Below are 71125 nucleotides of genomic sequence, written 5' to 3'. Positions count from 1 at the left end.
CTGAAGGTGTTTGGATGTTGTTGGAATTACGTAAAAAGTGCTTCGTAGGTCCTCTAAAGGTGTTTGGATGTTGTTAGAATTACGTAAAAAGTGCTTCAAAGGGCCTCCAAAGGTGTTTGGATGCTGTTTAAATTACGTAAAAAGTGCTTCGAAGGTCCTCCAAAGGTGTTTGGATGTTGTTGGAATTACGTAAAAAGTGCTTCGAAGGTCCTCTGAAGGTGTTTGGATGATGTTGGAATTACGTAAAAAGAGCATCGAAAGTTCTCTGAAGGTGTTTGGATGTTGTTGGAATTACGTAAAAAGTGCTTCGTAGGTCCTCTAAAGGTGTTTGGATGTTGTTAGAATTACGTAAAAAGTGCTTCAAAGGGCCTCCAAAGGTGTTTGGATGCTGTTTAAATTACGTAAAAAGTGCTTCGAAGGTCCTCCAAAGGTGTTTGGATGTTGTTGGTACTACAAAGGTGTTTGGATGTTGCTGGAACTACGTAAAAAGAGATTTAAAGGTCCTCCGAAGGTGTTTGGATGTTGTTGGAATTACGTAAAAAGTGCTTCGAAGGTCCTCCGAAGGTGTTTGGATGTTGTTGGAATTACGTAAAAAGTGCTTCGAAGGTCCTCTGAAGGTGTTTGGATGTTGTTGGTATTTCGTAAAAAGTGCTTCGAAGGTCCTCCGAAGGTGTTTGGATGTTGTAGGAATTACGTAAAAAGTGCTTCGAAGGTCCTCTGAAGGTGTTTGGATGTTGTTGGAATTACGTAAAAAGTGCTTCGAAGGGCCTCCAAAGGTGTTTGGATGTTATTGAAATTACGTAAAAAGTGCTTCGAAGGTCCTATAAAGGTGTTTGGATGTTGTTGGAATTACGTAAAAAGTGCTTCGAAGGTCCTCTGAAGGTGTTTGGATTTTGTTGGAATTACGTAAAAAGTGCTTCGAAGTTCCTCTGAAGGTGTTTGGATGTGGTTGGAGTTACGTAAAAAGTGCTTCGAAGGTCCTCTGAAGGTGTTTGGATGTTGTTGGAATTAAGTAAAAAGTGCTTCGAAGGTCCTCCAAAGGTGTTTGGATGTTGTTGGAATTACGTAAAAAGTGCTTCGAAGGTCCTCCAAAGGTATTTGCATGCTGTTGGAATTACGTAAAAAGTGCTTCGAAGGTCCTCCAAAGGTGTTTTGATGTTGTTGGAATTACGTAAAAAGTGCTTCGAAGGTCCTCCAAAGGTGTTTGGATGTTGTTGAAATTACGTAAAAAGTGCTCCGAAGGTCCTCCAAAGGTGTTTGGATGTTGTTGGAATTCCCTAAAAAGTGCTTCGAAGGTCCTCCGAAGGTGTTTGGATGTTGTTGGAATTACGTTAAAAGTGCTTCGAAGGTCCTCAAAAGGTGTTTGGATGTTGCTGGAATTACGTAAAAAGAGCTTTAAAGGTCCTCCGAAGGTGTTTGGATGTTGTTGGAATTACGTAAAAAGTGCTTCGAAGGTCCTCCAAAGGTGTTTTGATGTTGTTGGAGTTACGTAAAAAGTGCTTCGAAGGTCCTCCAAAGGTGTTTGGATGTTGTTGAAATTACGTAAAAAGTGCTCCGAAGGTCCTCCAAAGGTGTTTGGATGTTGTTGGAATTCCCTAAAAAGTGCTTCGAAGGTCCTCCGAAGGTGTTTGGATGTTGTTGGAATTACGTAAAAAGTGCTTCGAAGGTCCTCCAAAGGTGTTTTGATGTTGTTGAAATTACGTAAAAAGTGCTTCGAAGGTCCTCAAAAGGTGTTTGGATGTTGTTGAAATTACGTAAAAAGTGCTACGAAGGTCCTCCAAAGGTGTTTGGTTGTTGTTGGAATTCCGTAAAAAGTGCTTCGAAGGGCCTCCAAAGGTGTTTGGATGTTGTTGGAATTACGTAAAAAGTGCTTCGAAGGTCCTCTAAAGGTGTTTGGATGTTGTTAGAATTACGTAAAAAGTGCTTCGAAGGTCCTCTGAAGGTGTTTGGATGTTGTTGAAATTACGTAAAAAGTGCTTCGAAGGGCCTCCAAAGGTGTTTGGATATTGTTGGAATTACTTAAAAAGTGCTTCGAAGGTCCTCTAAAGGTGTTTGGATGTTGTTGGAATTACATAAAAAGTGCTTCGAAGGTCCTCTGAAGGTGTTTGGATGTTGTTGGAATTACGTAAAAAGAGCTTTAAAGGTCCTTCGAAGGTGTTTGGATGTTGTTGAAATTACGTAAAAAGTGCTTCGAAGGTCCTTAAAAGGTGTTTGGATGTTGTTGAAATTACGTAAAAAGTGCTACGAAGGTTCTCCAAAGGTGTTTGGTTGTTGTTGGAATTCCGTAAAAAGTGCTTCGAAGGGCCTCCAAAGGTGTTTGGATGTTGTTGGAATTACTTAAAAAGTGCTTCGAAAGTCCTCCAAAGGTGTATGGATGTTGTTGGAATTACGTAAAAAGTGCTTCGAAGGTCCTCTGAAGGTGTTTGGATGTTGTTGGAATTACGTAAAAAGTGCTTCGAAGGTCCTCCGAAGGTGTTTGGATGTTGTTGGAATTTCGTAAAAAGTGCTTCGAAGGTCCTCCAAAGGTGTTTTGATGTTGTTGGAATTACTTAAAAAGTGCTTCGAAGGTCCTCCAAAGGTGTTTTGATGTTGTTGGAATTTCGTAAAAAGTGCTCCGAAGGTCCTCCAAAGGTGTTTAGATGTTGTTGGAATTCCCTAAAAAGTGCTTCGAAGGTCCTTCGAAGGTGTTTGGATGTTGTTGGAATTACGTTAAAAGTGCTTCGAAGGTCCTCCAAAGGTGTTTGGATGTTGCTGGAATTACGTAAAAAGAGCTTTAAAGGTCCTCCAAAGGTGTTTGGATGTTGTTGGAATTACGTAAAAAGTGCTTCGAAGGTCCTCCAAAGGTGTTTGCATGCTGTTGGAATTACGTAAAAAGTGCTCCGAAGGTCCTCCAAAGGTGTTTTGATGTTGTTGGAATTACGTTTAAAGTGCTTCGAAGGTCCTCCAAAGGTGTTTGGTTGTTGTTGGAATTCCGTAAAAAGTGCTTCGAAGGGCCTCCAAAGGTGTTTGGATGTTGTTGGAATTACGTAAAAAGTGCTTCGAAGGTCCTCTAAAGGTGTTTGGATGTTGTTGGAATTACGTAAAAAGTGCTTCGAAGGTCCTCTGAAGGTGTTTGGATGTTGTTGGAATTACGTAAAAAGTGCTTCGAAGGGCCTCCAAAGGTGTTTGGATGTTGTTGGAATTACTTAAAAAGTGCTTCGAAGGTCCTCTAAAGGTGTTTGGATGTTGTTGGAATTACATAAAAAGTGCTTCGAAGGTCCTCCGAAGGTGTTTGGATGTTGTTGAAATTACGTAAAAAGTGCTTCGAAGGTCCTCAAAAGGTGTTTGGATGCTGTTGAAATTACGTAAAAAGTGCTACGAAGGTCCTCCAAAGGTGTTTGGTTGTTGTTGGAATTCCGTAAAAAGTGCTTCGAAGGGCCTCCAAAGGTGTATGGATGTTGTTGGAATTACGTAAAAAGTGCTTCGAAGGTCCTCCAAAGGTGTATGGATGTTGTTGGAATTACGTAAAAAGTGCTTCGAAGGTCCTCTGAAGGTGTTTGGATGTTGTTGGAATTACGTAAAAAGTGCTTCGAAGGTCCTCCAAAGGTGTTTTGATGTTGTTGGAATTACTTAAAAAGTGCTTCGAAGGTCCTCCAAAGGTGTTTGGATGTTGTTGAAATTACGTAAAAAGTGCTCCGAAGGTCCTCCAAAGGTGTTTGGATGTTGTTGGAATAACGTAAAAAGTGCTTCGAAGGTCCTCTGAAGGTGTTTGGATGTTGTTGGTACTACAAAGGTGTTTGGATGTTGCTGGAACTACGTAAAAAGAGCTTTAAAGGTCCTCCGAAGGTGTTTGGATGTTGTTGGAATTACGTAAAAAGTGCTCCGAAGGTCCTCCAAAGGTGTTTGGATGTTGTTGGAATTACGTAAAAAGTGCTTCGAAGGTCCTCTGAAGGTGTTTGGATGTTGTTGGAATTACGTAAAAAGTGCTTCGAAGGTCCTCCGAAGGTGTTTGGATGTTGTAGGAATAACGTAAAAAGTGCTTCGAAGGTCCTCTGAAGGTGTTTGGATGTTGTTGGAATTACGTAAAAAGTGCTTCGAAGGGCCTCCAAAGGTGTTTGGATGTTATTGAAATTACGTAAAAAGTGCTTCGAAGGTCCTATAAAGGTGTTTGGATGTTGTTGGAATTACGTAAAAAGTGCTTCGAAGGTCCTCTGAAGGTGTTTGGATTTTGTTGGAATTACGTAAAAAGTGCTTCGAAGTTCCTCTGAAGGTGTTTGGATGTTGTTGGTATTACGTAAAAAGTGCTTCGAAGGTCCTCTGAAGGTGTTTGGATGTTGTTGAAATTAAGTAAAAAGTGCTTCGAAGGTCCTCCAAAGGTGTTTGGATGTTGTTGGAATTACGTAAAAAGTGCTTCGAAGGTCCTCCAAAGGTATTTGCATGCTGTTGGAATTAAGTAAAAAGTGCTTCGAAGGTCCTCCAAAGGTGTTTTGATGTTGTTGGAATTACGTGAAAAGTGCTTCGAAGGTCCTCCAAAGGTGTTTGGATGTTGTTGAAATTACGTAAAAAATGCTCCGAAGGTCCTCCAAAGGTGTTTGGATGTTGTTGGAATTCCCTAAAAAGTGCTTCGAAGGTCCTCCGAAGGTGTTTGGATGTTGTTGGAATTACGTTAAAAGTGCTTCGAAGGTCCTCCAAAGGTGTTTGGATGTTGCTGGAATTACGTAAAAAGTGCTTCGAAGGTCCTCCAAAGGTGTTTGCATGCTGTTGGAATTACGTAAAAAGTGCTTCGAAGGTCCTCCAAAGGTGTTTTGATGTTGTTGAAATTACGTAAAAAGTGCTTCGAAGGTCCTCAAAAGGTGTTTGGATGTTGTTGAAATTACGTAAAAAGTGCTACGAAGGTCCTCCAAAGGTGTTTGGTTGTTGTTGGAATTCCGTAAAAAGTGCTTCGAAGGGCCTCCAAAGGTGTTTGGATGTTGTTGGAATTACGTAAAAAGTGCTTCAAAGGTCCTCTAAAGGTGTTTGGATGTTGTTGGAATTACGTAAAAAGTGCTTCGAAGGTCCTCTGAAGGTGTTTGGATGTTGTTGGAATTACGTAAAAAGTGCTTCGAAGGGCCTCCAAAGGTGTTTGGATGTTGTTGGAATTACTTAAAAAGTGCTTCGAAGGTCCTCTAAAGGTGTTTGGATGTTGTTGGAATTACATAAAAAGTGCTTCGAAGGTCCTCTGAAGGTGTTTGGATGTTGTTGGAATTACGTAAAAAGAGCTTTAAAGGTCCTCCGAAGGTGTTTGGATGTTGTTGAAATTACGTAAAAAGTGCTTCGAAGGTCCTTAAAAGGTGTTTGGATGTTGTTGAAATTACGTAAAAAGTGCTACGAAGGTCCTCCAAAGGTGTTTGGTGTTGTTGGAATTCCGTAAAAAGTGCTTCGAAGGGCCTCCAAAGGTGTTTGGATGTTGTTGGAATTACTTAAAAAGTGCTTCGAAGGTCCTCCAAAGGTGTATGGATGTTGTTGGAATTACGTAAAAAGTGCTTCGAAGGTCCTCTGAAGGTGTTTGGATGTTGTTGGAATTACGTAAAAAGTGCTTCGAAGGTCCTCCGAAGGTGTTTGGATGTTGTTGGAATTTCGTAAAAAGTGCTTCGAAGGTCCTCCAAAGGTGTTTGGATGTTGTTGGAATTCCCTAAAAAGTGCTTCGAAGGTCCTTCGAAGGTGTTTGGATGTTGTTGGAATTACGTTAAAAGTGCTTCGAAGGTCCTCCAAAGGTGTTTGGATGTTGCTGGAATTACGTAAAAAGAGCTTTAAAGGTCCTCCAAAGGTGTTTGGACGTTGTTGGAATTACGTAAAAAGTGCTTCGAAGGTCCTCTGAAGGTGTTTTGATGTTGTTGGAATTACTTAAAAAGTGCTTCGAAGGTCCTCCAAAGGTGTTTGGATGTTGTTGAAATTACGTAAAAAGTGCTCCGAAGGTCCTCCAAAGGTGTTTGGATGTTGTTGGAATTCCCTAAAAAGTGCTTCGAAGGTCCTTCGAAGGTGTTTGGATGTTGTTGGAATTACGTTAAAAGTGCTTCGAAGGTCCTCCAAAGGTGTTTGGATGTTGCTGGAATTACGTAAAAAGAGCTTTAAAGGTACTCCAAAGGTGTTTGGATGTTGTTGGAATTACGTAAAAAGTGCTTCGAAGGTCCTCCAAAGGTGTTTGGTTTTTGTTGGAATTCCGTAAAAAGTGCTTCGAAGGGCCTCCAAAGGTGTTTGGATGTTGTTGGAATTACGTAAAAAGTGCTTCGAAGGTCCTCTAAAGGTGTTTGGATGTTGTTGGAATTACGTAAAAAGTGCTTGGAAGGGCCTCCAAAGGTGTTTGGATGTTGTTGGAATTACTTAAAAAGTGCTTCGAAGGTCCTCTAAAGGTGTTTGGATGTTGTTGGAATTACATAAAAAGTGCTTCGAAGGTCCTCTGAAGGTGTTTGGATGTTGTTGGAATTACGTAAAAAGAGCTTTAAAGGTCCTCCGAAGATGTTTGGAGGTTGTTGAAATTACGTAAAAAGTGCTTCGAAGGTCCTCAAAATGTGTTTGGATGTTGTTGAAATTACGTAAAAAGTGCTACGGAGGTCCTCCGAAGGTGTTTGGTTGTTGTTGGAATTCCGTAAAAAGTGCTTCGAAGGGCCTCCAAAGGTGTATGGATGTTGTTGGAATAACGTAAAAAGTGCTTCGAAGGTCCTCTGAAGGTGTTTGGATGTTGTTGGAATTACGTAAAAAGTGCTTCGAAGGTCCTCCAGAGGTGTTTTGATGTTGTTGGAATTACTTAAAAAGTGCTTCGAAGGTCCTCCAAAGGTGTTTGGATGTTGTTGGAATTACGTAAAAAGTGCTCCGAAGGTCCTCCAAAGGTGTTTGGATGTTGTTGGAATAACGTAAAAAGTGCTTCGAAGGTCCTCTGAAGGTGTTTGGATGTTGTTGGAATTACGTAAAAAGTGCTTCAAACGTCCTCCAAAGGTGTTTGCATGCTGTTGGAATTACGTAAAAAGTGCTCCGAAGGTCCTCCAAAGGTGTTTGGATGTTGTTGGAATTACGTAAAAAGTGCTTCGAAGGTCCTCCAAAGGTGTTTTGATGTTGTTGAAATTACGTAAAAAGTGCTCCGAAGGTCCTTCAAAGGTGTTTGGATGTTGTTGGAATTACTTAAAAAGTGCTTCGAAGGTCCTCCGAAGGTGTTTGGATGTTGTTGGAATTACGCAAAAAATGCTTCGAAGGTCCTCTGAAGGTGTTTGGATGATGTTGGAATTACGTAAAAAGAGCTTCGAAAGTTCTCTGAAGGTGTTTGGATGTTGTTGGAATTACGTAAAAAGTGCTTCGTAGGTCCTCTAAAGGTGTTTGGATTTTGTTAGAATTACGTAAAAAGTGCTTCAAAGGGCCTCCAAAGGTGTTTGGATGCTGTTTAAATTACGTAAAAAGTGCTTCGAAGGTCCTCCAACGGTGTTTGGATGTTGTTGGAATTACGTAAAAAGTGCTTCGAAGGTCCTCCAAAGGTATTTGCATGCTGTTGGAATTACGTAAAAAGTGCTTCGAAGGTCCTCAAAATGTGTTTGGATGTTGTTGAAATTACGTAAAAAGTGCTATGAAGGTCCTCCAAAGGTGTTTGGTTGTTGTTGGAATTCCGTAAAAAGTGCTTCGAAGGGCCTCCAAAGGTGTTTGGATGTTGTTGGAATTACGTAAAAAGTGCTTCGAAGGTCCTCTAAAGGTGTTTGGATGTTGTTGGAATTACGTAACAAGTGCTTCGAAGGTCCTCTGAAGGTGTTTGGTTGTTGTTGGAATTCCGTAAAAAGTGCTTCGAAGGGCCTCAAAAGGTGTTTGGATGTTGTTGGAATTACATAAAAAGTGCTTCGAAGGTCCTCTGAAGGTGTTTGGATGTTGTTTGAATTACGTAAAAAGAGCTTTAAAGGTCCTCCGAAGGTGTTTGGATGTTGTTGAAATTACGTAAAAAGTGCTTCGAAGGTCCTCAAAAGGTGTTTGGATGTTGTTGAAATTACGTAAAAAGTGCTACGAAGGTCCTCCAAAGGTGTTTGGTTGTTGTTGGAATTCCGTAAAAAGTGCTTCGAAGGGCCTCCAAAGGTGTATGGATGTTGTTGGAATTACGTAAAAAGTGCTTCGAAGGTCCTCCAAAGGTGTATGGATGTTGTTGGAATTACTTAAAAAGTGCTTCGAAGGTCCTCCAAAGGTGTTTGGATGTTGTTGAAATTACGTAAAAAGTGCTCCGAAGGTCCTCCAAAGTTGTTTGGATGTTGTTGGAATAACGTAAAAAGTGCTTCGAAGGTCCTCTGAAGGTGTTTGGATGTTGTTGGAATTAAGTAAAAAGTGCTTCGAAGGTCCTCCGAAGGTGTTTGGATGTTGTTGGAATTACGTTAAAAGTGCTTCGAAGGTCCTCCAAAGGTGATTGGATGTTGCTGGAATTACGTAAAAAGAGCTTCGAAGGTCCTCCGAAGGAGTTTGGATGTTGTTGGAATTACGTAAAAAGTGCTCCGAAGGTCCTCCAAAGGTGTTTGGATGTTGTTGAAATTACGTAAAAAGTGCTCCAAAGGTCCTCCAAAGGTGTTTGGATGTTGTTGGAATAACGTAAAAAGTGCTTCGAAGGTCCTCTGAAGGTGTTTGGATGTTGTTGGAATTAAGTAAAAAGTGCTTCGAAGGTCCTCCGAAGGTGTTTGGATGTTGTTGGAATTACGTTAAAAGTGCTTCGAAGGTCCTCCAAAGGTGATTGGATGTTGTTGGAATTACGTAAAAAGTGCTTCAAACGTCCTCTAAAGGTGTTTGGATGTTGTTGGAATTACGTAAAAAGTGCTTCGAAGGTCCTCCAAAGGTGTTTGGATGTTGTTGGAATTAAGTAAAAAGTGCTTCAAAAGTCCTCAAAAGGTGTTTGAATGTTGTTGGATTTACGTAAAAAGTGCTTCGAAGGTCCTCCGAAGGTGTTTGCATGCTGTTGGAATTACGTAAAAAGTGCTCCGAAGGTCCTCCAAAGGTGTTTGAATGTTGTTGGAATTACGTAAAAAGTGCTTCGAAGGTCCTCCAAAGGTATTTGCATGCTGTTGGAATTACGTAAAAAGTGCTTCGAAGGTCCTCAAAATGTGTTTGGATGTTGTTGAAAATACGTAAAAAGTGCTATGAAGGTCCTCCAAAGGTGTTTGGTTGTTGTTGGAATTCCGTAAAAAGTGCTTCGAAGGGCCTCCAAAGGTGTTTGGATGTTGTTGGAATTACGTAAAAAGTGCTTCGAAGGTCCTCTAAAGGTGTTTGGATGTTGTTGGAATTACGTAACAAGTGCTTCGAAGGTCCTCTGAAGGTGTTTGGATGTTGTTGGAATTACGTAAAAAGTGCTTCGAAGGGCCTCCAAAGGTGTTTGGATGTTGTTGGAATTACTTAAAAAGTGCTTCGAAGGTCCTCAAAAGGTGTTTGGATGTTGTTGGTGTTGAGGAAGCAATCATAGTATCCTTAGCTTGCGTTGAAGTGATTGAGTCTTAAGCTAGCAGCGAGTGGAAGCAGTCGTTATCTTCAGTTAATAAAAGAGATTCCAAACCACACATTCACATATTCAACTGGTTATGGGCCCAGAACGTCCGGAAATGGAGGAATCTCGTGTTCGTGTATATCTTTTCGACGGGACAAATTTTTCAAACTGGAGCTTTCGGATTGAAGCCTACCTGGAAGAATTGGGATTGCTTCATTGTATTGAGAAAACTTTAGAAGAAGAAGATTTCTACCCGGAAGTAGCCGAAGATTCAGCGGCTGTAAAAAAGGAAAAGGAGGAAAAACGGGCTAAGCGGAAGAAGGAAGACGCTAAGTGTAAGTCCGTCCTTATCCATAAAATAGCGGACTCGCAGCTTGAGTATATTCGCGGGAAAACATCACCCAAGGCAATTTGGACTACACTGCAGAACACTTTCGAAAGGAAAGGAATTTCAGGGATATTTTATCTACTAAAAAAGCTGGCAGGAATGAAGTACGACGGAGGACAATCGATGGAAGAATATATTTTGGAATTTGAAAAGACCATTCGGGAATTGGAGTCGGCGAACATAAAATTCGACAAACCAGTGGTAGTATTCTTTCTGCTCCAGTCAATGTCTACTGCGTACGAAAATCTCATCACGGTACTTGAGACGTTACCAGCAGAACAGTGTACTTTGGAATTTGTAAAGTCGCGGTTGCTAAGTGAAGAAACTAAGCGAAAATACGGTGAAGCTAGACCGGAATCGAGCACAGCATTTGCTGGAAATACTGGAAAAACTGGAAAGTTTCAGTACAAGTGTCACGGTTGTGGAAAAATTGGACACAAGCGAGTTAATTGTCCAGAATTATCGAAAAAGGAAAACAACAGTAAAAATTGGAACAAACCGAGGAAAAATAGTAAGATATACACAGCGGATACAGGCAATGAAATTGCATTTTTATCATGTAATGCTACACCAACTGAAGGAAGAATTCGCTGGATCCTAGACAGTGGAGCATCGGAGCACATGGTAAATGATAAAACATATCTTGAAAATTTACGGAAATTTGAAACACCAATCATGGTCCATGTAGCGAAGTCAGGAGTATCACTTTCAAGCAACCTGGTCGGCGAAGTGAAAGTAGTATGCTCTGTAAATGATAAAAATCAAGTGTGCAGAATATACAACGTCTTGTATGTTCCTGAACTCTTCGCCAACTTACTATCGGTAAGACAATTAACAGAAAAAGGAAATGAAGTAGTTTTTGGAAAAGAAAATGCGCGAATAACACGTCAAACGGAAGTAATTGGTTTTGCAAAGAAGAAGGGTCGGTTATACGAAATAGAAATGATTGTTCCGAAAATCGTATCTGCATTGTCCGTAGACCAAGGAAGCAACATAACATTATGGCATCGACGGTATGGACACATTGGAAATGCTGGACTGGAAAAGCTTGTACGAGGCGAAATGGTTGAAGGAATCGATATTAGTGGAATTTTGAAATCGGAAAAAGAAGTTTGTTCTTCCTGTATGATGGGAAAACAATCCAAGCTACCGTTTAAAAAATCAACTGAACATCGAACTTCTCGTCCGTTGCAGTTGGTTCACACTGATGTCAGCGGTCCTTTTACACCAGCTTCATGGGATGGAAAGAAGTATTTCATCACTTTTATTGATGATTATACACATCTGACAATAGCATTCATACTAAAGTCAAAAGAAGATATCGTGGACGTTTTTAAAAAATATGTAGCGATGGTCACGGCACACTTTGGCAGTCGAATCAGCAAATTAAGAAGTGATAACGGCGGAGAATACATAAATGCTCGATTTATGCAATTCTGTGAGGAAGCTGGAATTTTGATGGAGTCGACAGTGCCATATACGCCACAGCAGAATGGCGTTGCAGAACGAATGAATAGGACTATCATGGAACGTGCCCGGTCAATGTTAGATGATTCAGATTTCAAACGATCAATGTGGAATGAGGCAGTTTTGACTGCAGTATATTTGATCAATCGCAGTCCAACTTCAGCGCTACAAAACAACAAAACGCCGTACGAAATGTGGTTTGGAGAGAAACCAAATGTATCTCGTCTGAAAATTTTCGGAAGTAAGGCATTTTGTCACATACCAAAGCAAAAGCGAACGAAGCTTGATGCCAAAAGCCAAATTGGTTATATGGTCGGGTATGGAAGCAACGCATATCGAATATGGGATCCTGTGAAAAAGAAGATCTTTATGGCTCGAGATGTTGTTTTTCAAGAATCGAAAAGCAAAGTTCAAGTGTTCACTGAGGATCACCTAGTGAATGATCATGTGGAATCACGAAAATTGGAAATAGTACCGGAACAATCTACAGTGGAATCACTTGAAAAGGAGACCTCGGAAACACAGAAAGATTCGATTCAGGACAGAAGGGATTTCTTGGAAACGGAAGATCAAGAAGTGGAACTTCGAGAGACGGAAGAAGAATACAATAGCGCGGAGCAAGTCGACGATTCACTTCGGCGAAGCGATCGGAATCGTAAGGTGCCTGAACGCTATAGTGATGAAAAGTTTGCAGCTTTTGCATTACATGCGGAAAATTACGTAGACGCATTACCGGAAAACATCAACGGTTTGCGAGAACGTGATGATTGGCCACATTGGAAGCGTGCAATTGAGGATGAGATGCAAGCCCTCAAGAAAAACGAGACGTGGAATTTAGTGGATCTACCAGTCGGTGCAAAGGCAGTGCCCTGCAAATGGGTATTTAAAATCAAATATGCTGATGATGGATCCATTAACAAATACAAAGCGCGACTTGTGGCTAAAGGTTGTTCTCACAGAGAAGGTTACGACTATCAGGAAACTTATGCCCCCGTGGTGCGAATGACAACTGTAAGAACCTTATTGGCAGTGGCAGTTAAGCAAAATCTACATTTGCACCAGATGGATGTACGTACTGCTTTTCTCAACGGAAAATTATCGGAAACTGTTTATATGCGGCAGCCACCAGGATTTGAGAGGGGGAAAAAGGTATGTCGTTTGCGCAAATCCTTGTATGGACTAAAGCAGGCGCCGCGTGCATGGAACGAACGTTTCAATTCATTTGTGCTAAATCAAGGATATCGGCGGTCACTTTATGACAGTTGTCTTTACACTAGGATTGTTAATGGTGTATGCATTTATATGGTATTGTACGTCGATGATATCATTCTGGCATCCAGTTCAATGGAGGAAATTTTGAATTTAAAACAGCTTTTGAAAAATGAGTTCGAGATGGACGATATGGAGGAGTTAAAGAACTTTCTCGGCATACGAATATTACGAAATATAAATAAGGGAATATTGAAATTAAATCAGACAGCTTATATTTCGGCATTATTGCAAAGGTTCGGAATGGAGAATTGTAAACCGGCATCAACTCCTATGGAATCGAATATCAAGGTGAAAAAGAAAAAGGATAGTGAACCAGCAACAGAAAAACCGTATCGGGAACTTATTGGATGTTTGATGTACCTGATGCTAACGTCGCGCCCCGATATAAGTATAGCAATCAATATTTTAAGCCGTTTCCAGAGTGGTGCTACTGATGTACACTGGAATTATCTGAAACGTGTGTTACGATATTTGCAAGGAACGAAGAATTATTGTTTGGAATACCATCGTGAAGGTCGAGTCGAACCAATCGTAGGGTTTGCTGATGCAGATTGGGGTAGCGACATGGACGATCGTCGTTCAACCAGTGGTTATTTGTTTCAAGTATACGGAAATACGATCTCTTGGACTACACGAAAACAAACAACAGTGGCTTTATCCTCCACAGAGGCTGAGTACGTATCATTGAGTCAGTCATCGTGTGAAGCAATTTGGTTGAGGAATCTGCTTAGCGAATTTGGAATAGTCATAAACGTTCCATTGGTAATCTACGAGGACAATCAGTCATGTATATGCATAGCAGAGGAGCCTCGTGACCAGAAAAGAATGAAGCATTTGGATATAAGGTACAACTTCATAAGAGAATGTATTGAAAATGGTACCATCAGTGTGAAGTACATACCAACCAGCGAACAAGTAGCAGATATGCTTACAAAGAGTCTTTCGGCAGGAAATTTTAAAAGACATAGATTAACTTTGGGTGTTCGGAATCCGGAAACTGTCGAAAGATCTGTGCTTGTTAAAGAGGCTATGATTGAGAGGGGGTGTTGAGGAAGCAATCATAGTATCCTTAGCTTGCGTTGAAGTGATTGAGTCTTAAGCTATCAGCGAGTGGAAGCAGTCGTTATCTTCAGTTAATAAAAGAGATTCCAAACCACACATTCACATATTCAACTGTTGGAATTACATAAAAAGTGCTTCAAAGGTCCTCTGAAGGTGTTTGGATGTTGTTGGAATTACGTAAAAAGAGCTTTAAAGGTCCTCCGAAGGTGTTTGGATGTTGTTGAAATTACGTAAAAAGTGCTTCGAAGGTCCTCAAAAGGTGTTTGGATGTTGTTGAAATTACGTAAAAAGTGCTACGAAGGTCCTCCAAAGGTGTTTGGTTGTTGTTGGAATTCCGTAAAAAGTGCTTCGAAGGGCCTCCAAAGGTGTATGGATGTTGTTGGAATTACGTAAAAAGTGCTTCGAAGGTCCTCCAAAGGTGTATGGATGTTGTTGGAATTACGTAAAAAGTGCTTCGAAGGTCCTCCGAAGGTGTTTGGATGTTGTTGGTATTACGTAAAAAGTGCTTTGAAGGTCCTCTGAAGGTGTTTGGATGTTGTTGGTATTACGTAAAAAGTGCTTCGAAGGTCCTCTGAAGGTGTTTGGATGTTGTTGGAATTAAGTAAAAAGTGCTTCGAAGGTCCTCCAAAGGTGTTTGGATGTTGTTGGAATTACGTAAAAAGTGCTTCGAAGGTCCTCCAAAGGAATTTGCATGCTGTTGGAATTACGTAAAAAGTGCTTCGAAGGTCCTCAAAATGTGTTTGGATGTTGTTGAAATTACGTAAAAAGTGCTATGAAGGTCCTCCAAAGGTGTTTGGTTGTTGTTGGAATTCCGTAAAAAGTGCTTCGAAGGGCCTCCAAAGGTGTTTGGATGTTGTTGGAATTACGTAAAAAGTGCTTCGAAGGTCCTCTAAAGGTGTTTGGATGTTGTTGGAATTACGTAACAAGTGCTTCGAAGGTCCTCTGAAGGTGTTTGGATGTTGTTGGAATTACGTAAAAAGTGCTTCGAAGGGCCTCCAAAGGTGTTTGGATGTTGTTGGAATTACTTAAAAAGTGCTTCGAAGGTCCTCAAAAGGTGTTTGGATGTTGTTGGATTTACATAAAAAGTGCTTCGAAGGTCCTCTGAAGGTGTTTGGATGTTGTTGAAATTACGTAAAAAGTGCTTCGAAGGTCCTCAAAAGGTGTTTGGATGTTGTTGAAATTACGTAAAAAGTGCTACGAAGGTCCTCCAAAGGTGTTTGGTTGTTGTTGGAATTCCGTAAAAAGTGCTTCGAAGGGCCTCCAAAGGTGTATGGATGTTGTTGGAATTACGTAAAAAGTGCTTCGAAGGTCCTCCAAAGGTGTTTGGCTGTTGTTGGAATTACGTTAAAAGTGCTTCGAAGGACCTCCAAAGGTGTTTGGATGTTGTTGGAATTACGTTAAAAGTGCTTCGAAGGTCCTCCAAAGGTGTTTTGATATTGTTGGAATTACATAAAAAGTGCTTCGAAGGTCCTCCAAAGGTGTTTGGATGTTGTTGAAATTACGTTAAAAGTGCTTCGAAGGTCCTCCAAAGGTGTTTGGATGTTGTTGGAATTACGTTAAAAGTGCTTCGAAGGTCCTCCAAAGGTGTTTTGATGTTGTTGGAATTACATAAAAAGTGCTTCGAAGGTCCTCCAAAGGTGTTTGGATGTAGTTGAAATTACGTTAAAAGTGCTTCGAAGGTCCTCTAAAGGTGTTTGGATGTTGTTGGAATAACGTAAAAAGTGCTTCGAAGATCCTCCAAAGGTGTTTAAATGTTGTTATTATTACGTTAAAAGTGCTTCGAAGATCCTCCAAAGGTGTTCGGATGTTGTTGGAATTACTTTAAAAGTGCTTCGAAGGTCCTCCGAAGGTGTTTGGATGTTGTTGGAATTACGTAAAAAGTGCTTCGAAGGTCCTCCGAAGGTTTTTGGATGTTGTTGGAATTATGCAAAAAGTTCTTCGAAGGTCCTCCGAAGGTGTTTGGATGTTGTTGGAATTACGTAAAAAGTGCTTCGAAGGTCCTCCGAAGGTGTTTGGATGTTGTTGGAATTACGTAAAAAGTGCTTCGAAGGTCCTCCGAAGGTGTTTGGATGTTGTTGGAATTACGTAAAAAGTGCTTCGAAGGTCCTCCGAAGGTGTTTGAATGTTGTTGGAATTACGTAAAAAGTGCTTCGAAGGTCCTCCAAAGGTGTTTGGATGTTTTTGAAATTACGTGAAAAGTGCTTCGAAGGTCCTCAGAAGGTGTTTGGATGTTGTTGGAATTACGTAAAAAGTGCTTCGAAGGTCCTCCAAAGGTGTTTGGATGTTGTTGGAATTACTTTAAAAGTGCTTCGAAGGTCCTCCGAAGGTGTTTGGATGTTGTTGGAATTACGTAAAAAGTGCTTCGAAGGTCCTCCGAAGGTGTTTGGATGTTGTTGGAATTACGTAAAAAGTGCTTCGAAGGTCCTCCAAAGGTGTTTGGATGTTTTTGGAATTACGCAAAAAGTGCTTCGAAGGTCCTTCAACGGTGTTTGGATGTTGTTGGAATTACGTAAAAAGTGCTTCGAAGGTCCTCCGAAGTTGTTTGGATGTTGTTGGAATTACTTTAAAAGTGCTTCGAAGGTCCTCCGAAGGTGTTTGGATGTTGTTGGAATTACGTTAAAAGTGCTTCGAAGGTCCTCCAAAGGTGTTTGGATGTTTTTGGAATTACGCAAAAAGTGCTTCGAAGGTCCTCCAAAGGTGTTTGGATGTTGTTGGAATTACGTAAAAAGTGCTTCGAAGGTCCTCCGAAGGTGTTTCTGTGTTGTTGGAATTACGTAAAAAGTGCTTCGAAGGTCCTCCAAAGGTGTTTGGATGTTTTTAAAATTACGAGAAAAGTGCTTCGAAGGTCCTCCGAAGGTGTTTCTGTGTTGTTGGAATTACGTAAAAAGTGCTTCGAAGGTCCTCCGAAGGTGTTTGGATGTTGTTGGAATTACGTTAAAAGTGCTTCGAAGGTCCTCCTAAGGTGTTTGGATGTTGTTGAAATTACGTAAAAAGTGCTTCGAAGGTCCTCCGAAGGTGTTTGGATGTTGTTGGAATTACGTAAAAAGTGCTTCGAAGGTCCTCCGAAGGTGTTTCTGTGTTGTTGGAATTACGTAAAAAGTGCTTCGAAGGTCCTCCAAAGGTGTTTGGATGTTTTTGAAATTACGAGAAAAGTGCTTCGAAGGTCCTCCGAAGGTGTTTCTGTGTTGTTGGAATTACGTAAAAAGTGCTTCGAAGGTACTCCGAAGGTGTTTGGATGTTGTTGGAATTACGTTAAAAGTGCTTCGAAGGTCCTCCTAAGGTGTTTGGATGTTGTTGAAATTACGTAAAAAGTGCTTCGAAGGTCCTCCGAAGGTGTTTCTGTGTTGTTGGAATTACGTAAAAAGTGCTTCGAAGGTCCTCCAAAGGTGTTTGGATGTTTTTGGAATTACGAGAAAAGTGCTTCGAAGGTCCTCCGAAGGTGTTTGGATGTTGTTGGAATTACGTAAAAAGTGCTTCGAAGGTCCTCCAAAGGTGTTTGGATGTTTTTGGAATTACGAGAAAAGTGCTTCGAAGGTCCTCCGAAGGTTTTTGGATGTTGTTGGAATTACGTAAAAAGTGCTTCGAAGGTCCTCCAAAGGTGTTTGGATGTTTTTGGAATTACGCAAAAAGTGCTTCGATGGTCCTCCGAAGGTGTTTGGATGTTTTTGGAATTACATAGAAAGTGCTTCGAAGCATCACCAAAAGTGTTTGGATGTGGTTGGAATTACGTAGAAAGTGCTGCGAAGCATCACTAAAAGTGTTTGGATGTGGTTGGAATTACGTAGAAAGTGCTTCGAAGCATCACTAAAAGTGTTTGGATGTGGTTGGAATTACGTAGAAAGTGCTTCGAAGCATCACTAAAAGTGTTTGGATGTGGTTGGAATTACGTAGAAAGTGCTTCGAAGCATCACTAAAAGTGTTTGGATGTGGTTGGAATTACGTAGAAAGTGCTTCGAAGCATCACTAAAAGTGTTTGGATGTGGTTGGAATTACGTAGAAAGTGCTTCGAAGCATCACTAAAAGTGTTTGGATGTGGTTGGAATTACGTAGAAAGTGCTTCGAAGCATCACCAAAAGTGTTTGGATGTGGTTGGAATTACGTAGAAAGTGTTTCGAAGCATCACTAAAAGTGTTTGGATGTGGTTGGAATTACGTAGAAAGTGCTTCGAAGCATCACTAAAAGTGTTTGGATGTGGTTGGAATTACGTAGAAAGTGCTTCGAAGCATCACTAAAAGTGTTTGGATGTGGTTGGAATTACGTAGAAAGTGTTTCGAAGCATCACTAAAAGTGTTTGGATGTGGTTGGAATTACGTAGAAAGTGCTTCGAAGCATCACTAAAAGTGTTTGGATGTGGTTGGAATTACGTAGAAAGTGCTTCGAAGCATCACTAAAAGTGTTTGGATGTGGTTGGAATTACGTAGAAAGTGTTTCGAAGCATCACCAAAAGTGTTTGGATGTGGTTGGAATTACGTAGAAAGTGCTTCGAAGCATCACTAAAAGTGTTTGGATGTGGTTGGAATTACGTAGAAAGTGCTTCGAAGCATCACCAAAAGTGTTTGGATGTGGTTGGAATTACGTAGAAAGTGCTTCGAAGCATCATCAAAAGTGTTTGGATGTGGTTGGAATTACGTAGAAAGTGTTTCGAAGCATCACCAAAAGTGTTTGGATGTGGTTGGAATTACGTAGAAAGTGCTTCGAAGCATCACTAAAAGTGTTTGGATGTGGTTGGAATTACGTAGAAAGTGCTTCGAAGCATCACTAAAAGTGTTTGGATGTGGTTGGAATTACGTAGAAAGTGTTTCGAAGCATCACCAAAAGTGTTTGGATGTGGTTGGAATTACGTAGAAAGTGCTTCGAAGCATCACTAAAAGTGTTTGGATGTGGTTGGAATTACGTAGAAAGTGCTTCGAAGCATCACTAAAAGTGTTTGGATGTGGTTGGAATTACGTAGAAAGTGCTTCGAAGCATCACCAAAAGTGTTTGGATGTGGTTGGAATTACGTAGAAAGTGCTTCGAAGCATCACTAAAAGTGTTTGGATGTGGTTGGAATTACATAGAAAGTGCTTCGAAGCATCACCAAAGGTGTTTGGATGTGGTTGGAATTACGTAGAAAGTGCTTCGAAGCATCACTAAAAGTGTTTGGATGTGGTTGGAATTACGTAGAAAGTGCTTCGAAGCATCACTAAAAGTGTTTGGATGTGGTTGGAATTACGTAGAAAGTGCTTCGAAGCATCACTAAAAGTGTTTGGATGTGGTTGGAATTACGTAGAAAGTGCTTCGAAGCATCACTAAAAGTGTTTGGATGTGGTTGGAATTACATAGAAAGTGCTTCGAAGCATCACCAAAGGTGTTTGGACGTGGTTGGAATTACGTAGAAAGTGCTTCGAAGCATCACTAAAAGTGTTTGGATGTGGTTGGAATTACGTAGAAAGTGCTTCGAAGCATCACTAAAAGTGTTTGGATGTGGTTGGAATTACGTAGAAAGTGTTTCGAAGCATCACTAAAAGTGTTTGGATGTGGTTGGAATTACGTAGAAAGTGCTTCGAAGCATCATCAAAAGTGTTTGGATGTGGTTGGAATTACATAGAAAGTGCTTCGAAGCATCACCAAAGGTGTTTGGATGTGGTTGGAATTACGTAGAAAGTGCTTCGAAGCATCACTAAAAGTGTTTGGATGTGGTTGGAATTACGTAGAAAGTGCTTCGAAGCATCATCAAAAGTGTTTGGATGTGGTTGGAATTACGTAGAAAGTGCTTCGAAGCATCATCAAAAGTGTTTGGATGTGGTTGGAATTACATAGAAAGTGCTTCGAAGCATCACCAAAGGTGTTTGGATGTGGTTGGAATTACATAGAAAGTGCTTCGAAGCATCACCAAAGGTGTTTGGATGTGGTTGGAATTACGTAGAAAGTGCTTCGAAGCATCACTAAAAGTGTTTGGATGTGGTTGGAATTACGTAGAAAGTGCTTCGAAGCATCACCAAAAGTTTTTGGATGTGGTTGGAATTACGTAGAAAGTGCTTCGAAGCATCACTAATAGTGTTTGGATGTGGTTGGAATTACGTAGAAAGTGCTTCGAAGCATCACTAAAAGTGTTTGGATGTGGTTGGAATTACGTAGAAAGTGCTTCGAAGCATCACCAAAAGTGTTTGGATGTGGTTGGAATTACGTAGAAAGTGCTTCGAAGCATCACTAAAAGTGTTTGGATGTGGTTGGAATTACGTAGAAAGTGCTTCGAAGCATCACTAAAAGTGTTTGGATGTGGTTGGAATTACGTAGAAAGTGCTTCGAAGCATCACTAAAAGTGTTTGGATGTGGTTGGAATTACGTAGAAAGTGCTTCGAAGCATCATCAAAAGTGTTTGGATGTGGTTGGAATTACGTAGAAAGTGCTTCGAAGCATCACTAAAAGTGTTTGGATGTGGTTGGAATTACGTAGAAAGTGCTTCGAAGCATCATCAAAAGTGTTTGGATGTGGTTGGAATTACATAGAAAGTGCTTCGAAGCATCACCAAAGGTGTTTGGATGTGGTTGGAATTACATAGAAAGTGCTTCGAAGCATCACCAAAGGTGTTTGGATGTGGTTGGAATTACGTAGAAAGTGCTTCGAAGCATCACTAAAAGTGTTTGGATGTGGTTGGAATTACGTAGAAAGTGCTTCGAAGCATCACTAAAAGTGTTTGGATGTGGTTGGAATTACATAGAAAGTGCTTCGAAGCATCACCAAAGGTGTTTGGACGTGGTTGGAATTACGTAGAAAGTGCTTCGAAGCATCACTAAAAGTGTTTGGATGTGGTTGGAATTACGTAGAAAGTGCTTCGAAGCATCATCAAAAGTGTTTGGATGTGGTTGGAATTACATAGAAAGTGCTTCGAAGCATCATCAAAAGTGTTTGGATGTGGTTGGAATTACGTAGAAAGTGCTTCGAAGCATCACTAAAAGTGTTTGGATGTGGTTGGAATTACGTAGAAAGTGCTTCGAAGCATCACTAAAAGTGTTTGGATGTGGTTGGAATTACGTAGAAAGTGCTTCGAAGCATCACTAAAAGTGTTTGGATGTGGTTGGAATTACGTAGAAAGTGCTTCGAAGCATCATCAAAAGTGTTTGGATGTGGTTGGAATTACGTAGAAAGTGCTTCGAAGCATCACTAAAAGTGTTTGGATGTGGTTGGAATTACGTAGAAAGTGCTTCGAAGCATCATCAAAAGTGTTTGGATGTGGTTGGAATTACATAGAAAGTGCTTCGAAGCATCACCAAAGGTGTTTGGATGTGGTTGGAATTACATAGAAAGTGCTTCGAAGCATCACCAAAGGTGTTTGGATGTGGTTGGAATTACGTAGAAAGTGCTTCGAAGCATCACTAAAAGTGTTTGGATGTGGTTGGAATTACGTAGAAAGTGCTTCGAAGCATCACCAAAAGTGTTTGGATGTGGTTGGAATTACGTAGAAAGTGCTTCGAAGCATCACTAAAAGTGTTTGGATGTGGTTGGAATTACGTAGAAAGTGCTTCGAAGCATCACTAAAAGTGTTTGGATGTGGTTGGAATTACGTAGAAAGTGCTTCGAAGCATCACTAAAAGTGTTTGGATGTGGTTGGAATTACGTAGAAAGTGCTTCGAAGCATCATCAAAAGTGTTTGGATGTGGTTGGAATTACGTAGAAAGTGCTTCGAAGCATCACTAAAAGTGTTTGGATGTGGTTGGAATTACGTAGAAAGTGCTTCGAAGCATCATCAAAAGTGTTTGGATGTGGTTGGAATTACATAGAAAGTGCTTCGAAGCATCACCAAAGGTGTTTGGATGTGGTTGGAATTACATAGAAAGTGCTTCGAAGCATCACCAAAGGTGTTTGGATGTGGTTGGAATTACGTAGAAAGTGCTTCGAAGCATCACTAAAAGTGTTTGGATGTGGTTGGAATTACGTAGAAAGTGCTTCGAAGCATCACTAAAAGTGTTTGGATGTGGTTGGAATTACATAGAAAGTGCTTCGAAGCATCACCAAAGGTGTTTGGACGTGGTTGGAATTACGTAGAAAGTGCTTCGAAGCATCACTAAAAGTGTTTGGATGTGGTTGGAATTACGTAGAAAGTGCTTCGAAGCATCATCAAAAGTGTTTGGATGTGGTTGGAATTACATAGAAAGTGCTTCGAAGCATCATCAAAAGTGTTTGGATGTGGTTGGAATTACGTAGAAAGTGCTTCGAAGCATCACTAAAAGTGTTTGGATGTGGTTGGAATTACGTAGAAAGTGCTTCGAAGCATCACTAAAAGTGTTTGGATGTGGTTGGAATTACGTAGAAAGTGCTTCGAAGCATCACTAAAAGTGTTTGGATGTGGTTGGAATTACGTAGAAAGTGCTTCGAAGCATCATCAAAAGTGTTTGGATGTGGTTGGAATTACGTAGAAAGTGCTTCGAAGCATCACTAAAAGTGTTTGGATGTGGTTGGAATTACGTAGAAAGTGCTTCGAAGCATCATCAAAAGTGTTTGGATGTGGTTGGAATTACATAGAAAGTGCTTCGAAGCATCACCAAAGGTGTTTGGATGTGGTTGGAATTACATAGAAAGTGCTTCGAAGCATCACCAAAGGTGTTTGGATGTGGTTGGAATTACGTAGAAAGTGCTTCGAAGCATCACTAAAAGTGTTTGGATGTGGTTGGAATTACGTAGAAAGTGCTTCGAAGCATCACTAAAAGTGTTTGGATGTGGTTGGAATTACGTAGAAAGTGCTTCGAAGCATCACTAAAAGTGTTTGGATGTGGTTGGAATTACATAGAAAGTGCTTCGAAGCATCACCAAAGGTGTTTGGACGTGGTTGGAATTACGTAGAAAGTGCTTCGAAGCATCACTAAAAGTGTTTGGATGTGGTTGGAATTACGTAGAAAGTGCTTCGAAGCATCATCAAAAGTGTTTGGATGTGGTTGGAATTACATAGAAAGTGCTTCGAAGCATCACTAAAAGTGTTTGGATGTGGTTGGAATTACGTAGAAAGTGCTTCGAAGCATCACCAAAGGTGTTTGGATGTGGTTGGAATTACGTAGAAAGTGCTTCGAAGCATCACTAAAAGTGTTTGGATGTGGTTGGAATTACGTAGAAAGTGTTTCGAAGCATCACCAAAAGTGTTTGGATGTGGTTGGAATTACGTAGAAAGTGCTTCGAAGCATCACTAAAAGTGTTTGGATGTGGTTGGAATTACGTAGAAAGTGCTTCGAAGCATCACTAAAAGTGTTTGGATGTGGTTGGAATTACGTAGAAAGTGCTTCGAAGCATCACTAAAAGTGTTTGGATGTGGTTGGAATTACGTAGAAAGTGTTTCGAAGCATCACTAAAAGTGTTTGGATGTGGTTGGAATTACGTAGAAAGTGCTTCGAAGCATCATCAAAAGTGTTTGGATGTGGTTGGAATTACATAGAAAGTGCTTCGAAGCATCACCAAAGGTGTTTGGATGTGGTTGGAATTACGTAGAAAGTGCTTCGAAGCATCAACAAAAGTGTTTGGATGTGGTTGGAATTACGTAGAAAGTGCTTCGAAGCATCACCAAAAGTGTTTGGATGTGGTTGGAATTACGTAGAAAGTGCTTCGAAGCATCACTAAAAGTGTTTGGATGTGGTTGGAATTACGTAGAAAGTGCTTCGAAGCATCACCAAAAGTGTTTGGATGTGGTTGGAATTACGTAGAAAGTGCTTCGAAGCATCATCAAAAGTGTTTGGATGTGGTTGGAATTACGTAGAAAGTGTTTCGAAGCATCACCAAAAGTGTTTGGATGTGGTTGGAATTACGTAGAAAGTGCTTCGAAGCATCACTAAAAGTGTTTGGATGTGGTTGGAATTACGTAGAAAGTGCTTCGAAGCATCACTAAAAGTGTTTGGATGTGGTTGGAATTACGTAGAAAGTGTTTCGAAGCATCACCAAAAGTGTTTGGATGTGGTTGGAATTACGTAGAAAGTGCTTCGAAGCATCACTAAAAGTGTTTGGATGTGGTTGGAATTACGTAGAAAGTGCTTCGAAGCATCACTAAAAGTGTTTGGATGTGGTTGGAATTACGTAGAAAGTGCTTCGAAGCATCACTAAAAGTGTTTGGATGTGGTTGGAATTACGTAGAAAGTGCTTCGAAGCATCACTAAAAGTGTTTGGATGTGGTTGGAATTACATAGAAAGTGCTTCGAAGCATCACCAAAGGTGTTTGGACGTGGTTGGAATTACGTAGAAAGTGCTTCGAAGCATCACTAAAAGTGTTTGGATGTGGTTGGAATTACGTAGAAAGTGCTTCGAAGCATCACCAAAGGTGTTTGGATGTGGTTGGAATTACGTAGAAAGTGCTTCGAAGCATCACTAAAAGTGTTTGGATGTGGTTGGAATTACGTAGAAAGTGCTTCGAAGCATCACCAAAGGTGTTTGGACGTGGTTGGAATTACGTAGAAAGTGCTTCGAAGCATCACCAAAGGTGTTTGGATGTGGTTGGAATTACGTAGAAAGTGCTTCGAAGCATCACTAAAAGTGTTTGGATGTGGTTGGAATTACGTAGAAAGTGCTTCGAAGCATCACTAAAAGTGTTTGGATGTGGTTGGAATTACGTAGAAAGTGCTTCGAAGCATCACTAAAAGTGTTTGGATGTGGTTGGAATTACGTAGAAAGTGCTTCGAAGCATCACTAAAAGTGTTTGGATGTGGTTGGAATTACATAGAAAGTGCTTCGAAGCATCACCAAAGGTGTTTGGACGTGGTTGGAATTACGTAGAAAGTGCTTCGAAGCATCACTAAAAGTGTTTGGATGTGGTTGGAATTACGTAGAAAGTGCTTCGAAGCATCACCAAAGGTGTTTGGATGTGGTTGGAATTACGTAGAAAGTGCTTCGAAGCATCACTAAAAGTGTTTGGATGTGGTTGGAATTACGTAGAAAGTGCTTCGAAGCATCACTAAAAGTGTTTGGATGTGGTTGGAATTACATAGAAAGTGCTTCGAAGCATCACCAAAGGTGTTTGGATGTGGTTGGAATTACGTAGAAAGTGCTTCGAAGCATCACTAAAAGTGTTTGGATGTGGTTGGAATTACGTAGAAAGTGCTTCGAAGCATCACTAAAAGTGTTTGGATGTGGTTGGAATTACGTAGAAAGTGCTTCGAAGCATCATCAAAAGTGTTTGGATGTGGTTGGAATTACATAGAAAGTGCTTCGAAGCATCACCAAAGGTGTTTGGATGTGGTTGGAATTACATAGAAAGTGCTTCGAAGCATCACCAAAGGTGTTTGGATGTGGTTGGAATTACATAGAAAGTGCTTCGAAGCATCACTAAAAGTGTTTGGATGTGGTTGGAATTACGTAGAAAGTGCTTCGAAGCATCACCAAAAGTGTTTGGATGTGGTTGGAATTACGTAGAAAGTGCTTCGAAGCATCACTAAAAGTGTTTGGATGTGGTTGGAATTACGTAGAAAGTGCTTCGAAGCATCACCAAAAGTTTTTGGATGTGGTTGGAATTACGTAGAAAGTGCTTCGAAGCATCACTAATAGTGTTTGGATGTGGTTGGAATTACGTAGAAAGTGCTTCGAAGCATCATCAAAAGTGTTTGGATGTGGTTGGAATTACGTAGAAAGTGCTTCGAAGCATCACTAAAAGTGTTTGGATGTGGTTGGAATTACGTAGAAAGTGCTTCGAAGCATCATCAAAAGTGTTTGGATGTGGTTGGAATTACATAGAAAGTGCTTCGAAGCATCACTAAAAGTGTTTGGATGTGGTTGGAATTTACGTAGAAAGTGCTTCGAAGCATCATCAAAAGTGTTTGGATGTGGTTGGAATTACGTAGAAAGTGCTTCGAAGCATCACTAAAAGTGTTTGGATGTGGTTGGAATTACGTAGAAAGTGCTTCGAAGCATCATCAAAAGTGTTTGGATGTGGTTGGAATTACATAGAAAGTGCTTCGAAGCATCACCAAAGGTGTTTGGATGTGGTTGGAATTACATAGAAAGTGCTTCGAAGCATCACCAAAGGTGTTTGGATGTGGTTGGAATTACGTAGAAAGTGCTTCGAAGCATCACTAAAAGTGTTTGGATGTGGTTGGAATTACGTAGAAAGTGCTTCGAAGCATCATCAAAAGTGTTTGGATGTGGTTGGAATTACATAGAAAGTGCTTCGAAGCATCACCAAAGGTGTTTGGATGTGGTTGGAATTACATAGAAAGTGCTTCGAAGCATCACCAAAGGTGTTTGGACGTGGTTGGAATTACGTAGAAAGTGCTTCGAAGCATCACTAAAAGTGTTTGGATGTGGTTGGAATTACGTAGAAAGTGCTTCGAAGCATCACCAAAAGTTTTTGGATGTGGTTGGAATTACGTAGAAAGTGCTTCGAAGCATCACTAAAAGTGTTTGGATGTGGTTGGAATTACGTAGAAAGTGCTTCGAAGCATCACTAAAGTGTTTGGATGTGGTTGGAATTACATAGAAAGTGCTTCGAAGCATCACCAAAAGTGTTTGGATGTGGTTGGAATTACGTAGAAAGTGCTTCGAAGCATCACTAAAAGTGTTTGGATGTGGTTGGAATTACGTAGAAAGTGCTTCGAAGCATCACCAAAAGTGTTTGGATGTGGTTGGAATTACGTAGAAAGTGCTTCGAAGCATCATCAAAAGTGTTTGGATGTGGTTGGAATTACGTAGAAAGTGCTTCGAAGCATCACCAAAGGTGTTTGGATGTGGTTGGAATTACGTAGAAAGTGCTTCGAAGCATCACTAAAAGTGTTTGGATGTGGTTGGAATTACGTAGAAAGTGCTTCGAAGCATCATCAAAAGTGTTTGGATGTGGTTGGAATTACATAGAAAGTGCTTCGAAGCATCACCAAAGGTGTTTGGATGTGGTTGGAATTACATAGAAAGTGCTTCGAAGCATCACCAAAGGTGTTTGGATGTGGTTGGAATTACGTAGAAAGTGCTTCGAAGCATCACTTAAAGTGTTTGGATGTGGTTGGAATTACGTAGAAAGTGCTTCGAAGCATCACTAAAAGTGTTTGGATGTGGTTGGAATTACGTAGAAAGTGCTTCGAAGCATCACTAAAAGTGTTTGGATGTGGTTGGAATTACGTAGAAAGTGCTTCGAAGCATCACTAAAAGTGTTTGGATGTGGTTGGAATTACGTAGAAAGTGCTTCGAAGCATCATCAAAAGTGTTTGGATGTGGCTGGAATTACGTAGAAAGTGCTTCGAAGCATCACTAAAAGTGTTTGGATGTGGTTGGAATTACGTAGAAAGTGCTTCGAAGCATCACCAAAGGTGTTTGGATGTGGTTGGAATTACATAGAAAGTGCTTCGAAGCATCACCAAAGGTGTTTGGATGTGGTTGGAATTACATAGAAAGTGCTTCGAAGCATCACCAAAGGTGTTTGGATGTGGTTGGAATTACGTAGAAAGTGCTTCGAAGCATCACTTAAAGTGTTTGGATGTGGTTGGAATTACGTAGAAAGTGCTTCGAAGCATCACTAAAAGTGTTTGGATGTGGTTGGAATTACGTAGAAAGTGCTTCGAAGCATCACTAAAAGTGTTTGGATGTGGTTGGAATTACGTAGAAAGTGCTTCGAAGCATCATCAAAAGTGTTTGGATGTGGTTGGAATTACATAGAAAGTGCTTCGAAGCATCACCAAAGGTGTTTGGATGTGGTTGGAATTACATAGAAAGTGCTTCGAAGCATCACCAAAGGTGTTTGGATGTGGTTGGAATTACGTAGAAAGTGCTTCGAAGCATCACCAAAAGTGTTTGGATGTGGTTGGAATTACGTAGAAAGTGCTTCGAAGCATCACTAAAAGTGTTTGGATGTGGTTGGAATTACGTAGAAAGTGCTTCGAAGCATCACCAAAAGTTTTTGGATGTGGTTGGAATTACGTAGAAAGTGCTTCGAAGCATCACTAATAGTGTTTGGATGTGGTTGGAATTACGTAGAAAGTGCTTCGAAGCATCATCAAAAGTGTTTGGATGTGGTTGGAATTACGTAGAAAGTGCTTCGAAGCATCACTAAAAGTGTTTGGATGTGGTTGGAATTACGTAGAAAGTGCTTCGAAGCATCATCAAAAGTGTTTGGATGTGGTTGGAATTACATAGAAAGTGCTTCGAAGCATCACTAAAAGTGTTTGGATGTGGTTGGAATTACGTAGAAAGTGCTTCGAAGCATCATCAAAAGTGTTTGGATGTGGTTGGAATTACGTAGAAAGTGCTTCGAAGCATCACTAAAAGTGTTTGGATGTGGTTGGAATTACGTAGAAAGTGCTTCGAAGCATCATCAAAAGTGTTTGGATGTGGTTGGAATTACATAGAAAGTGCTTCGAAGCATCACCAAAGGTGTTTGGATGTGGTTGGAATTACATAGAAAGTGCTTCGAAGCATCACCAAAGGTGTTTGGATGTGGTTGGAATTACGTAGAAAGTGCTTCGAAGCATCACTAAAAGTGTTTGGATGTGGTTGGAATTACGTAGAAAGTGCTTCGAAGCATCATCAAAAGTGTTTGGATGTGGTTGGAATTACATAGAAAGTGCTTCGAAGCATCACCAAAGGTGTTTGGATGTGGTTGGAATTACATAGAAAGTGCTTCGAAGCATCACCAAAGGTGTTTGGACGTGGTTGGAATTACGTAGAAAGTGCTTCGAAGCATCACTAAAAGTGTTTGGATGTGGTTGGAATTACGTAGAAAGTGCTTCGAAGCATCACCAAAAGTTTTTGGATGTGGTTGGAATTACGTAGAAAGTGCTTCGAAGCATCACTAAAAGTGTTTGGATGTGGTTGGAATTACGTAGAAAGTGCTTCGAAGCATCACTAAAAGTGTTTGGATGTGGTTGGAATTACGTAGAAAGTGCTTCGAAGCATCACTAAAAGTGTTTGGATGTGGTTGGAATTACGTAGAAAGTGCTTCGAAGCATCACTAAAAGTGTTTGGATGTGGTTGGAATTACGTAGAAAGTGCTTCGAAGCATCACTAAAAGTGTTTGGATGTGGTTGGAATTACGTAGAAAGTGCTTCGAAGCATCACTAAAAGTGTTTGGATGTGGTTGGAATTACGTAGAAAGTGCTTCGAAGCATCATCAAAAGTGTTTGGATGTGGCTGGAATTACGTAGAAAGTGCTTCGAAGCATCACTAAAAGTGTTTGGATGTGGTTGGAATTACGTAGAAAGTGCTTCGAAGCATCACTAAAAGTGTTTGGATGTGGTTGGAATTACGTAGAAAGTGCTTCGAAGCATCACTAAAAGTGTTTGGATGTGGTTGGAATTACGTAGAAAGTGCTTCGAAGCATCACCAAAGGTGTTTGGATGTGGTTGGAATTACGTAGAAAGTGCTTCGAAGCATCACTAAAAGTGTTTGGATGTGGTTGGAATTACGTAGAAAGTGCTTCGAAGCATCACCAAAGGTGTTTGGACGTGGTTGGAATTACGTAGAAAGTGCTTCGAAGCATCACCAAAGGTGTTTGGATGTGGTTGGAATTACGTAGAAAGTGCTTCGAAGCATCACTAAAAGTGTTTGGATGTGGTTGGAATTACGTAGAAAGTGCTTCGAAGCATCACTAAAAGTGTTTGGATGTGGTTGGAATTACGTAGAAAGTGCTTCGAAGCATCACTAAAAGTGTTTGGATGTGGTTGGAATTACGTAGAAAGTGCTTCGAAGCATCACCAAAGGTGTTTGGACGTGGTTGGAATTACGTAGAAAGTGCTTCGAAGCATCACTAAAAGTGTTTGGATGTGGTTGGAATTACGTAGAAAGTGCTTCGAAGCATCACTAAAAGTGTTTGGATGTGGTTGGAATTACGTAGAAAGTGCTTCGAAGCATCACTAAAAGTGTTTGGATGTGGTTGGAATTACGTAGAAAGTGCTTCGAAGCATCACTAAAAGTGTTTGGACGTGGTTGGAATTACGTAGAAAGTGCTTCGAAGTATCACTAAAAGTGTTTGGATGTGGTTGAAATTACGTAGAAAGTGCTTCGAAGCATCATCAAAAGTGTTTGGATGTGGTTGGAATTACGTAGAAAGTGCTTCGAAGCATCACTAAAAGTGTTTGGATGTGGTTGGAATTACGTAGAAAGTGCTTCGAAGCATCATCAAAAGTGTTTGAAATGTGGTTGGAATTACGTAGAAAGTGCTTCGAAGCATCACTAAAAGTGTTTGGATGTGGTTGGAATTACATAGAAAGTGCTTCGAAGCATCACTAAAAGTGTTTGGATGTGGTTGGAATTACATAGAAAGTGCTTCGAAGCATCATCAAAAGTGTTTGAAATGTGGTTGGAATTACGTAGAAAGTGCTTCGAAGCATCACTAAAAGTGTTTGGATGTGGTTGGAATTACGTAGAAAGTGCTTCGAAGCATCACCAAAGGTGTTTGGACGTGGTTGGAATTACGTAGAAAGTGCTTCGAAGCATCACTAAAAGTGTTTGGATGTGGTTGGAATTACGTAGAAAGTGCTTCGAAGCATCACTAAAAGTGTTTGGATGTGGTTGGAATTACGTAGAAAGTGCTTCGAAGCATCACTAAAAGTGTTTGGATGTGGTTGGAATTACGTAGAAAGTGCTTCGAAGCATCACTAAAAGTGTTTGGACGTGGTTGGAATTACGTAGAAAGTGCTTCGAAGTATCACTAAAAGTGTTTGGATGTGGTTGAAATTACGTAGAAAGTGCTTCGAAGCATCATCAAAAGTGTTTGGATGTGGTTGGAATTACGTAGAAAGTGCTTCGAAGCATCACTAAAAGTGTTTGGATGTGGTTGGAATTACGTAGAAAGTGCTTCGAAGCATCATCAAAAGTGTTTGAAATGTGGTTGGAATTACGTAGAAAGTGCTTCGAAGCATCACTAAAAGTGTTTGGATGTGGTTGGAATTACGTAGAAAGTGCTTCGAAGCATCATCAAAAGTGTTTGGATGTGGTTGGAATTACATAGAAAGTGCTTCGAAGCATCACCAAAGGTGTTTGGACGTGGTTGGAATTACGTAGAAAGTGCTTCGAAGCATCACTAAAAGTGTTTGGATGTGGTTGGAATTACGTAGAAAGTGCTTCGAAGCATCACTAAAAGTGTTTGGATGTGGTTGGAATTACGTAGAAAGTGCTTCGAAGCATCACTAAAAGTGTTTGGATGTGGTTGGAATTACATAGAAAGTGCTTCGAAGCATCATCAAAAGTGTTTGAAATGTGGTTGGAATTACGTAGAAAGTGCTTCGAAGCATCACTAAAAGTGTTTGGATGTGGTTGGAATTACGTAGAAAGTGCTTCGAAGCATCACCAAAGGTGTTTGGACGTGGTTGGAATTACGTAGAAAGTGCTTCGAAGCATCACTAAAAGTGTTTGGATGTGGTTGGAATTACGTAGAAAGTGCTTCGAAGCATCACTAAAAGTGTTTGGATGTGGTTGGAATTACGTAGAAAGTGCTTCGAAGCATCACTAAAAGTGTTTGGATGTGGTTGGAATTACGTAGAAAGTGCTTCGAAGCATCACTAAAAGTGTTTGGACGTGGTTGGAATTACGTAGAAAGTGCTTCGAAGTATCACTAAAAGTGTTTGGATGTGGTTGAAATTACGTAGAAAGTGCTTCGAAGCATCATCAAAAGTGTTTGGATGTGGTTGGAATTACGTAGAAAGTGCTTCGAAGCATCACTAAAAGTGTTTGGATGTGGTTGGAATTACGTAGAAAGTGCTTCGAAGCATCATCAAAAGTGTTTGAAATGTGGTTGGAATTACGTAGAAAGTGCTTCGAAGCATCACTAAAAGTGTTTGGATGTGGTTGGAATTACGTAGAAAGTGCTTCGAAGCATCATCAAAAGTGTTTGGATGTGGTTGGAATTACATAGAAAGTGCTTCGAAGCATCACCAAAGGTGTTTGGACGTGGTTGGAATTACGTAGAAAGTGCTTCGAAGCATCACTAAAAGTGTTTGGATGTGGTTGGAATTACGTAGAAAGTGCTTCGAAGCATCACTAAAAGTGTTTGGATGTGGTTGGAATTACGTAGAAAGTGCTTCGAAGCATCACTAAAAGTGTTTGGATGTGGTTGGAATTACATAGAAAGTGCTTCGAAGCATCATCAAAAGTGTTTGAAATGTGGTTGGAATTACGTAGAAAGTGCTTCGAAGCATCACTAAAAGTGTTTGGATGTGGTTGGAATTACGTAGAAAGTGCTTCGAAGCATCACCAAAGGTGTTTGGACGTGGTTGGAATTACGTAGAAAGTGCTTCGAAGCATCACTAAAAGTGTTTGGATGTGGTTGGAATTACGTAGAAAGTGCTTCGAAGCATCACTAAAAGTGTTTGGATGTGGTTGGAATTACGTAGAAAGTGCTTCGAAGCATCACTAAAAGTGTTTGGATGTGGTTGGAATTACGTAGAAAGTGCTTCGAAGCATCACTAAAAGTGTTTGGACGTGGTTGGAATTACGTAGAAAGTGCTTCGAAGTATCACTAAAAGTGTTTGGATGTGGTTGAAATTACGTAGAAAGTGCTTCGAAGCATCATCAAAAGTGTTTGGATGTGGTTGGAATTACGTAGAAAGTGCTTCGAAGCATCACTAAAAGTGTTTGGATGTGGTTGGAATTACGTAGAAAGTGCTTCGAAGCATCATCAAAAGTGTTTGAAATGTGGTTGGAATTACGTAGAAAGTGCTTCGAAGCATCACTAAAAGTGTTTGGATGTGGTTGGAATTACGTAGAAAGTGCTTCGAAGCATCATCAAAAGTGTTTGGATGTGGTTGGAATTACATAGAAAGTGCTTCGAAGCATCACCAAGGTGTTTGGACGTGGTTGGAATTACGTAGAAAGTGCTTCGAAGCATCACTAAAAGTGTTTGGATGTGGTTGGAATTACGTAGAAAGTGCTTCGAAGCATCACTAAAAGTGTTTGGATGTGGTTGGAATTACGTAGAAAGTGCTTCGAAGCATCACTAAAAGTGTTTGGATGTGGTTGGAATTACGTAGAAAGTGCTTCGAAGTATCACTAAAAGTGTTTGGATGTGGTTGAAATTACGTAGAAAGTGCTTCGAAGCATCATCAAAAGTGTTTGGATGTGGATTTAATTACGTAGAAAGTGCTTCGAAGCATCACTAAAAGTGTTTGGATGTGGTTGGAATTACGTAGAAAGTGCTTCGAAGCATCATCAAAAGTGTTTGAAATGTGGTTGGAATTACGTAGAAAGTGCTTCGAAGCATCACTAAAAGTGTTTGGATGTGGTTGGAATTACGTAGAAAGTGCTTCGAAGCATCATCAAAAGTGTTTGGATGTGGTTGGAATTACATAGAAAGTGCTTCGAAGCATCACTAAAAGTGTTTGGATGTGGTTGGAATTACGTAGAAAGTGCTTCGAAGCATCACTAAAAGTGTTTGGATGTGGTTGGAATTACGTAGAAAGTGCTTCGAAGCATCACTAAAAGTGTTTGGATGTGGTTGGAATTACGTAGAAAGTGCTTCGAAGCATCACTAAAAGTGTTTGGATGTGGTTGGAATTACGTAGAAAGTGCTTCGAAGCATCACTAAAAGTGTTTGGATGTGGTTGGAATTACGTAGAAAGTGCTTCGAAGCATCACTAAAAGTGTTTGGACGTGGTTGGAATTACGTAGAAAGTGCTTCGAAGCATCACTAAAAGTGTTTGGATGTGGTTGGAATTACGTAGAAAGTGCTTCGAAGCATCACTAAAAGTGTTTGGATGTGGTTGGAATTACGTAGAAAGTGCTTCGAAGCATCACTAAAAGTGTTTGGATGTGGTTGGAATTACATAGAAAGTGCTTCGAAGCATCATCAAAAGTGTTTAAAATGTGGTTGGAATTACGTAGAAAGTGCTTCGAAGCATCACTAAAAGTGTTTGGATGTGGTTGGAATTACGTAGAAAGTGCTTCGAAGCATCACCAAAAGTGTTTGGATGTGGTTGGAATTACGTAGAAAGTGCTTCGAAGCACCACCAAAAGTGTTTGGATGTGGTTGGAATTACGTAGAAAGTGCTTCGAAGCATCACTAAAAGTGTTTGGATGTGGTTGGAATTACGTAGAAAGTGCTTCGAAGCATCATCAAAAGTGTTTGGATGTGGTTGGAATTACATAGAAAGTGCTTCGAAGCATCACCAAAGGTGTTTGGACGTGGTTGGAATTACGTAGAAAGTGCTTCGAAGCATCACTAAAAGTGTTTGGATGTGGTTGGAATTACGTAGAAAGTGCTTCGACGCATCACTAAAAGTGTTTGGATGTGGTTGGAATTACGTAGAAAGTGTTTCGAAGCATCACTAAAAGTGTTTGGATGTGGTTGGAATTACGTAGAAAGTGCTTCGACGCATCACCAAAGGTGTTTGGATGTGGTTGGAATTACGTAGAAAGTGCTTCGAAGCATCACCAAAAGTGTTTGGATGTGGTTGGAATTACGTAGAAAGTGCTTCGAAGCATCACTAAAAGTGTTTGGATGTGGTTGGAATTACGTAGAAAGTGCTTCGAAGCATCATCAAAAGTGTTTGGATGTGGTTGGAATTACATAGAAAGTGCTTCGAAGCATCACCAAAGGTGTTTGGACGTGGTTGGAATTACATAGAAAGTGCTTCGAAGCATCACCAAAAGTGTTTGGATGTGGTTGGAATTACGTAGAAAGTGCTTCGAAGCATCACTAAAAGTGTTTGGATGTGGTTGGAATTACATAGAAAGTGCTTCGAAGCATCACCAAAAGTGTTTGGATGTGGTTGGAATTACGTAGAAAGTGCTTCGAAGCATCACTAAAAGTGTTTGGATGTGGTTGGAATTACGTAGAAAGTGCTTCGAAGCATCACTAAAAGTGTTTGGATGTGGTTGGAATTACGTAGAAAGTGCTTCGAAGCATCACTAAAAGTGTTTGGATGTGGTTGGAATTACATAGAAAGTGCTTCGAAGCATCACCAAAAGTGTTTGGATGTGGTTGGAATTACGTAGAAAGTGCTTCGAAGCATCACTAAAAGTGTTTGGATGTGGTTGGAATTACGTAGAAAGTGCTTCAAAGCATCACTAAAAGTGTTTGGATGTGGTTGGAATTACATAGAAAGTGCTTCGAAGCATCATCAAAAGTGTTTAAAATGTGGTTGGAATTACGTAGAAAGTGCTCCGAAGCATCACTAAAAGTGTTTGGATGTGGTTGGAATTACGTAGAAAGTGCTTCGAAGCATCACTAAAAGTGTTTGGATGTGGTTGGAATTACATAGAAAGTGCTTCGAAGCATCATCAAAAGTGTTTAAAATGTGGTTGGAATTACGTAGAAAGTGCTTCGAAGCATCACTAAAAGTGTTTGGATGTGGTTGGAATTACGTAGAAAGTGCTTCGACGCATCACTAAAAGTGTTTGGATGTGGTTGGAATTACGTAGAAAGTGTTTCGAAGCATCACTAAAAGTGTTTGGATGTGGTTGGAATTACGTAGAAAGTGCTTCGAAGCATCACTAAAAGTGTTTGGATGTGGTTGGAATTACGTAGAAAGTGCTTCGAAGCATCACTAAAAGTGTTTGGATGTGGTTGGAATTACGTAGAAAGTGCTTCGAAGCATCACTAAAAGTGTTTGGATGTGGTTGGAATTACGTAGAAAGTGCTTCGACGCATCACTAAAAGTGTTTGGATGTGGTTGGAATTACGTAGAAAGTGTTTCGAAGCATCACTAAAAGTGTTTGGATGTGGTTGGAATTACGTAGAAAGTGCTTCGACGCATCACCAAAGGTGTTTGGATGTGGTTGGAATTACGTAGAAAGTGCTTCGAAGCATCACCAAAAGTGTTTGGATGTGGTTGGAATTACGTAGAAAGTGCTTCGAAGCATCACTAAAAGTGTTTGGATGTGGTTGGAATTACGTAGAAAGTGCTTCGAAGCATCACTAAAAGTGTTTGGATGTGGTTGGAATTACATAGAAAGTGCTTCGAAGCATCACTAAAAGTGTTTGGATGTGGTTGGAATTACATAGAAAGTGCTTCGAAGCATCATCAAAAGTGTTTAAAATGTGGTTGGAATTACGTAGAAAGTGCTTCGAAGCATCACTAAAAGTGTTTGGATGTGGTTGGAATTACGTAGAAAGTGCTTCGAAGCATCACCAAAAGTGTTTGGATGTGGTTGGAATTACGTAGAAAGTGCTTCGAAGCACCACCAAAAGTGTTTGGATGTGGTTGGAATTACGTAGAAAGTGCTTCGAAGCATCACTAAAAGTGTTTGGATGTGGTTGGAATTACGTAGAAAGTGCTTCGAAGCATCACTAAAAGTGTTTGGATGTGGTTGGAATTACGTAGAAAGTGCTTCGAAGCATCACTAAAAGTGTTTGGATGTGGTTGGAATTACGTAGAAAGTGCTTCGAAGCATCACCAAAAGTGTTTGGATGTGGTTGGAATTACGTAGAAAGTGCTTCGAAGCACCACCAAAAGTGTTTGGATGTGGTTGGAATTACGTAGAAAGTGCTTCGAAGCATCACTAAAAGTGTTTGGATGTGGTTGGAATTACGTAGAAAGTGCTTCGAAGCATCACTAAAAGTGTTTGGATGTGGTTGGAATTACGTAGAAAGTGCTTCGAAGCATCACTAAAAGTGTTTGGATGTGGTTGGAATTACATAGAAAGTGCTTCGAAGCATCATCAAAAGTGTTTAAAATGTGGTTGGAATTACGTAGAAAGTGCTTCGAAGCATCACTAAAAGTGTTTGGATGTGGTTGGAATTACGTAGAAAGTGCTTCGAAGCATCACTAAAAGTGTTTGGATGTGGTTGGAATTACGTAGAAAGTGCTTCGAAGCATCACTAAAAGTGTTTGGATGTGGTTGGAATTACATAGAAAGTGCTTCGAAGCATCATCAAAAGTGTTTAAAATGTGGTTGGAATTACGTAGAAAGTGCTTCGAAGCATCACTAAAAGTGTTTGGATGTGGTTGGAATTACGTAGAAAGTGCTTCGAAGCATCACCAAAAGTGTTTGGATGTGGTTGGAATTACGTAGAAAGTGCTTCGAAGCACCACCAAAAGTGTTTGGATGTGGTTGGAATTACGTAGAAAGTGCTTCGAAGCATCACTAAAAGTGTTTGGATGTGGTTGGAATTACGTAGAAAGTGCTTCGAAGCATCACTAAAAGTGTTTGGATGTGGTTGGAATTACGTAGAAAGTGCTTCGAAGCATCACTAAAAGTGTTTGGATGTGGTTGGAATTACATAGAAAGTGCTTCGAAGCATCATCAAAAGTGTTTGGATGTGGTTGGAATTACGTAGAAAGTGCTTCGAAGCATCATCAAAAGTGTTTAAAATGTGGTTGGAATTACGTAGAAAGTGCTTCGAAGCATCACTAAAAGTGTTTGGATGTGGTTGGAATTACGTAGAAAGTGCTTCGAAGCATCACTAAAAGTGTTTGGATGTGGTTGGAATTACGTAGAAAGTGCTTCGAAGCATCACTAAAAGTGTTTGGATGTGGTTGGAATTACATAGAAAGTGCTTCGAAGCATCATCAAAAGTGTTTAAAATGTGGTTGGAATTACGTAGAAAGTGCTTCGAAGCATCACTAAAAGTGTTTGGATGTGGTTGGAATTACGTAGAAAGTGCTTCGAAGCATCACCAAAAGTGTTTGGATGTGGTTGGAATTACGTAGAAAGTGCTTCGAAGCACCACCAAAAGTGTTTGGATGTGGTTGGAATTACGTAGAAAGTGCTTCGAAGCATCACTAAAAGTGTTTGGATGTGGTTGGAATTACGTAGAAAGTGCTTCGAAGCATCACTAAAAGTGTTTGGATGTGGTTGGAATTACGTAGAAAGTGCTTCGAAGCATCACTAAAAGTGTTTGGATGTGGTTGGAATTACGTAGAAAGTGCTTCGACGCATCACTAAAAGTGTTTGGATGTGGTTGGAATTACGTAGAAAGTGTTTCGAAGCATCACTAAAAGTGTTTGGATGTGGTTGGAATTACGTAGAAAGTGCTTCGACGCATCACCAAAGGTGTTTGGATGTGGTTGGAATTACGTAGAAAGTGCTTCGAAGCATCACCAAAAGTGTTTGGATGTGGTTGGAATTACGTAGAAAGTGCTTCGAAGCATCACTAAAAGTGTTTGGATGTGGTTGGAATTACGTAGAAAGTGCTTCGAAGCATCATCAAAAGTGTTTGGATGTGGTTGGAATTACATAGAAAGTGCTTCGAAGCATCACCAAAGGTGTTTGGACGTGGTTGGAATTACGTAGAAAGTGCTTCGAAGCATCACTAAAAGTGTTTGGATGTGGTTGGAATTACGTAGAAAGTGCTTCGAAGCATCACTAAAAGTGTTTGGATGTGGTTGGAATTACATAGAAAGTGCTTCGAAGCATCACCAAAAGTGTTTGGATGTGGTTGGAATTACGTAGAAAGTGCTTCGAAGCATCACTAAAAGTGTTTGGATGTGGTTGGAATTACGTAGAAAGTGCTTCGAAGCATCACTAAAAGTGTTTGGATGTGGTTGGAATTACGTAGAAAGTGCTTCGAAGCATCACTAAAAGTGTTTGGATGTGGTTGGAATTACATAGAAAGTGCTTCGAAGCATCACCAAAAGTGTTTGGATGTGGTTGGAATTACGTAGAAAGTGCTTCGAAGCATCACTAAAAGTGTTTGGATGTGGTTGGAATTACGTAGAAAGTGCTTCAAAGCATCACTAAAAGTGTTTGGATGTGGTTGGAATTACATAGAAAGTGCTTCGAAGCATCACCAAAAGTGTTTGGATGTGGTTGGAATTACGTAGAAAGTGCTCCGAAGCATCACTAAAAGTGTTTGGATGTGGTTGGAATTACGTAGAAAGTGCTTCGAAGCATCACTAAAAGTGTTTGGATGTGGTTGGAATTACATAGAAAGTGCTTCGACGCATCACTAAAAGTGTTTGGATGTGGTTGGAATTACGTAGAAAGTGTTTCGAAGCATCACTAAAAGTGTTTGGATGTGGTTGGAATTACGTAGAAAGTGCTTCGACGCATCACCAAAGGTGTTTGGATGTGGTTGGAATTACGTAGAAAGTGCTTCGAAGCATCACTAAAAGTGTTTGGATGTGGTTGGAATTACGTAGAAAGTGCTTCGAAGCATCACTAAAAGTGTTTGGATGTGGTTGGAATTACATAGAAAGTGCTTCGAAGCATCACCAAAAGTGTTTGGATGTGGTTGGAATTACGTAGAAAGTGCTTCGAAGCATCACCAAAAGTGTTTGGATGTGGTTGGAATTACGTAGAAAGTGCTTCGAAGCATCACCAAAGGTGTTTGGATGTGGTTGGAATTACGTAGAAAGTGTTTCGAAGCATCCTCAAAGGTATTTATATGTGGTTGGAATTACGTAGAAAGTGCTTCGAAGCATCACCCAAGGTGTTTGGATGTGGTTGGAATTACGTAGAAAGTGCTTCGAAGCATCACTAAAAGTGTTTGGATGTGGTTGGAATTACGTATAAAGTGCTTCGAAGCATCACTAAAAGTGTTTGGATGTGGTTGGAATTACGTAGAAAGTACTTCGAAGCATCACCAAAATTGTTTGGATGTGGTTGGAATTACGTATAAAGTGCTTCGAAGCATCACTAAAAGTGTTTGGATGTGGTTGGAATTACGTATAAAGTGCTTCGAAGCATCATCAAAAGTGTTTGGATGTGGTTGGAATTACGTAGAAAGTGCTTCGAAGCACCTCAAATGGTGTTTGGATGTGGTTGGAATTACGTAGAAAGTGCTTCGAAGCATCACTAAATGTGTTTGGATGTGGTTGGAATTACGTAGAAAGTGCTTCGAAGCATCACCAAAAGTGTTTGGATGTGGTTGGAATTACGTAGAAAGTGTTTCGAAGCATCACCAAAAGTGTTTGGATGTGGTTGGAATTACATAGAAAGTGCTTCGAAGCATCACCAAAAGTGTTTGGATGTGGTTGGAATTACGTAGAAAGTGCTTCGAAGCATCACTAAAAGTGTTTGGATGTGGTTGGAATTACGTAGAAAGTGCTTCGAAGCATCACTAAAAGTGTTTGGATGTGGTTGGAATTACATAGAAAGTGCTTCGAAGCATCACCAAAAGTGTTTGGATGTGGTTGGAATTACGTAGAAAGTGCTTCGAAGCATCACCAAAAGTGTTTGGATGTGGTTGGAATTACGTAGAAAGTGCTTCGAAGCATCACTAAAAGTGTTTGGATGTGGTTGGAATTACGTAGAAAGTGCTTCGAAGCATCACTAAAAGTGTTTGGATGTGGTTGGAATTACGTAGAAAGTGCTTCGAAGCATCACTAAAAGTGTTTGGATGTGGTTGGAATTACGTAGAAAGTGCTTCGAAGCATCACTAAATGTGTTTGGATGTGGTTGGAATTACGTAGAAAGTGCTTCGAAGCATCACCAAAAGTGTTTGGATGTGGTTGGAATTACGTAGAAAGTGTTTCGAAGCATCACCAAAAGTGTTTGGATGTGGTTGGAATTACATAGAAAGTGCTTCGAAGCATCACTAAATGTGTTTGGATGTGGTTGGAATTACGTAGAAAGTGCTTCGAAGCATCACCAAAAGTGTTTGGATGTGGTTGGAATTACGTAGAAAGTGTTTCGAAGCATCACCAAAAGTGTTTGGATGTGGTTGGAATTACATAGAAAGTGCTTCGAAGCATCACCAAAAGTGTTTGGATGTGGTTGGAATTACGTAGAAAGTGCTTCGAAGCATCACTAAAAGTGTTTGGATGTGGTTGGAATTACGTAGAAAGTGCTTCGAAGCATCACTAAAAGTGTTTGGATGTGGTTGGAATTACATAGAAAGTGCTTCGAAGCATCACCAAAAGTGTTTGGATGTGGTTGGAATTACATAGAAAGTGCTTCGAAGCATCACTAAAAGTGTTTGGATGTGGTTGGAATTACGTAGAAAGTGCTTCGAAGCATCACTAAAAGTGTTTGGATGTGGTTGGAATTACGTAGAAAGTGCTTCGAAGCATCACTAAAAGTGTTTGGATGTGGTTGGAATTACGTAGAAAGTGCTTCGAAGCACCTCAAATGGTGTTTGGATGTGGTTGGAATTACGTAGAAAGTGCTTCGAAGCATCACTAAATGTGTTTGGATGTGGTTGGAATTACGTAGAAAGTGCTTCGAAGCATCACCAAAAGTGTTTGGATGTGGTTGGAATTACGTAGAAAGTGTTTCGAAGCATCACCAAAAGTGTTTGGATGTGGTTGGAATTACATAGAAAGTGCTTCGAAGCATCACCAAAAGTGTTTGGATGTGGTTGGAATTACGTAGAAAGTGCTTCGAAGCATCACTAAAAGTGTTTGGATGTGGTTGGAATTACGTAGAAAGTGCTTCGAAGCATCACTAAAAGTGTTTGGATGTGGTTGGAATTACATAGAAAGTGCTTCGAAGCATCACCAAAAGTGTTTGGATGTGGTTGGAATTACGTAGAAAGTGCTTCGAAGCATCACCAAAAGTGTTTGGATGTGGTTGGAATTACGTAGAAAGTGCTTCGAAGCATCACTAAAAGTGTTTGGATGTGGTTGGAATTACGTAGAAAGTGCTTCGAAGCATCACTAAAAGTGTTTGGATGTGGTTGGAATTACGTAGAAAGTGCTTCGAAGCATCACTAAAAGTGTTTGGATGTGGTTGGAATTACGTAGAAAGTGCTTCGAAGCATCACTAAATGTGTTTGGATGTGGTTGGAATTACGTAGAAAGTGCTTCGAAGCATCACCAAAAGTGTTTGGATGTGGTTGGAATTACGTAGAAAGTGCTTCGAAGCATCACTAAAAGTGTTTGGATGTGGTTGGAATTACGTAGAAAGTGCTTCGAAGCATCACTAAATGTGTTTGGATGTGGTTGGAATTACGTAGAAAGTGCTTCGAAGCATCACCAAAAGTGTTTGGATGTGGTTGGAATTACGTAGAAAGTGTTTCGAAGCATCACCAAAAGTGTTTGGATGTGGTTGGAATTACATAGAAAGTGCTTCGAAGCATCACCAAAAGTGTTTGGATGTGGTTGGAATTACGTAGAAAGTGCTTCGAAGCATCACTAAAAGTGTTTGGATGTGGTTGGAATTACGTAGAAAGTGCTTCGAAGCATCACTAAAAGTGTTTGGATGTGGTTGGAATTACATAGAAAGTGCTTCGAAGCATCACCAAAAGTGTTTGGATGTGGTTGGAATTACATAGAAAGTGCTTCGAAGCATCACTAAAAGTGTTTGGATGTGGTTGGAATTACGTAGAAAGTGCTTCGAAGCATCACTAAAAGTGTTTGGATGTGGTTGGAATTACGTAGAAAGTGCTTCGAAGCATCACTAAAAGTGTTTGGATGTGGTTGGAATTACATAGAAAGTGCTTCGAAGCATCACTAAAAGTGTTTGGATGTGGTTGGAATTACGTAGAAAGTGCTTCGAAGCATCACTAAAAGTGTTTGGATGTGGTTGGAATTACGTAGAAAGTGCTTCGAAGCATCATCAAAAGTGTTTGGATGTGGTTGGAATTACATAGAAAGTGCTTCGAAGCATCACCAAAGGTGTTTGGACGTGGTTGGAATTACGTAGAAAGTGCTTCGAAGCATCACTAAAAGTGTTTGGATGTGGTTGGAATTACGTAGAAAGTGCTTCGAAGCATCACCAAAAGTGTTTGGATGTGGTTGGAATTACGTAGAAAGTGCTTCGAAGCATCACTAAAAGTGTTTGGATGTGGTTGGAATTACATAGAAAGTGCTTCGAAGCATCACCAAAAGTGTTTGGATGTGGTTGGAATTACGTAGAAAGTGCTTCGAAGCATCACTAAAAGTGTTTGGATGTGGTTGGAATTACGTAGAAAGTGCTTCGACGCATCACTAAAAGTGTTTGGATGTGGTTGGAATTACGTAGAAAGTGTTTCGAAGCATCACTAAAAGTGTTTGGATGTGGTTGGAATTACGTAGAAAGTGCTTCGACGCATCACCAAAGGTGTTTGGATGTGGTTGGAATTACGTAGAAAGTGCTTCGAAGCATCACCAAAAGTGTTTGGATGTGGTTGGAATTACGTAGAAAGTGCTTCGAAGCATCACTAAATGTGTTTGGATGTGGTTGGAATTACGTAGAAAGTGCTTCGAAGCATCACCAAAAGTGTTTGGATGTGGTTGGAATTACGTAGAAAGTGTTTCGAAGCATCACCAAAAGTGTTTGGATGTGGTTGGAATTACATAGAAAGTGCTTCGAAGCATCACCAAAAGTGTTTGGATGTGGTTGGAATTACGTAGAAAGTGCTTCGAAGCATCACTAAAAGTGTTTGGATGTGGTTGGAATTACGTAGAAAGTGCTTCGAAGCATCACTAAAAGTGTTTGGATGTGGTTGGAATTACATAGAAAGTGCTTCGAAGCATCACCAAAAGTGTTTGGATGTGGTTGGAATTACATAGAAAGTGCTTCGAAGCATCACTAAAAGTGTTTGGATGTGGTTGGAATTACGTAGAAAGTGCTTCGAAGCATCACTAAAAGTGTTTGGATGTGGTTGGAATTACGTAGAAAGTGCTTCGAAGCATCACTAAAAGTGTTTGGATGTGGTTGGAATTACATAGAAAGTGCTTCGAAGCATCACTAAAAGTGTTTGGATGTGGTTGGAATTACGTAGAAAGTGCTTCGAAGCATCACTAAAAGTGTTTGGATGTGGTTGGAATTACGTAGAAAGTGCTTCGAAGCATCATCAAAAGTGTTTGGATGTGGTTGGAATTACATAGAAAGTGCTTCGAAGCATCACCAAAGGTGTTTGGACGTGGTTGGAATTACGTAGAAAGTGCTTCGAAGCATCACTAAAAGTGTTTGGATGTGGTTGGAATTACGTAGAAAGTGCTTCGAAGCATCACTAAAAGTGTTTGGATGTGGTTGGAATTACGTAGAAAGTGCTTCGAAGCATCACCAAAAGTGTTTGGATGTGGTTGGAATTACGTAGAAAGTGCTTCGAAGCATCACTAAAAGTGTTTGGATGTGGTTGGAATTACATAGAAAGTGCTTCGAAGCATCACCAAAAGTGTTTGGATGTGGTTGGAATTACGTAGAAAGTGCTTCGAAGCATCACTAAAAGTGTTTGGATGTGGTTGGAATTACATAGAAAGTGCTTCGAAGCATCATCAAAAGTGTTTGGATGTGGTTGGAATTACATAGAAAGTGCTTCGAAGCATCACCAAAAGTGTTTGGATGTGGTTGGAATTACGTAGAAAGTGTTTCGAAGCATCCTCAAAGGTATTTATATGTGGTTGGAATTACGTAGAAAGTGCTTCGAAGCATCACCCAAGGTGTTTGGATGTGGTTGGAATTACGTAGAAAGTGCTTCGAAGCATCACTAAAAGTGTTTGGATGTGGTTGGAATTACGTATAAAGTGCTTCGAAGCATCACTAAAAGTGTTTGGATGTGGTTGGAATTACGTAGAAAGTACTTCGAAGCATCACCAAAATTGTTTGGATGTGGTTGGAATTACGTATAAAGTGCTTCGAAGCATCACTAAAAGTGTTTGGATGTGGTTGGAATTACGTATAAAGTGCTTCGAAGCATCATCAAAAGTGTTTGGATGTGGTTGGAATTACGTAGAAAGTGCTTCGAAGCACCTCAAATGGTGTTTGGATGTGGTTGGAATTACGTAGAAAGTGTTTCGAAGCATCACTAAAAGTGTTTGGATGTGGTTGGAATTACGTAGAAAGTGCTTCGAAGCATCACCAAAAGTGTTTGGATGTGGTTGGAATTACGTAGAAAGTGTTTCGAAGCATCACCAAAAGTGTTTGGATGTGGTTGGAATTACATAGAAAGTGCTTCGAAGCATCACCAAAAGTGTTTGGATGTGGTTGGAATTACGTAGAAAGTGCTTCGAAGCATCACTAAAAGTGTTTGGATGTGGTTGGAATTACGTAGAAAGTGCTTCGAAGCATCACTAAAAGTGTTTGGATGTGGTTGGAATTACGTAGAAAGTGCTTCGAAGCATCACTAAAAGTGTTTGGATGTGGTTGGAATTACGTAGAAAGTGCTTCGAAGCATCACTAAAAGTGTTTGGATGTGGTTGGAATTACATAGAAAGTGCTTCGAAGCATCACCAAAAGTGTTTGGATGTGGTTGGAATTACGTAGAAAGTGCTTCGAAGCATCACTAAAAGTGTTTGGATGTGGTTGGAATTACGTAGAAAGTGCTTCGAAGCATCACTAAAAGTGTTTGGATGTGGTTGGAATTACGTAGAAAGTGCTTCGACGCATCACTAAAAGTGTTTGGATGTGGTTGGAATTACGTAGAAAGTGTTTCGAAGCATCACTAAAAGTGTTTGGATGTGGTTGGAATTACGTAGAAAGTGCTTCGACGCATCACCAAAGGTGTTTGGATGTGGTTGGAATTACGTAGAAAGTGCTTCGAAGCATCACCAAAAGTGTTTGGATGTGGTTGGAATTACGTAGAAAGTGCTTCGAAGCATCACTAAAAGTGTTTGGATGTGGTTGGAATTACGTAGAAAGTGCTTCGAAGCATCACTAAAAGTGTTTGGATGTGGTTGGAATTACATAGAAAGTGCTTCGAAGCATCACCAAAAGTGTTTGGATGTGGTTGGAATTACGTAGAAAGTGCTTCGAAGCATCACCAAAGGTGTTTGGACGTGGTTGGAATTACGTAGAAAGTGCTTCGAAGCATCATCAAAAGTGTTTGGATGTGGTTGGAATTACGTAGAAAGTGCTTCGAAGCATCACTAAAAGTGTTTGGATGTGGTTGGAATTACGTAGAAAGTGCTTCGAAGCATCACTAAAAGTGTTTGGATGTGGTTGGAATTACATAGAAAGTGCTTCGAAGCATCACCAAAAGTGTTTGGATGTGGTTGAAATTACGTAGAAAGTGCTTCGAAGCATCACCAAAGGTGTTTGGACGTGGTTGGAATTACTTAGAAAGTGCTTCGAAGCATCATCAAAAGTGTTTGGATGTGGTTGGAATTACGTAGAAAGTGCTTCGAAGCATCACTAAAAGTGTTTGGATGTGGTTGGAATTACGTAGAAAGTGCTTCGAAGCATCACCAAAAGTTTTTGGATGTGGTTGGAATTACGTAGAAAGTGCTTCGAAGCATCATCAAAAGTGTTTGGATGTGGTTGGAATTACATAGAAAGTGCTTCGAAGCATCACCAAAGGTGTTTGGACGTGGTTGGAATTACGTAGAAAGTGCTTCGAAGCATCACTAAAAGTGTTTGGATGTGGTTGGAATTACGTAGAAAGTGCTTCGAAGCATCACTAAAAGTGTTTGGATGTGGTTGGAATTACATAGAAAGTGCTTCGAAGCATCACCAAAAGTGTTTGGATGTGGTTGGAATTACGTAGAAAGTGCTTCGAAGCATCACCAAAAGTGTTTGGATGTGGTTGGAATTACGTAGAAAGTGCTTCGAAGCATCACTAAAAGTGTTTGGATGTGGTTGGAATTACGTAGAAAGTGCTTCGAAGCATCACTAAAAGTGTTTGGATGTGGTTGGAATTACGTAGAAAGTGCTTCGAAGCATCATCAAAAGTGTTTGGATGTGGTTGGAATTACATAGAAAGTGCTTCGAAGCATCACCAAAGGTGTTTGGACGTGGTTGGAATTACGTAGAAAGTGCTTCGAAGCATCACTAAAAGTGTTTGGATGTGGTTGGAATTACGTAGAAAGTGCTTCGACGCATCACTAAAAGTGTTTGGATGTGGTTGGAATTACGTAGAAAGTGCTTCGAAGCATCACTAAAAGTGTTTGGATGTGGTTGGAATTACGTAGAAAGTGCTTCGACGCATCACCAAAAGTGTTTGGATGTGGTTGGAATTACGTAGAAAGTGCTTCGAAGCATCACCAAAGGTGTTTGGACGTGGTTGGAATTACGTATAAAGTGCTTCGAAGCATCACTAAAAGTGTTTGGATGTGGTTGGAATTACGTAGAAAGTGCTTCGAAGCATCACTAAAAGTGTTTGGATGTGGTTGGAATTACGTAGAAAGTGCTTCGAAGCATCACTAAAAGTGTTTGGATGTGGTTGGAATTACGTAGAAAGTGCTTCGAAGCATCATCAAAAGTGTTTGGATGTGGTTGGAATTACATAGAAAGTGCTTCGAAGCATCACCAAAGGTGTTTGGACGTGGTTGGAATTACGTAGAAAGTGCTTCGAAGCATCACTAAAAGTGTTTGGATGTGGTTGGAATTACGTAGAAAGTGCTTCGAAGCATCACTAAAAGTGTTTGGATGTGGTTGGAATTACGTAGAAAGTGCTTCGAAGCATCACTAAAAGTGTTTGGATGTGGTTGGAATTACGTAGAAAGTGCTTCGACGCATCACCAAAAGTGTTTGGATGTGGTTGGAATTACGTAGAAAGTGCTTCGAAGCATCACTAAAAGTGTTTGGATGTGGTTGGAATTACGTAGAAAGTGCTTCGAAGCATCATCAAAAGTGTTTGGATGTGGTTGGAATTACATAGAAAGTGCTTCGAAGCATCACCAAAGGTGTTTGGACGTGGTTGGAATTACGTATAAAGTGCTTCGAAGCATCACTAAAAGTGTTTGGATGTGGTTGGAATTACGTAGAAAGTGCTTCGACGCATCACCAAAGGTGTTTGGATGTGGTTGGAATTACGTAGAAAGTGCTTCGAAGCATCACCAAAGGTGTTTGGACGTGGTTGGAATTACGTATAAAGTGCTTCGAAGCATCACTAAAAGTGTTTGGATGTGGTTGGAATTACGTAGAAAGTGCTTCGAAGCATCACTAAAAGTGTTTGGATGTGGTTGGAATTACGTAGAAAGTGCTTCGAAGCATCATCAAAAGTGTTTGGATGTGGTTGGAATTACATAGAAAGTGCTTCGAAGCATCACCAAAGGTGTTTGGACGTGGTTGGAATTACGTAGAAAGTGCTTCGAAGCATCACTAAAAGTGTTTGGATGTGGTTGGAATTACGTAGAAAGTGCTTCGACGCATCACTAAAAGTGTTTGGATGTGGTTGGAATTACGTAGAAAGTGCTTCGAAGCATCACTAAAAGTGTTTGGATGTGGTTGGAATTACGTAGAAAGTGCTTCGAAGCATCACTAAAAGTGTTTGGATGTGGTTGGAATTACGTAGAAAGTGCTTCGAAGCATCACTAAAAGTGTTTGGATGTGGTTGGAATTACGTAGAAAGTGCTTCGACGCATCACTAAAAGTGTTTGGATGTGGTTGGAATTACGTAGAAAGTGCTTCGAAGCATCACTAAAAGTGTTTGGATGTGGTTGGAATTACGTAGAAAGTGCTTCGACGCATCACCAAAAGTGTTTGGATGTGGTTGGAATTACGTAGAAAGTGCTTCGAAGCATCACCAAAGGTGTTTGGACGTGGTTGGAATTACGTATAAAGTGCTTCGAAGCATCACTAAAAGTGTTTGGATGTGGTTGGAATTACGTAGAAAGTGCTTCGAAGCATCACTAAAAGTGTTTGGATGTGGTTGGAATTACGTAGAAAGTGCTTCGAAGCATCATCAAAAGTGTTTGGATGTGGTTGGAATTACATAGAAAGTGCTTCGAAGCATCACCAAAGGTGTTTGGACGTGGTTGGAATTACGTAGAAAGTGCTTCGAAGCATCACTAAAAGTGTTTGGATGTGGTTGGAATTACGTAGAAAGTGCTTCGACGCATCACTAAAAGTGTTTGGATGTGGTTGGAATTACGTAGAAAGTGCTTCGAAGCATCACTAAAAGTGTATGGATGTGGTTGGAATTACGTAGAAAGTGCTTCGACGCATCACTAAAAGTGTTTGGATGTGGTTGGAATTACGTAGAAAGTGTTTCGAAGCATCACTAAAAGTGTTTGGATGTGGTTGGAATTACGTAGAAAGTGCTTCGACGCATCACTAAAAGTGTTTGGATGTGGTTGGAATTACGTAGAAAGTGCTTCGAAGCATCACTAAAAGTGTTTGGATGTGGTTGGAATTACGTAGAAAGTGCTTCGAAGCATCACTAAAAGTGTTTGGATGTGGTTGGAATTACGCAGAAAGTGTTTCGAAGCATCACTAAAAGTGTTTGGATGTGGTTGGAATTACGTAGAAAGTGCTTCGACGCATCACCAAAGGTGTTTGGATGTGGTTGGAATTACGTAGAAAGTGCTTCGAAGCATCACTAAAAGTGTTTGGATGTGGTTGGAATTACGTAGAAAGTGCTTCGAAGCATCACTAAAAGTGTTTGGATGTGGTTGGAATTACGTAGAAAGTGCTTCGAAGCATCACCAAAGGTGTTTGGACGTGGTTGGAATTACGTAGAAAGTGCTTCGAAGCATCACTAAAAGTGTTTGGATGTGGTTGGAATTACGTAGAAAGTGCTTCGAAGCATCACTAAAAGTGTTTGGATGTGGTTGGAATTACGTAGAAAGTGCTTCGAAGCATCACTAAAAGTGTTTGGATGTGGTTGGAATTACGTAGAAAGTGCTTCGAAGCATCATCAAAAGTGTTTGGATGTGGTTGGAATTACATAGAAAGTGCTTCGAAGCATCACCAAAGGTGTTTGGACGTGGTTGGAATTACGTAGAAAGTGCTTCGAAGCATCACTAAAAGTGTTTGGATGTGGTTGGAATTACGTAGAAAGTGCTTCGACGCATCACTAAAAGTGTTTGGATGTGGTTGGAATTACGTAGAAAGTGCTTCGAAGCATCACTAAAAGTGTTTGGATGTGGTTGGAATTACGTAGAAAGTGCTTCGACGCATCACTAAAAGTGTTTGGATGTGGTTGGAATTACGTAGAAAGTGTTTCGAAGCATCACTAAAAGTGTTTGGATGTGGTTGGAATTACGTAGAAAGTGCTTCGAAGCATCACTAAAAGTGTTTGGATGTGGTTGGAATTACGTAGAAAGTGCTTCGACGCATCACTAAAAGTGTTTGGATGTGGTTGGAATTACGTAGAAAGTGCTTCGAAGCATCACTAAAAGTGTTTGGATGTGGTTGGAATTACATAGAAAGTGCTTCGAAGCATCACTAAAAGTGTTTGGATGTGGTTGGAATTACGTAGAAAGTGCTTCGAAGCATCACCAAAGGTGTTTGGACGTGGTTGGAATTACGTAGAAAGTGCTTCGAAGCATCACTAAAAGTGTTTGGATGTGGTTGGAATTACGTAGAAAGTGCTTCGACGCATCACTAAAAGTGTTTGGATGTGGTTGGAATTACGTAGAAAGTGCATCGAAGCATCACTAAAAGTGTTTGGATGTTGTAGGAATTACGTAGAAAGTGCTTCGACGCATCACTAAAAGTGTTTGGATGTGGTTGGAATTACGTAGAAAGTGTTTCGAAGCATCACTAAAAGTGTTTGGATGTGGTTGGAATTACGTAGAAAGTGCTTCGAAGCATCACTAAAAGTGTTTGGATGTGGTTGGAATTACGTAGAAAGTGCTTCGACGCATCACTAAAAGTGTTTGGATGTGGTTGGAATTACGTAGAAAGTGCTTCGAAGCATCACTAAAAGTGTTTGGATGTGGTTGGAATTACGTAGAAAGTGCTTCGAAGCATCATCAAAAGTGTTTGGATGTGGTTGGAATTACATAGAAAGTGCTTCGAAGCATCACCAAAGGTGTTTGGACGTGGTTGGAATTACGTAGAAAGTGCTTCGAAGCATCACTAAAAGTGTTTGGATGTGGTTGGAATTACGTAGAAAGTGCTTCGAAGCATCACTAAAAGTGTTTGGATGTGGTTGGAATTACGTAGAAAGTGCTTCGAAGCATCACTAAAAGTGTTTGGATGTGGTTGGAATTACGTAGAAAGTGCTTCGACGCATCACTAAAAGTGTTTGGATGTGGTTGGAATTACGTAGAAAGTGTTTCGAAGCATCACTAAAAGTGTTTGGATGTGGTTGGAATTACGTAGAAAGTGCTTCGACGCATCACTAAAAGTGTTTGGATGTGGTTGGAATTACGTAGAAAGTGCTTCGAAGCATCACTAAAAGTGTTTGGATGTGGTTGGAATTACGTAGAAAGTGCTTCGACGCATCACTAAAAGTGTTTGGATGTGGTTGGAATTACGTAGAAAGTGCTTCGAAGCATCACTAAAAGTGTTTGGATGTGGTTGGAATTACGTAGAAAGTGCTTCGACGCATCACTAAAAGTGTTTGGATGTGGTTGGAATTACGTAGAAAGTGCTTCGAAGCATCACTAAAAGTGTTTGGATGTGGTTGGAATTACGTAGAAAGTGCTTCGAAGCATCACTAAAAGTGTTTGGATGTGGTTGGAATTACGTAGAAAGTGCTTCGAAGCATCATCAAAAGTATTTGGATGTGGTTGGAATTACATAGAAAGTGCTTCGAAGCATCACCAAAGGTGTTTGGATGTGGTTGGAATTACGTAGAAAGTGCTTCGAAGCATCACTAAAAGTGTTTGGATGTGGTTGGAATTACGTAGAAAGTGCTTCGAAGCATCACTAAAAGTGTTTGGATGTGGTTGGAATTACGTAGAAAGTGCTTCGAAGCATCACTAAAAGTGTTTGGATGTGGTTGGAATTACGTAGAAAGTGTTTCGAAGCATCACTAAAAGTGTTTGGATGTGGTTGGAATTACGTAGAAAGTGCTTCGACGCATCACTAAAAGTGTTTGGATGTGGTTGGAATTACGTAGAAAGTGCTTCGAAGCATCACTAAAAGTGTTTGGATGTGGTTGGAATTACGTAGAAAGTGCTTCGACGCATCACTAAAAGTGTTTGGATGTGGTTGGAATTACGTAGAAAGTGTTTCGAAGCATCACTAAAAGTGTTTGGATGTGGTTGGAATTACGTAGAAAGTGCTTCGAAGCATCATCAAAAGTGTTTGGATGTGGTTGGAATTACATAGAAAGTGCTTCGAAGCATCACCAAAGGTGTTTGGACGTGGTTGGAATTACGTAGAAAGTGCTTCGAAGCATCACTAAAAGTGTTTGGATGTGGTTGGAATTACGTAGAAAGTGCTTCGACGCATCACTCAAAGTGTTTGGATGTGGTTGGAATTACGTAGAAAGTGCTTCGAAGCATCACTAAAAGTGTTTGGATGTGGTTGGAATTACGTAGAAAGTGCTTCGACGCATCACTAAAAGTGTTTGGATGTGGTTGGAATTACGTAGAAAGTGTTTCGAAGCATCACTAAAAGTGTTTGGATGTGGTTGGAATTACGTAGAAAGTGCTTCGACGCATCACCAAAGGTGTTTGGATGTGGTTGGAATTACGTAGAAAGTGCTTCGAAGCATCACCAAAAGTGTTTGGATGTGGTTGGAATTACATAGAAAGTGCTTCGAAGCATCACCAAAGGTGTTTGGACGTGGTTGGAATTACGTAGAAAGTGCTTCGAAGCATCACTAAAAGTGTTTGGATGTGGTTGGAATTACGTAGAAAGTGCTTCGAAGCATCACTAAAAGTGTTTGGATGTGGTTGGAATTACGTAGAAAGTGCTTCGAAGCATCACTAAAAGTGTTTGGATGTGGTTGGAATTACGTAGAAAGTGCTTCGAAGCATCACCAAAAGTGTTTGGATGTGGTTGGAATTACGTAGAAAGTGCTTCGAAGCATCATCAAAAGTGTTTGGATGTGGTTGGAATTACGTAGAAAGTGCTTCGACGCATCACTAAAAGTGTTTGGATGTGGTTGGAATTACATAGAAAGTGCTTCGAAGCATCACTAAAAGTGTTTGGATGTGGTTGGAATTACGTAGAAAGTGCTTCGAAGCATCACTAAAAGTGTTTGGATGTGGTTGGAATTACGTAGAAAGTGCTTCGACGCATCACTAAAAGTGTTTGGATGTGGTTGGAATTACGTAGAAAGTGTTTCGAAGCATCACTAAAAGTGTTTGGATGTGGTTGGAATTACGTAGAAAGTGCTTCGAAGCATCACTAAAAGTGTTTGGATGTGGTTGGAATTACGTAGAAAGTGCTTCGACGCATCACTAAAAGTGTTTGGATGTGGTTGGAATTACGTAGAAAGTGCTTCGAAGCATCACTAAAAGTGTTTGGATGTGGTTGGAATTACGTAGAAAGTGCTTCGAAGCATCATCAAAAGTGTTTGGATGTGGTTGGAATTACATAGAAAGTGCTTCGAAGCATCACCAAAGGTGTTTGGACGTGGTTGGAATTACGTAGAAAGTGCTTCGAAGCATCACTAAAAGTGTTTGGATGTGGTTGGAATTACGTAGAAAGTGCTGCGACGCATCACTAAAAGTGTTTGGATGTGGTTGGAATTTTGTAGAAAGTGCTTCGAAGCATCACTAAAAGTGTTTGGATGTGGTTGGAATTACGTAGAAAGTGCTTCGAAGCATCACTAAAAGTGTTTGGATGTGGTTGGAATTACGTAGAAAGTGTTTCGAAGCATCACTAAAAGTGTTTGGATGTGGTTGGAATTACGTAGAAAGTGCTTCGACGCATCACTAAAAGTGTTTGGATGTGGTTGGAATTACGTAGAAAGTGCTTCGAAGCATCACTAAAAGTGTTTGGATGTGGTTGGAATTACGTAGAAAGTGTTTCGAAGCATCACTAAAAGTGTTTGGATGTGGTTGGAATTACGTAGAAAGTGCTTCGACGCATCACTAAAAGTGTTTGGATGTGGTTGGAATTACGTAGAAAGTGTTTCGAAGCATCACTAAAAGTGTTTGGATGTGGTTGGAATTACGTAGAAAGTGCTTCGAAGCATCACTAAAAGTGTTTGGATGTGGTTGGAATTACGTAGAAAGTGCTTCGAAGCATCACTAAAAGTGTTTGGATGTGGTTGGAATTACATAGAAAGTGCTTCGAAGCATCACCAAAGGTGTTTGGACGTGGTTGGAATTACGTAGAAAGTGCTTCGAAGCATCACTAAAAGTGTTTGGATGTGGTTGGAATTACGTAGAAAGTGCTGCGACGCATCACTAAAAGTGTTTGGATGTGGTTGGAATTTTGTAGAAAGTGCTTCGAAGCATCACTAAAAGTGTTTGGATGTGGTTGGAATTACGTAGAAAGTGCTTCGAAGCATCACTAAAAGTGTTTGGATGTGGTTGGAATTACGTAGAAAGTGCTTCGAAGCATCACTAAAAGTGTTTGGATGTGGTTGGAATTACGTAGAAAGTGCTTCGACGCATCACTAAAAGTGTTTGGATGTGGTTGGAATTACGTAGAAAGTGCTTCGAAGCATCACTAAAAGTGTTTGGATGTGGTTGGAATTACGTAGAAAGTGTTTCGAAGCATCACTAAAAGTGTTTGGATGTGGTTGGAATTACGTAGAAAGTGCTTCGACGCATCACTAAAAGTGTTTGGATGTGGTTGGAATTACGTAGAAAGTGTTTCGAAGCATCACTAAAAGTGTTTGGATGTGGTTGGAATTACGTAGAAAGTGCTGCGACGCATCACTAAAAGTGTTTGGATGTGGTTGGAATTTTGTAGAAAGTGCTTCGAAGCATCACTAAAAGTGTTTGGATGTGGTTGGAATTACGTAGAAAGTGCTTCGAAGCATCACTAAAAGTGTTTGGATGTGGTTGGAATTACGTAGAAAGTGCTTCGAAGCATCACTAAAAGTGTTTGGATGTGGTTGGAATTACGTAGAAAGTGCTTCGACGCATCACTAAAAGTGTTTGGATGTGGTTGGAATTACGTAGAAAGTGCTTCGAAGCATCACTAAAAGTGTTTGGATGTGGTTGGAATTACGTAGAAAGTGTTTCGAAGCATCACTAAAAGTGTTTGGATGTGGTTGGAATTACGTAGAAAGTGCTTCGAAGCATCACTAAAAGTGTTTGGATGTGGTTGGAATTACGTAGAAAGTGCTTCGAAGCATCACCAAAAGTGTTTGGATGTGGTTGGAATTACGTAGAAAGTGCTTCGAAGCATCATCAAAAGTGTTTGGATGTGGTTGGAATTACGTAGAAAGTGCTTCGACGCATCACTAAAAGTGTTTGGATGTGGTTGGAATTACATAGAAAGTGCTTCGAAGCATCACTAAAAGTGTTTGGATGTGGTTGGAATTACGTAGAAAGTGCTTCGAAGCATCACTAAAAGTGTTTGGATGTGGTTGGAATTACGTAGAAAGTGCTTCGACGCATCACTAAAAGTGTTTGGATGTGGTTGGAATTACGTAGAAAGTGCTTCGAAGCATCACTAAAAGTGTTTGGATGTGGTTGGAATTACGTAGAAAGTGCTTCGAAGCATCATCAAAAGTGTTTGGATGTGGTTGGAATTACATGGAAAGTGCTTCGAAGCATCACCAAAGGTGTTTGGACGTGGTTGGAATTACGTAGAAAGTGCTTCGAAGCATCACTAAAAGTGTTTGGATGTGGTTGGAATTACGTAGAAAGTGCTGCGACGCATCACTAAAAGTGTTTGGATGTGGTTGGAATTTTGTAGAAAGTGCTTCGAAGCATCACTAAAAGTGTTTGGATGTGGTTGGAATTACGTAGAAAGTGCTTCGAAGCATCACTAAAAGTGTTTGGATGTGGTTGGAATTACGTAGAAAGTGTTTCGAAGCATCACTAAAAGTGTTTGGATGTGGTTGGAATTACGTAGAAAGTGCTTCGACGCATCACTAAAAGTGTTTGGATGTGGTTGAAATTACGTAGAAAGTGCTTCGAAGCATCATCAAAAGTGTTTGGATGTGGTTGGAATTACATAGAAAGTGCTTCGAAGCATCACCAAAGGTGTTTGGACGTGGTTGGAATTACGTATAAAGTGCTTCGAAGCATCACTAAAAGTGTTTGGATGTGGTTGGAATTACGTAGAAAGTGCTTCGAAGCATCACTAAAAGTGTTTGGATGTGGTTGGAATTACGTAGAAAGTGCTTCGAAGCATCATCAAAAGTGTTTGGATGTGGTTGGAATTACATAGAAAGTGCTTCGAAGCATCACCAAAGGTGTTTGGACGTGGTTGGAATTACGTAGAAAGTGCTTCGAAGCATCACTAAAAGTGTTTGGATGTGGTTGGAATTACGTAGAAAGTGCTTCGAAGCATCACCAAAGGTGTTTTAACGTGGTTGGAATTACGTATAAAGTGCTTCGAAGCATCACTAAAAGTGTTTGGATGTGGTTGGAATTACGTAGAAAGTGCTTCGAAGCATCACTAAAAGTGTTTGGATGTGGTTGGAATTACGTAGAAAGTGCTTCGAAGCATCATCAAAAGTGTTTTAATGTGGTTGGAATTACATAGAAAGTGCTTCGAAGCATCACCAAAGGTGTTTGGACGTGGTTGGAATTACGTAGAAAGTGCTTCGAAGCATCACTAAAAGTGTTTGGATGTGGTTGGAATTACGTAGAAAGTGCTTCGACGCATCACTAAAAGTGTTTGGATGTGGTTGGAATTACGTAGAAAGTGCTTCGAAGCATCACTAAAAGTGTTTGGATGTGGTTGGAATTACGTAGAAAGTGCTTCGACGCATCACTAAAAGTGTTTGGATGTGGTTGGAATTACGTAGAAAGTGTTTCGAAGCATCACTAAAAGTGTTTGGATGTGGTTGGAATTACGTAGAAAGTGCTTCGACGCATCACTAAAAGTGTTTGGATGTGGTTGGAATTACGTAGAAAGTGCTTCGAAGCATCACCAAAGGTGTTTGGACGTGGTTGGAATTACGTAGAAAGTGCTTCGAAGCATCACTAAAAGTGTTTGGATGTGGTTGGAATTACGTAGAAAGTGCTTCGAAGCATCACCAAAGGTGTTTGGACGTGGTTGGAATTACGTATAAAGTGCTTCGAAGCATCACTAAAAGTGTTTGGATGTGGTTGGAATTACGTAGAAAGTGCTTCGAAGCATCACTAAAAGTGTTTGGATGTGGTTGGAATTACGTAGAAAGTGCTTCGAAGCATCATCAAAAGTGTTTGGATGTGGTTGGAATTACATAGAAAGTGCTTCGAAGCATCACCAAAGGTGTTTGGACGTGGTTGGAATTACGTAGAAAGTGCTTCGAAGCATCACTAAAAGTGTTTGGATGTGGTTGGAATTACGTAGAAAGTGCTTCGAAGCATCATCAAAAGTGTTTGGATGTGGTTGGAATTACATAGAAAGTGCTTCGAAGCATCACCAAAGGTGTTTGGACGTGGTTGGAATTACGTAGAAAGTGCTTCGAAGCATCACTAAAAGTGTTTGGATGTGGTTGGAATTACGTAGAAAGTGCTTCGACGCATCACTAAAAGTGTTTGGATGTGGTTGGAATTACGTAGAAAGTGCTTCGACGCATCACTAAAAGTGTTTGGATGTGGTTGGAATTACGTAGAAAGTGCTTCGACGCATCACTAAAAGTGTTTGGATGTGGTTGGAATTACGTAGAAAGTGTTTCGAAGCATCACTAAAAGTGTTTGGATGTGGTTGGAATTACGTAGAAAGTGCTTCGACGCATCACTAAAAGTGTTTGGATGTGGTTGGAATTACGTAGAAAGTGCTTCGAAGCATCACCAAAGGTGTTTGGACGTGGTTGGAATTACGTAGAAAGTGCTTCGAAGCATCACTAAAAGTGTTTGGATGTGGTTGGAATTACGTAGAAAGTGCTTCGAAGCATCACCAAAGGTGTTTGGACGTGGTTGGAATTACGTATAAAGTGCTTCGAAGCATCACTAAAAGTGTTTGGATGTGGTTGGAATTACGTAGAAAGTGCTTCGAAGCATCACTAAAAGTGTTTGGATGTGGTTGGAATTACGTAGAAAGTGCTTCGACGCATCACTAAAAGTGTTTGGATGTGGTTGGAATTACGTAGAAAGTGCTTCGAAGCATCACTAAAAGTGTTTGGATGTGGTTGGAATTACGTAGAAAGTGCTTCGAATCATCACTAAAAGTGTTTGGATGTGGTTGGAATTACGTAGAAAGTGTTTCGAAGCATCACTAAAAGTGTTTGGATGTGGTTGGAATTACGTAGAAAGTGCTTCGACGCATCACTAAAAGTGTTTGGATGTGGTTGGAATTACGTAGAAAGTGCTTCGAAGCATCACTAAAAGTGTTTGGATGTGGTTGGAATTACGTAGAAAGTGTTTCGAAGCATCACTAAAAGTGTTTGGATGTGGTTGGAATTACGTAGAAAGTGCTTCGACGCATCACTAAAAGTGTTTGGATGTGGTTGGAATTACGTAGAAAGTGTTTCGAAGCATCACTAAAAGTGTTTGGATGTGGTTGGAATTACGTAGAAAGTGCTTCGAAGCATCACTAAAAGTGTTTGGATGTGGTTGGAATTACGTAGAAAGTGCTTCGAAGCATCATCAAAAGTGTTTGGATGTGGTTGGAATTACATAGAAAGTGCTTCGAAGCATCACCAAAGGTGTTTGGACGTGGTTGGAATTACGTAGAAAGTGCTTCGAAGCATCACTAAAAGTGTTTGGATGTGGTTGGAATTACGTAGAAAGTGCTTCGAAGCATCACCAAAGGTGTTTGGACGTGGTTGGAATTACGTATAAAGTGCTTCGAAGCATCACTAAAAGTGTTTGGATGTGGTTGGAATTACGTAGAAAGTGCTTCGAAGCATCACTAAAAGTGTTTGGATGTGGTTGGAATTACGTAGAAAGTGCTTCGAAGCATCATCAAAAGTGTTTGGATGTGGTTGGAATTACATAGAAAGTGCTTCGAAGCATCACTAAAAGTGTTTGGATGTGGTTGGAATTACGTAGAAAGTGCTTCGACGCATCACTAAAAGTGTTTGGATGTGGTTGGAATTACGTAGAAAGTGCTTCGAAGCATCACCAAAGGTGTTTGGACGTGGTTGGAATTACGTAGAAAGTGCTTCGAAGCATCACTAAAAGTGTTTGGATGTGGTTGGAATTACGTAGAAAGTGCTTCGACGCATCACTAAAAGTGTTTGGATGTGGTTGGAATTACGTAGAAAGTGCTTCGAAGCATCACTAAAAGTGTTTGGATGTGGTTGGAATTACGTAGAAAGTGCTTCGACGCATCACTAAAAGTGTTTGGATGTGGTTGGAATTACGTAGAAAGTGTTTCGAAGCATCACTAAAAGTGTTTGGATGTGGTTGGAATTACGTAGAAAGTGCTTCGACGCATCACTAAAAGTGTTTGGATGTGGTTGGAATTACGTAGAAAGTGCTTCGAAGCATCACTAAAAGTGTTTGGATGTGGTTGGAATTACGTAGAAAGTGCTTCGAAGCATCACTAAAAGTGTTTGGATGTGGTTGGAATTACGTAGAAAGTGTTTCGAAGCATCACTAAAAGTGTTTGGATGTGGTTGGAATTACGTAGAAAGTGCTTCGACGCATCACTAAAAGTGTTTGGATGTGGTTGGAATTACATAGAAAGTGCTTCGAAGCATCACTAAAAGTGTTTGGATGTGGTTGGAATTACGTAGAAAGTGCTTCGAAGCATCATCAAAAGTGTTTGGATGTGGTTGGAATTACATAGAAAGTGCTTCGAAGCATCACCAAAGGTGTTTGGACGTGGTTGGAATTACGTAGAAAGTGCTTCGAAGCATCACTAAAAGTGTTTGGATGTGGTTGGAATTACGTAGAAAGTGTTTCGAAGCATCACTAAAAGTGTTTGGATGTGGTTGGAATTACGTAGAAAGTGCTTCGACGCATCACTAAAAGTGTTTGGATGTGGTTGGAATTACATAGAAAGTGTTTCGAAGCATCACTAAAAGTGTTTGGATGTGGTTGGAATTACGTAGAAAGTGCTTCGACGCATCACTAAAAGTGTTTGGATGTGGTTGGAATTACATAGAAAGTGTTTCGAAGCATCACTAAAAGTGTTTGGATGTGGTTGGAATTACGTAGAAAGTGCTTCGAAGCATCACTAAAAGTGTTTGGATGTGGTTGGAATTACATAGAAAGTGCTTCGAAGCATCACTAAAAGTGTTTGGATGTGGTTGGAATTACGTAGAAAGTGCTGCGACGCATCACTAAAAGTGTTTGGATGTGGTTGGAATTTTGTAGAAAGTGCTTCGAAGCATCACTAAAAGTGTTTGGATGTGGTTGGAATTACGTAGAAAGTGCTTCGAAGCATCACTAAAAGTGTTTGGATGTGGTTGGAATTACGTAGAAAGTGTTTCGAAGCATCACTAAAAGTGTTTGGATGTGGTTGGAATTACGTAGAAAGTGCTTCGACGCATCACTAAAAGTGTTTGGATGTGGTTGGAATTACGTAGAAAGTGCTTCGAAGCATCACTAAAAGTGTTTGGATGTGGTTGGAATTACGTAGAAAGTGCTTCGAAGCATCATCAAAAGTGTTTGGATGTGGTTGGAATTACATAGAAAGTGCTTCGAAGCATCACCAAAGGTGTTTGGACGTGGTTGGAATTACGTAGAAAGTGCTTCGAAGCATCACTAAAAGTGTTTGGATGTGGTTGGAATTACGTAGAAAGTGCTGCGACGCATCACTAAAAGTGTTTGGATGTGGTTGGAATTTTGTAGAAAGTGCTTCGAAGCATCACTAAAAGTGTTTGGATGTGGTTGGAATTACGTAGAAAGTGCTTCGAATCATCACTAAAAGTGTTTGGATGTGGTTGGAATTACGTAGAAAGTGTTTCGAAGCATCACTAAAAGTGTTTGGATGTGGTTGGAATTACGTAGAAAGTGCTTCGACGCATCACTAAAAGTGTTTGGATGTGGTTGGAATTACGTAGAAAGTGCTTCGAAGCATCACTAAAAGTGTTTGGATGTGGTTGGAATTACGTAGAAAGTGTTTCGAAGCATCACTAAAAGTGTTTGGATGTGGTTGGAATTACGTAGAAAGTGCTTCGACGCATCACTAAAAGTGTTTGGATGTGGTTGGAATTACGTAGAAAGTGTTTCGAAGCATCACTAAAAGTGTTTGGATGTGGTTGGAATTACGTAGAAAGTGCTTCGAAGCATCACTAAAAGTGTTTGGATGTGGTTGGAATTACGTAGAAAGTGCTTCGAAGCATCATCAAAAGTGTTTGGATGTGGTTGGAATTACATAGAAAGTGCTTCGAAGCATCACCAAAGGTGTTTGGACGTGGTTGGAATTACGTAGAAAGTGCTTCGAAGCATCACTAAAAGTGTTTGGATGTGGTTGGAATTACGTAGAAAGTGCTGCGACGCATCACTAAAAGTGTTTGGATGTGGTTGGAATTTTGTAGAAAGTGCTTCGAAGCATCACTAAAAGTGTTTGGATGTGGTTGGAATTACGTAGAAAGTGCTTCGAAGCATCACTAAAAGTGTTTGGATGTGGTTGGAATTACGTAGAAAGTGTTTCGAAGCATCACTAAAAGTGTTTGGATGTGGTTGGAATTACGTAGAAAGTGCTTCGACGCATCACTAAAAGTGTTTGGATGTGGTTGGAATTACGTAGAAAGTGCTTCGAAGCATCACTAAAAGTGTTTGGATGTGGTTGGAATTACGTAGAAAGTGTTTCGAAGCATCACTAAAAGTGTTTGGATGTGGTTGGAATTACGTAGAAAGTGCTTCGACGCATCACTAAAAGTGTTTGGATGTGGTTGGAATTACGTAGAAAGTGTTTCGAAGCATCACTAAAAGTGTTTGGATGTGGTTGGAATTACGTAGAAAGTGCTTCGAAGCATCACTAAAAGTGTTTGGATGTGGTTGGAATTACGTAGAAAGTGCTTCGAAGCATCACTAAAAGTGTTTGGATGTGGTTGGAATTACGTAGAAAGTGCTTCGACGCATCACTAAAAGTGTTTGGATGTGGTTGGAATTACGTAGAAAGTGTTTCGAAGCATCACTAAAAGTGTTTGGATGTGGTTGGAATTACGTAGAAAGTGCTTCGAAGCATCACTAAAAGTGTTTGGATGTGGTTGGAATTACGTAGAAAGTGCTTCGAAGCATCACTAAAAGTGTTTGGATGTGGTTGGAATTACATAGAAAGTGCTTCGAAGCATCACTAAAAGTGTTTGGATGTGGTTGGAATTACGTAGAAAGTGCTTCGAAGCATCACTAAAAGTGTTTGGATGTGGTTGGAATTACGTAGAAAGTGCTTCGAAGCATCACCAAAAGTGTTTGGATGTGGTTGGAATTACGTAGAAAGTGCTTCGAAGCATCACCAAAGGTGTTTGGACGTAGTTGGAATTACGTAGAAAGTGCTTCGAAGCATCACCAAAGGTGTTTGGACGTGGTTGGAATTACGTAGAAAGTGCTTCGACGCATCACTAAAAGTGTTTGGATGTGGTTGGAATTACGTAGAAAGTGCTTCGACGCATCACTAAAAGTGTTTGGATGTGGTTGGAATTACGTAGAAAGTGTTTCGAAGCATCACTAAAAGTGTTTGGATGTGGTTGGAATTACGTAGAAAGTGCTTCGAAGCATCACTAAAAGTGTTTGGATGTGGTTGGAATTACATAGAAAGTGCTTCGAAGCATCACTAAAAGTGTTTGGATGTGGTTGGAATTACGTAGAAAGTGCTTCGAAGCATCACTAAAAGTGTTTGGATGTGGTTGGAATTACGTAGAAAGTGCTTCGAAGCATCATCAAAAGTGTTTGGATGTGGTTGGAATTACATAGAAAGTGCTTCGAAGCATCACCAAAGGTGTTTGGACGTGGTTGGAATTACGTAGAAAGTGCTTCGAAGCATCACTAAAAGTGTTTGGATGTGGTTGGAATTACGTAGAAAGTGCTTCGACGCATCACTAAAAGTGTTTGGATGTGGTTGGAATTTTGTAGAAAGTGCTTCGAAGCATCACTAAAAGTGTTTGGATGTGGTTGGAATTACGTAGAAAGTGCTTCGAAGCATCACTAAATGTGTTTGGATGTGGTTGGAATTACGTAGAAAGTGTTTCGAAGCATCACTAAAAGTGTTTGGATGTGGTTGGAATTACGTAGAAAGTGCTTCGACGCATCACTAAAAGTGTTTGGATGTGGTTGGAATTACGTAGAAAGTGCTTCGAAGCATCACTAAAAGTGTTTGGATGTGGTTGGAATTACGTAGAAAGTGCTTCGACGCATCACTAAAAGTGTTTGGATGTGGTTGGAATTACGTAGAAAGTGCTTCGAAGCATCACTAAAAGTGTTTGGATGTGGTTGGAATTACGTAGAAAGTGCTTCGACGCATCACTAAAAGTGTTTGGATGTGGTTGGAATTACGTAGAAAGTGTTTCGAAGCATCACTAAAAGTGTTTGGATGTGGTTGGAATTACATAGAAAGTGCTTCGAAGCATCACTAAAAGTGTTTGGATGTGGTTGGAATTACGTAGAAAGTGCTTCGAAGCATCACTAAAAGTGTTTGGATGTGGTTGGAATTACGTAGAAAGTGCTTCGACGCATCACCAAAGGTGTTTGGATGTGGTTGGAATTACGTAGAAAGTGCTTCGAAGCATCACCAAAAGTGTTTGGATGTGGTTGGAATTACATAGAAAGTGCTTCGAAGCATCACTAAAAGTGTTTGGATGTGGTTGGAATTTTGTAGAAAGTGCTTCGAAGCATCACTAAAAGTGTTTGGATGTGGTTGGAATTACATAGAAAGTGCTTCGAAGCATCACTAAAAGTGTTTGGATGTGGTTGGAATTACGTAGAAAGTGCTTCGAAGCATCACTAAAAGTGTTTGGATGTGGTTGGAATTACGTAGAAAGTGCTTCGACGCATCACTAAAAGTGTTTGGATGTGGTTGGAATTACGTAGGAAGTGTTTCGAAGCATCACTAAAAGTGTTTGGATGTGGTTGGAATTACATAGAAAGTGCTTCGAAGCATCACTAAAAGTGTTTGGATGTGGTTGGAATTACGTAGAAAGTGCTTCGAAGCATCACTAAAAGTGTTTGGATGTGGTTGGAATTACGTAGAAAGTGCTTCGACGCATCACCAAAGGTGTTTGGATGTGGTTGGAATTACGTAGAAAGTGCTTCGAAGCATCACCAAAAGTGTTTGGATGTGGTTGGAATTACATAGAAAGTGCTTCGAAGCATCACCAAAGGTGTTTGGACGTGGTTGGAATTACGTAGAAAGTGCTTCGAAGCATCACTAAAAGTGTTTGGATGTGGTTGGAATTACGTAGAAAGTGCTTCGAAGCATCACTAAAAGTGTTTGGATGTGGTTGGAATTACGTAGAAAGTGCTTCGAAGCATCACCAAAAGTGTTTGGATGTGGTTGGAATTACGTAGAAAGTGCTTCGAAGCATCACCAAAGGTGTTTGGACGTGGTTGGAATTACATAGAAAGTGCTTCGAAGCATCACTAAAAGTGTTTGGATGTGGTTGGAATTACGTAGAAAGTGCTTCGAAGCATCACTAAAAGTGTTTGGATGTGGTTGGAATTACGTAGAAAGTGCTTCGAAGCATCACCAAAAGTGTTTGGATGTGGTTGGAATTACGTAGAAAGTGCTTCGAAGCATCACCAAAGGTGTTTGGACGTGGTTGGAATTACGTAGAAAGTGCTTCGAAGCATCACCAAAGGTGTTTGGACGTGGTTGGAATTACGTATAAAGTGCTTCGAAGCATCACTAAAAGTGTTTGGATGTGGTTGGAATTACGTAGAAAGTGCTTCGAAGCATCACTAAAAGTGTTTGGATGTGGTTGGAATTACGTAGAAAGTGCTTCGAAGCATCATCAAAAGTGTTTGGATGTGGTTGGAATTACATAGAAAGTGCTTCGAAGCATCACCAAAGGTGTTTGGACGTGGTTGGAATTACGTAGAAAGTGCTTCGAAGCATCACTAAAAGTGTTTGGATGTGGTTGGAATTACGTAGAAAGTGCTTCGACGCATCACTAAAAGTGTTTGGATGTGGTTGGAATTACGTAGAAAGTGCTTCGAAGCATCACTAAAAGTGTTTGGATGTGGTTGGAATTACGTAGAAAGTGCTTCGACGCATCACTAAAAGTGTTTGGATGTGGTTGGAATTACGTAGAAAGTGTTTCGAAGCATCACTAAAAGTGTTTGGATGTGGTTGGAATTACGTAGAAAGTGCTTCGACGCATCACCAAAGGTGTTTGGATGTGGTTGGAATTACGTAGAAAGTGCTTCGAAGCATCACCAAAAGTGTTTGGGTGTGGTTGGAATTACATAGAAAGTGCTTCGAAGCATCACCAAAGGTGTTTGGACGTGGTTGGAATTACGTAGAAAGTGCTTCGAAGCATCACTAAAAGTGTTTGGATGTGGTTGGAATTACGTAGAAAGTGCTTCGAAGCATCACCAAAAGTGTTTGGATGTGGTTGGAATTACGTAGAAAGTGCTTCGAAGCATCATCAAAAGTGTTTGGATGTGGTTGGAATTACGTAGAAAGTGCTTCGAAGCATCACCAAAGGTGTTTGGACGTGGTTGGAATTACGTAGAAAGTGCTTCGAAGCATCACTAAAAGTGTTTGGATGTGGTTGGAATTACGTAGAAAGTGCTTCGAAGCATCACTAAAAGTGTTTGGATGTGGTTGGAATTACGTAGAAAGTGCTTCGAAGCATCACTAAAAGTGTTTGGATGTGGTTGGAATTACGTAGAAAGTGCTTCGAAGCATCACTAAAAGTGTTTGGATGTGGTTGGAATTACGTAGAAAGTGCTTCGACGCATCACCAAAGGTGTTTGGATGTGGTTGGAATTACGTAGAAAGTGCTTCGAAGCATCACTAAAAGTGTTTGGATGTGGTTGGAATTACATAGAAAGTGCTTCGAAGCATCACTAAAAGTGTTTGGATGTGGTTGGAATTACGTAGAAAGTGCTTCGAAGCATCACTAAAAGTGTTTGGATGTGGTTGGAATTACGTAGAAAGTGCTTCGAAGCATCACCAAAAGTCTTTGGATGTGGTTGGAATTACGTAGAAAGTGCTTCGAAGCATCTCCAAAAAAGTTTGTATGTGGTTGGAATTACGTAGACAGTGCTTCGAAGCATCACCAAAGGTGTTTGGACGTGGTTGGAATTACGTAGAAAGTGCTTCGAAGCATCACTAAAAGTGTTTGGATGTGGTTGGAATTACGTAGAAAGTGCTTCGAAGCATCACTAAAAGTGTTTGGATGTGGTTGGAATTACGTAGAAAGTGCTTCGAAGCATCACTAAAAGTGTTTGGATGTGGTTGGAATTACGTAGAAAGTGCTTCGAAGCATCACTAAAAGTGTTTGGGTGTGGTTGGAATTACATAGAAAGTGCTTCGAAGCATCACCAAAGGTGTTTGGACGTGGTTGGAATTACGTAGAAAGTGCTTCGAAGCATCACTAAAAGTGTTTGGATGTGGTTGGAATTACGTAGAAAGTGCTTCGAAGCATCACTAAAAGTGTTTGGATGTGGTTGGAATTACGTAGAAAGTGCTTCGAAGCATCACTAAAAGTGTTTGGATGTGGTTGGAATTACGTAGAAAGTGCTTCGAAGCATCACCAAAAGTCTTTGGATGTGGTTGGAATTACGTAGAAAGTGCTTCGAAGCATCTCCAAAAAAGTTTGTATGTGGTTGGAATTACGTAGAAAGTGCTTCGAAGCATCACTAAAAGTGTTTGGATGTGGTTGGAATTACGTAGAAAGTGCTTCGAAGCATCACCAAAAGTGTTTGGATGTGGTTGGAATTACGTAGAAAGTGCTTCGAAGCATCACCAAAGGTGTTTGGACGTGGTTGGAATTACGTAGAAAGTGCTTCGAAGCATCACTAAAAGTGTTTGGACGTGGTTGGAATTACGTATAAAGTGCTTCGAAGCATCACTAAAAGTGTTTGGATGTGGTTGGAATTACGTAGAAAGTGCTTCGAAGCATCACTAAAAGTGTTTGGATGTGGTTGGAATTACGTAGAAAGTGCTTCGAAGCATCATCAAAAGTGTTTGGATGTGGTTGGAATTACATAGAAAGTGCTTCGAAGCATCACCAAAGGTGTTTGGACGTGGTTGGAATTACGTAGAAAGTGCTTCGAAGCATCACTAAAAGTGTTTGGATGTGGTTGGAATTACGTAGAAAGTGCTTCGACGCATCACTAAAAGTGTTTGGATGTGGTTGGAATTACGTAGAAAGTACTTCGAAGCATCTCCAAAAGTGTTTGGATGTGGTTGGAATGACGTAAAAAGTGCTTCAAAGCATCACCAAAAGTGTTTGGATGTGGTTGGAATTACGTAGAAAGTGCTTCGAAGCATCTCCAAAAGTGTTTGTATGTGGTTGGAATTACGTAGAAAGTGCTTCGAAGCATCACCAAAAGTGTTTGGATGTGGTTGGAATTACGTAGAAAGTGCTTCGAAGCATCTCCAAAAGTGTTTGTATTTGGTTGGAATTACGTAGAAAGTGCTTCGAAGCATCACCAAAAGTTTTTGTATGTGGTTGGAATTACGTAGAAAGTGCTTCAAAGCATCTCCAAAAGTGTTTGTATGTGGTTGGAATTACGTAGAAAGTACTTCGAAGCATCTCCAAAAGTGTTTGGATGTGGTTGGAATTACGTAGAAAGTGCTTCGAAGCATCACCAAAAGTGTTTGGATGTGGTTGGAATTACGTAGAAAGTGCTTCGAAGCTTCTCCAAAAGTGTTTGGATGTGGTTGGAATTACGTAGAAAGTGCTTCGAAGCATCTCCAAAAGTGTTTGGATGTGGTTGGAATTACGTAGAAAGTGCTTCGAAGCATTACTAAAAGTGTTTCGATGTGGTTGGAATTACGTAGAAAGTGCTTCGAAGCATCTCCAAAAGTGTGTGTATGTGGTTGGAATTACGTAGAAAGTGCTTCGAAGCTTCTCCAAAAGTGTTTGGATGTGGTTGGAATTACGTAGAAAGTGCTTCGAAGCATCACCAAAAGTGTTTAACTGTGGTTGGAATTACGAAGAAAGTGCTTCGAAGCATTACTAAAAAAGTTTTAATGTGGTTGGAATTACGTAGAAAGTGCTTCGAAGCATCACCAAAAGTTTTTGTATGTGGTTGGAATTACGTAGAAAGTGCTTCAAAGCATCTCCAAAAGTGTTTGTATGTGGTTGGAATTACGTATAAAGTACTTCGAAGCATCTCCAAAAGTGTTTGGATGTGGTTGGAATTACGTAGAAAGTGCTTCGAAGCATCACCAAAAGTGTTTAACTGTGGTTGGAATTACGTAGAAAGTGCTTCGAAGCATCACCAAAAGTTTTTGTATGTGGTTGGAATTACGTAGAAAGTGCTTCAAAGCATCTCCAAAAGTGTTTGTATGTGGTTGGAATTACGTAGAAAGTACTTCGAAGCATCTCCAAAAGTGTTTGGATGTGGTTGGAATTACGTAGAAAGTGCTTCGAAGCATCACCAAAAGTGTTTGGATGTGGTTGGAATTACGTAGAAAGTGCTTCGAAGCATCACTAAAAGTGTTTGGATGTGGTTGGAATTACATAGAAAGTGCTTCGAAGCATCACCAAAGGTGTTTGGACGTGGTTGGAATTACGTAGAAAGTGCTTCGAAGCATCACCAAAAGTGTTTGGATGTGGTTGGAATTACGTGGAAAGTGCTTCGAAGCATCTCCAAAAGTGTGTGTATGTGGTTGGAATTACGTAGAAAGTGCTTCGAAGCTTCTCCAAAAGTGTTTGGATGTGGTTGGAATTACGTAGAAAGTGCTTCGAAGCATCACCAAAAGTGTTTAACTGTGGTTGGAATTACGAAGAAAGTGCTTCGAAGCATTACTAAAAAAGTTTTAATGTGGTTGGAATTACGTAGAAAGTGCTTCGAAGCATCACCAAAAGTGTTTGGATGTGGTTGGAATTACGTAGAAAGTGCTTCGAAGCATCTCCAAAAGTGTTTGGATGTGGTTGTAATTACGTAGAAAGTGCTTCGAAGCATTACTAAAAGTGTTTCGATGTGGTTGGAATTACGTAGAAAGTGCTTCGAAGCATCACTAAAAGTGTTTGGATGTGGTTGGAATTACGTAGAAAGTGCTTCGAAGCATCTCCAAAAGTGTTTAAATGTGGTTGGAATTACGTAGAAAGTACTTCGAAGCATCACCAAAAGTTTTTGTATGTGGTTGGAATTACGTAGAAAGTGCTTCAAAGCATCTCCAAAAGTGTTTGTATGTGGTTGGAATTACGTATAAAGTACTTCGAAGCAACTCCAAAAGTGTTTGGATGTGGTTGGAATTACGTAGAAAGTGCTTCGAAGCATCACCAAAAGTGTTTAACTGTGGTTGGAATTACGTAGAAAGTGCTTCGAAGCATCTACAAAAGTGTTTGGATGTGGTTGTAATTACGTAGAAAGTGCTTCGAAGCATTACTAAAAGTGTTTGGATGTGGTTGGAATTACGTAGAAAGTGCTTCGAAGCATCACCAAAAGTCTTTGGATGTGGTTGGAATTACGTAGAAAGTGCTTCGAAGCATCTCCAAAAAAGTTTGTATGTGGTTGGAATTACGTAGAAAGTTCTTCGAAGCATCACCAAAAGTGTTTGTATGTGGGTGGAATTACGAAGAAAGTGCTTCGAAGCATTACTAAAAGTGTTTTAATGTGGTTGGAATTACGTAGAAAGTGCTTCGAAGCATCACCAAAAGTGTTTGGATGTGGTTGTAATTACGTAGAAAGTGCTTCGAAGCATTACTAAAAGTGTTTGGATGTGGTTGGAATTACGTAGAAAGTGCTTCGAAGCATCACCAAAAGTGTTTGGATGTGGTTGGAATTACGTAGGAAGTGCTTCGAAGCATCTCCAAAAGTGTTTGTATGTGGTTGGAATTACGAAGAAAGTACTTCGAAGCATCACCAAAAGTTTTTGTATGTGGTTGGAATTACGTAGAAAGTGCTTCAAAGCATCTCCAAAAGTGTTTGTATGTGGTTGGAATTACGTAGAAAGTACTTCGAAGCATCTCCAAAAGTGTTTGGATGTGGTTGGAATTACGTAGAAAGTGCTTCGAAGCATCTCCAAAAGTGTTTGGATGTGGTTGGAATTACGTAGAAAGTGCTTCGAAGCATCACCAAAAGTGTTTAACTGTGGTTGGAATTACGTAGAAAGTGCTTCGAAGCATCTCCAAAAGTGTTTGGATGTGGTTGTAATTACGTAGAAAGTGCTTCGAAGCATTACTAAAAGTGTTTGGATGTGGTTGGAATTACGTAGAAAGTGCTTCGAAGCATCACCAAAAGTGTTTGGATGTGGTTGGAATTACGTAGGAAGTGCTTCGAAGCATCTCCAAAAGTGTTTGTATGTGGTTGGAATTACGTAGAAAGTGCTTCGAAGCTTCTCCAAAAGTGTTTGGATGTGGTTGGAATTACGTAGAAAGTGCTTCGAAGCATCTCCAAAAGTGTTTGGATGTGGTTGTAATTACGTAGAAAGTGCTTCGAAGCATTACTAAAAGTGTTTCGATGTGGTTGGAATTACGTAGAAAGTGCTTCGAAGCATCACCAAAAGTGTTTGGATGTGGTTGGAATTACGTAGAAAGTGCTTCGAAGCATCACCAAAAGTGTTTGGATGTGGTTGGAATTACGTAGAAAGTGCTTCGAAGCATCTCCAAAAGTGTTTGTATGTGGTTGGAATTACGTAGAAAGTGCTTCGAAGCATCTCCAAAAGTGTTTGGATGTGGTTGTAATTACGTAGAAAGTGCTTCGAAGCACTACTAAAAGTGTTTCGATGTGGTTGGAATTACGTAGAAAGTGCTTCGAAGCATCTCCAAAAAAATTTGGATGTGGTTGGAATTACGTAGAAAGTGCTTCGAAGCATCTCCAAAATTGTTTGTATGTGATTGGAATTACGTAGAAAGTGCTTCGAAGCATCTCCAAAAGTGTTTGGATGTGGTTGGAATTACGTAGAAAGTGCTTCGAAGCATCTCCAAAAGTGTTTGGATGTGGTTGGAATTACGTAGAAAGTGCTTCGAAGCATCTCCAAAAGTGTTTGGATGTGGTTGGAATTACGTAGAAAGTGCTTCAAAGCATCACCAAAAGTGTTTAACTGTGGTTGGAATTACGTAGAAAGTGCTTCGAAGCATCTCCAAAAGTGTTTGGATGTGGTTGTAATTACGTAGAAAGTGCTTCGAAGCATTACTAAAAGTGTTTGGATGTGGTTGGAATTACGTAGAAAGTGCTTCGAAGCATCACCAAAAGTCTTTGGATGTGGTTGGAATTACGTAGAAAGTGCTTCGAAGCATCTCCAAAAAAGTTTGTATGTGGTTGGAATTACGTAGAAAGTGCTTCGAAGCTTCTCCAAAAGTGTTTGGATGTGGTTGGAATTACGTAGAAAGTTCTTCGAAGCATCACCAAAAGTGTTTAACTGTGGTTGGAATTACGAAGAAAGTGCTTCGAAGCATTACTAAAAGTGTTTTAATGTGGTTGGAATTACGTAGAAAGTGCTTCGAAGCATCACCAAAAGTGTTTGGATGTGGTTGTAATTACGTAGAAAGTGCTTCAAAGCATCTCCAAAAAAATTTGGATGTGGTTGGAATTACGTAGAAAGTGCTTCGAAGCATCTCCAAAAGTGTTTGGATGTGGTTGGAATTACGTAGAAAGTGCTTCGAAGCATCACCAAAAGTTTTTGTATGTGGTTGGAATTACGTAGAAAGTACTTCGAAGCATCTCCAAAAGTGTTTGGATGTGGTTGTAATTACGTAGAAAGTGCTTCGAAGCATTACTAAAAGTGTTTCGATGTGGTTGGAATTACGTAGAAAGTGCTTCGAAGCATCTCCAAAAAAGTTTGGATGTGGTTGGAATTACGTAGAAAGTGCTTCGAAGCATCTCCAAAAGTGTTTGTATGTGGTTGGAATTACGTAGAAAGTGCTTCGAAGCATCTCCAAAAGTGTTTAAATGTGGTTGGAATTACGTAGAAAGTACTTTGAAGCATCTCCAAAAGTGTTTGTATGTGGTTGGAATTACGTAGAAAGTGCTTCAAAGCATCTCCAAAAGTGTTTGTATGTGGTTGGAATTACGTAGAAAGTGCTTCGAAGCATCACTAAAAGTGTTTGGATGTGGTTGGAATTACGTAGAAAGTGCTTCGAAGCATCTCCAAAAGTGTTTGGATGTGGTTGGAATTACGTA

This window comes from Anopheles coustani, unplaced genomic scaffold, assembly GCF_943734705.1.
Source record: "Anopheles coustani unplaced genomic scaffold, idAnoCousDA_361_x.2 scaffold_22_ctg1, whole genome shotgun sequence".
Classification (NCBI taxonomy): Eukaryota; Metazoa; Arthropoda; class Insecta; order Diptera; family Culicidae; genus Anopheles; species Anopheles coustani.
Note: the sequence above shows the minus strand (reverse complement) of the source record.